At 38.4% G+C, this 63,449-nt stretch overlaps 1 protein-coding gene across 2 annotated transcripts; it reads left to right on the top strand.

Annotated features, from left to right (window-relative positions):
- Positions 1–2,751: 2,751 nt before the first annotated feature.
- HYKK (hydroxylysine kinase) lies at positions 2,752–35,905 on the top strand. 2 transcript variants are annotated; one of them, XM_053717403.1, is made up of 5 exons: positions 2,752–2,859; positions 4,783–5,137; positions 16,482–16,624; positions 20,886–21,069; positions 35,135–35,905. In XM_053717403.1, exons 2-5 carry the CDS (start codon positions 4,795–4,797, stop codon positions 35,596–35,598), a joined length of 1,134 nt encoding a protein of 377 aa, XP_053573378.1. In that variant the 5' UTR covers positions 2,752–2,859; positions 4,783–4,794; the 3' UTR covers positions 35,599–35,905. The 2 variants fall into 2 exon arrangements, with proteins under 2 accessions (XP_053573378.1, XP_053573377.1); XM_053717402.1 differs by having other exon boundaries at positions 2,773–2,904.
- The last annotated feature ends 27,544 nt before the right edge of the window (positions 35,906–63,449 follow it).

The following is a 63,449-nucleotide window of genomic DNA, read 5'->3' as shown; positions in this document are numbered from 1 at the left end:
AACCCCTAACCCTAACCCCACTAACTTAAATATAATTAAAATAAATCTAAATAAAACGTACTATTAATAACTAAATAATTCCTATTTAAAACTAAATACTTACCTGTAAAATAAACCCTAAGATAGCTACAATATAACTAATAGTTACATTGTAGCTAGCTTAGGTTTTATTTTTATTTTACAGGCAAGTTTGTATTTATTTTAACTAGGTAGAATAGTTACTAAATAGTTATTAACTATTTACTAACTACCTAGCTAAAATAAATACAAGTTGACCTGTAAAATAAAACCTAACCTGTCTTACACTAACACCTAACTTACTCCTACAATTAAATAAATTCCCTAATTTAAATACAATTAACTAAATTCAATACAATTAGCTAAATTACAAAAAAAACCCACAAATTACAAGATCTTTAAACTAATTACACCTAATCTATATAGCCCTATCAAAATAAAAAAGCCCACCCAAAATAAAAAAAAACCTAGCCTAAACTACCAATAGTCCTCAAAAGGGCCTTTTGCAGTGCATTTCCCCAAAGAAATCAGCTCTTTTACCTGTCAAAAAAAATACAAACAATCACCCCAACAGTAAAACCCACCACCCACTCAACCAACCCCCCAAATAAAACCCTAACTAAAAAAACCTAAGCTCCCCATTGTCCTGAAAAGGGCATTTGGATGGGCATTGCCATTAAAAGGGCATTTAGCTCTATTGCAGCCCAAACCCCTAATCTAAAAATAAAACCCACCCAATACACCCTTAAAAAATCCTAACAATAACCCCGAAGATCCACTTACAGTTTTGAAGAGCCGACAGCCATCCTCAACGAAGCCGGGAGAAGTCTTCATCCAAGCGGCAAGATGTCCTCAACAAAGCGGGCAGAAGTGGTCCTCCAGACGGGCAGAAGTCTTCACCCAGACGGCATCTTCTATCTTTATCCTTCCAACGTGGAGCGGCTCCATCTTCAAGACATCCGGTGCGGCGCATTCTCTTCAATCGACGGCTTCTTCTACAATGAAGGTTCCTTTAAATGACGTCATCCAAGATGGTGTCCCTTAGATTCCAATTGGCTGATAGAATTCTATCAGCCAATCGGAATTAAGGTTGAAAAAATACTATTGGCTGATGCAATCAGCCAATAGGATTGAACTTCAATCCTATTGGCTGATCCAGTCAGCCAATAGGATTGAGCTTGCATTCTATTGGCTGTTCCAATCAGCCAATAGAATGCAAGCTCAATCCTATTGGCTGATTGCATCAGTCAATACGATTTTATCAACCTTAATTTCGATTGGCTGATAGAACTCTATCAGCCAATTGGAATCTAAGGGACGCCATCTTGGATGCACTTTATTTATGAGTTTTATGCTACAGCTTTGAAGTGTAAAACTCATAACTACTGACTTTAGAATGCGGTACAAATCTTGATGGGATAGGGTGTACCGCTCACTTTTTGGCCTCCCAGGACAAACTTGTAATACCAGCGCTATGGAAGTCCCATTGAAAAAAAAGACTATACGCAATTTGCGTAAGTTGATTTGCGGTAAGGCCAAAAAAGTGTTCGGTTCCCCTAAATCTGTAAGACTCGTAATACCAGTGGTAGTGAAAAAGCAGCGTTATAACCTGATAACGCTGCTTTTTCACTATAACGCAAAACTCGTAATCTAGCCGATGCATTTTTTTACCAAATATACTAAAAAAAAAAAAACATAAATGTCTATATGGTGATATTTCTGCAAACTAAAGAGTGCATTATCTGCTATTTATTAACTTTTACATTTTTATATTTATTTAGTTATATATATATATATATATATATATATATATATATATATATATATATATATATATTAAAAGCAGGAATGTAAAGCTTAGGAGATGGCCCATTTTAGGTTCTGCACCATGGATAGTGCTTGTTTATTAGTGGCTACATATAGCCACCAATAAGCAAGCATTAACCCAGGTTCTGAATAAAAAATGTGCCGGCTCCTAAGCTTTACATTCCTGCTTTTTAAATAAAGATAGCAAGAGAACAAAGAAAAATGATAATAGAAGTAATTTAGAAAATTGTTTAAAATGGTATGCTCTATTTGATTCATTAAAGAAAAAAATGGGTTTAGTATCCCTTTAAACAACATTGCAATTTATTTCTATTATCTAATTTGCTTAATTCTTTAGCTACCCTTTATTGAAACAATAGCAATGCACATTGGTGAGCCAATCACACGAGGCATCTATGTGCAGCCACCAATTAGCATCTAATGATCCTATTTAGATATGCATTTCATCAAAGGATATCATGAGAATGAAGCAAATTAGATTATAGAAGTAATTTGGAAAGTTGTATGCTCTTTCTAAATTATGATGATGTGAAAAAAATAGCCGTCTCAGATACATATTTAAAAAGAAATAAAAAAGTTACGTTTATAAAAAAAATCTGCATGTGTATTTTCAATACATTCACATTCAACTTTTTTAGAGCTGCTTTGCTTTTATGCAAAGTCATTAAAAATATAATAAAAATACAGATACTTCTACTAACTACTAACATTTTCAAGCATGAGGTTGAAGTAAGATATTATGTTAGACTTTGCTTTCGGTGGCTAAAGTTCATTCCAGACATGCTGCGTCGACTCGATTCGTCCCGGAATGAATACAGAGATTCTTGGTTTTCGTGTGTGTCTGCAAGCAGTTTCTCTATTGGTCAGTTTTCTGACTGAAACCCGACTCATCCAATCACAGACTTTCTAACACTTACAAGGTTTTATTCTGTCCAGCTCTAATGGGTGCGCAACTGCGCAAGAAATATTTTTGAAAAGTAAACTGCAATCTGTATGCTGAACGCTGCTACTCTGGTATGACCTGATTATAAAGTAACAGGTAGTAAAGGGTGTGATAAGGTATACGCTTTTATTGCAATATTATCCAATAGCTATATTATTATATGCATGGTTGCAGACACAGCAAATTGGATACAAGTTTGCAAGTGTTGGGTATCAAACCTATGTAGTGGATAGTTTTTAAGTTTTTTTTTTTAAAAAATGAGGTTGCTTCATGGGTGTTTCAGCAGCCCTATCATTAAATACAAACCTGGGCTATAGCTAAACCACGATCAATCTTTCATGTTTCTTATAGGTTCCTAAGTGCCATAGTAAATAGGCACTGCTCAACAATGAAAAAAATAATACTTTTTTCACGTCTTATGTGCTTTTTTTAAATAAATGGATAGCTGTATAATGTAATGATTTTTTGTTTTGCAATGGTTTTTATGTAGGCTTATTATCACACTCAGATTATTTATGTTTTATATTTCTTTTTTTTTAAATAACCTTTACTTTGTTGGAAGTTTTCTTTTGTGCATTAAAATGCTACAGCTTTTGGCCAAAAATCAGTCTCTTCACTGTGTCTTTACCAGACTTGATAAATTTCAATACATAACTGCATCATGTGTATTTATGTAGATGTACAAATAATAAATATCCACTTATGCACACATGCACTGTACATACCTATAGGCATCCTACTCCTTTAAATACCCAAGGCTACTGATAATACTATTAGCAGCCAAACATGTAAACATTCACATATTTGTTCTTAGCCACCCATAGACAAATATTGACTCTGAGTTTAAACATTTTCTATAAACATCACTGAAAAATGTATCATAACAACTATCATTGAATTTACACTGCATATAAATGTGTGTTTAACACTTGCAAATGGTAATTCAGCTCAAACCATGAAAGTTTCATTTTGACTTTCATGTCGCTTTAAAATGAGTAGTAGCACTGTTAGTCAAGATTAACAAAGTTGTCTATAACTTCACCAGCCTCTCAAACGCTAGTAGTTGCTATGTTTTTTTTCATGAGGAATGAACATCAGTAAATCAGTGTAACTCTTGAGAGTGCTAGAGAGATGCTGGGAATTTTGAAGTGTTTGCTCTGATAACTAAACAGAAAGGACTTGCTAGTCTTTCCTATGAACTTGATCAATACATTAAAGAGCCATAATAGTAAAACAAATGACCTGCTCTAATTTATGTAATTTTAAGACTATAGACCCCACACTACTGTGTGTTTAAACCCTGCAAAATGGATTTAAGTGAATGTAAAGTTTAATGAGAAAGTGCTCCGGTGTTTATTTTTTAAATACTTACCTTTTTTCTTATGACAGGAGACCGGCGATCCTCCGCCCGCAGATGATGAATCCAGGTTCCTCGAATCATTGCATGGCCTCATGAGCTGGATGCCTTGGGGTGCTCGCAATGATTGGAGGAAGCCGGATTCGTCATTGCTGTGCTAAGTACAGCAGGAGCTGCGGGAGGAAGATCGCCGGTCTGCTGTCATAAGGAAAAACGTAAATATTTTTTAAAAAACGCTTACATGTAAAGTTTAATTAATGAAAGTGCCCCTGTAAGGGCACTTTCTCATTAAACTTTACATTCACTTTAAACACACATTAGGAGTTCTGCTTGGGATCCCCCCATTGGTCCTGAGTGGAACTGCCGCTGATCCAATCAGCTGTGCCAGTTGTACATCTGAATTGTGTGACTAGCGCTGCTGATTGGCTGAGCAGTGCTCCATGGGTTCTGAGTGTCACTTCTACTGTGGTAGTAGGGTAGGGTCGCTAACATATTAGAGCATGTAATTTTCCAACTATTATGGGCCTTTAACTATTGATTTTATCAGTAAGGATTTTTATATAAATGATATAACACCAATAATATATATTGGTTAATAATAATGTCTAAATAATTATTTTTTGTTTGTGTGTTTTAGATTTAAAAAAAAATGTCTTCTGAAAATGAACCTGGAAATACAGTCATCGCCAGCAAGCCTGCTCTTAGCGAAATGCAAGCCCTTAAATTTGCTGAATCATTGTTTAATTTAAAAGTTTCGAGTGTCAGGCCACTTCCAAGTTATGATGATCAGAATTTTCATATTCAAGCTTTGGTTGCAGACAAGACTGAATACAGTGAATATGTGATGAAAATTATTAATGGCGAAGACAGCAAAAACACTGAATTGATTGAAGCTCAAACACATGTCATGATGTTCTTGCACAAAGAAGGTATTCCTACCCCTGAGCCCATCTTCACGAAAACTGGAGATATTATGTCTCTTGAACCTATAGGTAAGATCCCATAATGACTGTATACTTACCGGCCTGCACAGACATTTATGGCAGAGTGAGGATCCATGTCCCTTTATATAGGGCCATTATGGTGGAAAGAATAAATTTTCTAATTCATTAGAGCATGTAATTTTAACATTAGCGACCCTGTAACTTTATGTGTTTAACACCCACAGCTAGGACATGCAACTACTGCTGCTTATTGGGTCAGTTTCTGCTGTCAAACAGTAGTTCTCTGTGGCTCCCGAGCAAGACTTAAAGGGATACTAAACCCATTTTTTTTCTTTAATGATTCAGATAGAGCATGCATTTTTAAGCAACTTTCTATTTTACTCCTATTATCAATTTTTCTTCGTTTTCTTGCTATCTTTATTTAAAAAATAAGAATGCAAAGCTTAGGAGCTGGCCCATTCTTGGTTCAGAACCTGGGTTACTCTTGTTGATTGGTGGCTAAATGTAGCCAACCAATAAGCAAGCGCTATCCAGGGTGCTGACCCTAAAATGGGCCGGCTCCTAAGCTTTAAATTCATGCGTTTCAAATAAAGATAGCAAGAGAACAAAGAAAAATTGATAATAGGTAAATTAGAAAGTTGCTTAAAATTACATGCTCTATCTGAATCATTAAAGAAAAAAATTAGGTTTAGTATCCCTTTAAGGGAGTTGAATTAGAGCATGCATTTTTTGCACTATAATGGCTGTTTAAATACTGTTTAAATACTTAAAGGGACACTGAACCCAATTTTTTTCTTTAATGATTCAGATAGAGCGTGCAATTTTAGGCAACTTAATAATTTACTCCTATTATCAAATTTTCTTCATTCTCTTGGTATCTTTATTTGAAATGCAAGAATGTAAGTTTAGATGCTGGCCCATTTTTGGTGAACAACCTGGGTTGTTCTTGCTGATTGGTGGATAAATGTATCCACCAATGAACAAGTGCTTTCCAGGGTTCTGAACCAAACAAATAGCTTAGATGCCTTCTATTTCAAATAAAGATAGCACGAGATGCCAAGTTGTGTGCATGGCACTAAGTGCAGGTTGAAATCTAAAGTAACGGATTATAGCTAAGCCTCTGTAATAACGGACAATATTGTTTATCTGTTTGCTATTTTTCTGGGAACTATATCATTTTATATATATAAATGGTATATATTTGATTTTAAATAATAATTGTGCAATAATTTGTTGTAGGGAGACGTCCCTCTATATATTTTTATTAGTATATTTTAATAAATATCTGCTTTATTTTAACTAACAATAGTGTTTTGATATTTTTGGCCTCTTGGCGCCCTCTCTTACATTAAGTTTTGTAGCTTAACATTGTAGAAACAGGACCAGTACTGTACTTTTCCTGATATCTGCATATCGTCCCTTACTTGTAACAGTATCACCTCACATAACTGAATGTTGTAAGAGACTTACAGAACCTTTTTCCAGCAAGTTTTTTTGGTGCAGCGGTGTACTGTGTTTCTGTACAGGCATCTGTAACTCCCTCAGCAAGGCATGGAGCACGAAGGCTATATATGAGAAACAGCTGTGCGGTTCTGAGATAAAATACCTGGTAAATGCAGTTAACCCCATGACTGCCAAAGTGAACTGAAGTGTAAATATGTTGCAGTCCAGGGCTGGCACTTGCATAAGGCCTACTTGGCAGCCACCCTAGGGCACCCCAATAGGGGAGCGCAAACATAGAGCAGGCAAGTGTTGCAGCAGCATGCTGCATGGTGATCTAGGGAAATATTGGAGCAAAACCTTTGGCCCTGCAGAAGAGCTCTACTACAGAGAAGTGCATTGCGCTTTTGGGTAGCAGGGGTGAGTAGAAGCCTGACGCCAGGAGGGAGCGGGGGGCAAAAAGTCTGCGGCGGGAGGGGGGTGAGGGATGTGAAGAGTTTGCACTCTGTGGCTGGTTACACTTTCTGTTCCATCCCTACTGATCCCCTCTTTTACTGAGGACCTGATGATCTAAAGGTCTATGGGCTGGAAAGATTATTTAACAACGCTCGCCAGTGCATCTGTTTCCCTGCTGGAATTACCCTAAAGCCACTTTTTACCCCGAAAACAGGGTGTGTCACTAAGGGGCGTATACGGCATTTTTGTTTGGGAAGGAGATGCATACATTACAAAAGTGCACAATGAAAATCATAATTTTAAAAATGATACAAAATGAATAATTAACCCATTCACACAAAAATACACAGAAATCTCGCCACTCGCAGGGACAGCCCCTTTTTCTTTGATAATTGATTTCAAATTTTTAGTGGCAAACTTTTTATCATCAGGCCCTGAGAGAGAGAGAGGCCAGGGTGAGTAGGGACCGCACAGGCAAAGGGAACAGGAAGTTACACTCTGCTCTGCTGGTGGCCTGGGGGAGGATTAAGACCCGGGTTGAGACAGACAGGAGGCACCGAGGCAGAGATTGGCCCGGGAAGCAGAGTCAGGTACCAACCACACACTACACCATGGCCTATACTGCTGTGCCAGCCAATGATGAGTGATGAGCGAGTCTCCTGTGTAAGGGGTGGTTTACATGCAATGGCATCCCTACTCCCCCTGAGTCTTTGTCTCCTCCTTTTTCTTTTCCCCCTCTGTTTCTCTCTCTTCCTTTGTCTCTCCCTTCCTCCGTCTCACTCTTTCCCCTTATGTAAATGAGAAAAAAATTATATATCTTTATACGGCAATAGAAAAATGGTGGGGGAGGAGCATAGTAGGTTAGTGGGTGGAGCAAAGGGGGTGGGGGCCTGCCACATTTTTACCTGGGGGCCCTGGTTGGTTTCAGTCCACCCCTGGATAAAATAAGCTTTATAGCTGCTCAACACATAACTTTAACATTTTGTTAAGAAGCAGTAATGGCAGGGTATTTAATTTTTATTTGATAATAAGTATGCTGCAATTTATAATAATAATGTGTATTTATACGCCGCCAGTAAGCCCACTCTATAATGATGAGTTTCTATACACTATACACTGTTCTTTATAAATACGATGAATATGTATACACTGATGAATATGCTGTGCTGTATAATGACAGAATATGTATACACTAATAGTGACCATGCTGCGCTCTATAAAGCTGATGAGAATCTATTCACAGATAATGCTGCTGCACCAATGGTAGTTCAGACCCTGCCTCTTAAATGTTTAGAGTAAAGTGTTCGCACTTACTGCATATGTTTTTATTGAACCTACAAGAAAAGAAAACACAATAATTTAAACATTTATTTTTAAGCATCCTCTAAAATGTAATGTTTAAAGGGAAAAAAATAAAGATTAACAGCTGCTTTTTTTAAACTTCCCCACAAATATACGGTTAAACACATTTTTTAATTTGCATTAATAATTTGTTATGGACTGGCAACAACAGCAAATGCTATCCTCCAAAAATTCTTTATATTATTTGTTTCTCATTTAAAAATTATTATATTCAATCAATGTAAAGATACACAAAGTGAGCCTTGCCCAGCAACTCCATATTAAGCTAAATAATAAGAAATAAAGGTCCCAAGTATATTGCAGTCACAATCTAAAAAAAAAAAAGTGCTTTAGATCGCCTCGCCTGAGCGGAGAGCTTTAAATCGCCTCGCCTGAGTGGAGAGCTTTAGATCGCCTCTGGCCCATTATATTGTCCTGATTTTAGGAATACCCTATATTTCTATGTTTCCAAGTAATGTATTTCAAATAAAGGCCAAGTATATATTTGTAGAATTTAGACACCCCAGGGTATTTATCTAGAGGTATTTTGACATATTATGTTTAACTCTTTTAGCACCAAGGGCAGAAAATAAAATTTAGAGGTAAAAACACAAAAAAAAATTATTTAATGATTAAAATAAATTTTACACTTTTATCACTTTACGTGTTCACTGGGACCGAGGGGGAGGGGCCAAGACAAGCCATTGTTAAAGGGACATTATAAACTCGTTTTTTTTTTTGCATAAATGTTTTGTAGATGATCCATTTATATAGCCCATAAAGTTTTTTTTTTTTAAATGGATAGTTTTGCTTATTTTTAAATAACATTGCTCTGATTTTCAGACTCCTAACCAAGCCCCAAAGTTTTAGGAGAATACCGGCATATACCTACTCCAGCTTGCTTCTATTTGTTTAAAGGGTCTTGTCATATGCAAAGGAAGGGGGGGGGGGTCTGATATTCCCCACTTGCAGTGGGTGTTCCAGCTACCTTTTAAACAGAGCTAAACTTGAAGCTTCTAAGTAAGTTTTTAAAAGGTTTTATACTGGATTTTTATATCAGTATCTGTTTATAATATTCTTTATAGTAGTGTCTATTACATGCAGTTATATGAAAATTGGTGTATACTGTCTCTTTAACAAACAAGGGCTTGTAATTTTTGAGATGTGATCACTGTGAAGCTACATAAGCACAACGTAGTATTACAATCTCTTATTCTGAGCTTTATCCCCTATGGGCATCATGTAAGCGGGGTTATTCAGCCGACCCATTCTACAGCAAAATAAGTCTCCCTGAGTCAGGCAGAGAGCAGAAAAGGAGAGCGCCATTAGACTTACATAAGTGGGTTTTGCTGCAAGCAGCTCTTCAAATAAAACATCCTGAAGAAAGCAGACTGGGGTGAGTGGAAACTCCTTTTGCATTACATTTGCATCCTGATTCTGGCATGACATAAACTGATTTATTTATATGTCAGCTGTGTCATTGAATTACAGGATTTTTTATTATTATTATTATAAATATATGCTGAATGTTAGTTAACTTCAAAATGATTGACTTCTTGGATGGAGAATTTTTTCTTGTCTTAAAGAGATGGCATATAAGATCCCTTTTTGGGCTTACCTGTTTCTGAATTATACAGTCACTACTATAGTATGATTAAAATTCCAATCTAGGGGGCGGTGCCTACACTCAATGCGGCAAGACGTGTCTAAATGAAGCTCTTTGAGTTAGACATTATTCATAGGAGGTTTTAATAGTAAATCTAGATATTTCTTATCCTGAAGCTGTTATTTATTACTCTTAATAACTATACTCAGAGGGTGGAAGTCTTGACAGAGCTCATGCCTATGTTTGTTGAGGCAGCTACACGACAAACTTCTTCTCAGGATTGGAAGCCATTTTAACAAACTTCTGCCTCTACGCAGTAAGTTTAGACACAGAAGAAGTTCCTGGTAGGGATCAGGAGCGTAGGTTTGGGGCTGCTGCAATATTACCCCCCCCCCCCCCTGAACTCCGGGGTTACGATATCCTGAAATAGGATAGTTAGCAGTCATATCTAGACTGCCTTCTTTATTTCTAAGAGAGAACCATCACTAACAAGACGGTACCGCCTCAAGGGATCACTTTGCTGTACTAAATACATCTAACCCACCGAGAACTAATGGAAGCCTTGGCAAGATGGGAGACGCAAGTACATGTCCTCCTGAGGGAACACTTCTGTGATCTAGAGAGGGATTTGTGCGCTATTCTCTTGGGAGACCGATCTCAGACTGAGACACTTCAGACACCTGCTAAATATGGCATGGTGGTGGATGAGAACCCGGACACCTGCTTGACCAGGGGGGGCCAATGGGGAGGTGGCTCTCTCGACCATAACGCCCAGTGTTTTAGATATAGCATAGAATGGTTTAGAATTTATGTTTAACTGGTTTAACAGGTTATCAGGTGTGTTATCTGTGAGCACTTTGTAGGCTCGCTCACCCCTCTGGAGATTTGCTGAGAATAGAAATGGTAAATGTCCTAAAGATGTTTGAATAGTAGTTTAATTGCATAAGTGTCTCTAATTGTAGATGTTATGTTTGTTACACTCAGTGAGTCTGCCAATATGCTGCATGCATTGTGACACTGTAGAGGAAATAAGTTTTTATTTTATTTTTATTTCTCTCATATTGTTATTCAGTTTTAATATCCCATTTTCTCTAGGGTGTAATATGGTAATCTCCACACAACTCACTACCAGGGAAGTTAAAGATTCTCATCAGTTGACCCTAATCCTGATATAATCCCTTATCCAATTTACTTTATTTGGGGAGATCAGGCACCTATAGCTTTGGCTACTGATCACTTCAGACCTAATGAAGTGCTCCAGCACATGACAACACTTACATGTGGGTGTTTTATAGACTCACTGGGAACAAGTAGGTTATCTTACAAGTATATAGCCATCTCAGTCATTATGTAAACAAGAATGGTCTAAGTTGTTGTTTGTGACCTGTACTGTAGGCACTTCATATCAGTTGATTGATCAAACTCAGGGGTAGAATACTACACCACGTAAACTCATAATTTGACTACATTTTAGGCATCTCTTTGGGCCTCTATTCTGGTGTAGCTCCTTATTAGTATGGCCCGGATTATACACCTGCATTTAATCCCAACTACTATGAAGGTCGTATTTACACCTGAGACTCACTAAATTAGAATTGGACATTATTTATAATGTAATCTTATAGTTCTCTATTATATGGCACAGTCCCTAGATTGGAGTGCTCAGCCACTCTCTTGAGGCACCTTAGTTATTTAATTAATTATTATATGTTGGTTCTTATGTAACCTTTGTTATTAAATAATCGAACTATTCCCACTCTATCATTTTACTTATTTTCCAAAGTCCAAGAGTGACCGTACTGCATATTGGAGCTCCTCATCTGGGCCATTTAGTCTATATAGGTCCAAGAGTGGCCTGTTGGAGCATTAGAGGTGCATTCATCCCATATATAAAAATAAAATGAGGTTTCACTTCTTTAGTTCAGTAGTAGCCTCTCTCATAGAACTGTACTCTATATATATGTGCAACCGTGTATCTTGTACTTAGATATTGGTTGTTCTGTATATAAGGGCTAAATAACTTACGATGTACCTACTGTATTCAATATTGAACTTTTGTATATTGTTATTAATATGTTTAACCTCAATAAAAAAAATTAAATAAAAAAATAAAAAAATTCCAATCTAGTAATCTTTTTGTTGCAGTGTTTTTAAGAATTGGCCAAAATAGCCTATAAGAAGTATTTACAAATAGCCTGTCCAATATTCTGTGCTACTAAATATGAGTAAAAGATACCAAAAAAGCAAAGCAAATTTGATACAAAGCAAAGTTGACAGATAGTAGTTAGTGTAATTAAAGAGCTTAATAAGCCTGAAAATAATTGGCAAATGTTTTGTGTCTCTATGACCTTTTCATATTACAAAAATATTTTTGAGCTTGTATATATTAAAGGAAAAAAGGACTGTAACAAATGACATTAAAGTGATGGTAAACAATCAATTATTGCCTATAGTGTTTTACTACAATCGTATTGTTTAAAGTACAACCGCTAAAGGAAAGTATTAAAATTAACTCTATTACCTTTAAATATGTATATAAAGTACAGCCCAGACGAATTTTACTCCACCCACTGAGCTATCTTTCCCTTCCAACAAGTGACGTTTATAGCAATACCACCCACTACATACGTCACCATCATTGCGCGCTCCCGATAATTAGGATACTAATGCGCATGTTACATACGTCACTCATTCTATTCCTCTGAGCCTGTACGCATGCGCTCCTGTATCATTAACGCGCATGAAGACTGAAGAGATCAGAAGTAAACTTGCGCAACAACACGCATGCGCATTGATACCGCACATAGACTAAAGCGAGCCAGTTGGACAGTATTCTGATTGGATACTTGAAGGGAAAAAAAAAGTATAGGGGTAATAGGTTGTATTACACGATCGACAGGCAGCAATATTATACTAATGGAAATTAATTATTGCAGGTAAGGTAGCGGGAAATAAAAGTGCTAATACATTTATTTGGATGATTCCAGTCAATTCATAAAAAGTGATTATAGTGAGTTTACCATCGCTTTAAGAAGAAACACACTTAAACATGAGGGACCATGCAAAGAGATTGGGTTGGGAAAGCTTTTTATACAACTTGTGAGAAGAATAAAATGGGTTGCAATTTTATTTAGTCTAATTTATCAGGCAGAAGTTATAGAAAACAACTTTGGGCTCGCTTCCATTGAGTCATTAAAAATGGAGCCAAAAGGTACCGAAGTTTCCAACAGCTAAAAGTAATTTATGGCTCCATTGTAGTACCACGTTTCCATTGAAATATTTTGTGCATTGCGTGCAGTCGCTCTTTTAGTGTAGCTGTAAGTTAACATTGTGTTAACGTTTCCATCGGACGCCGGATTTCTTGAAAATTAATTAATTCTTTTGGTAACTCGACCTTACACTATAAAATTTACGTTTAACGTCTATGCTCCTTACCTGTGATCACCTCTAAAGAGAAACAAAAACTAAGATACACTTATTTATAATATATATTTTTTTACATATAAGCAAATACTATTTTTTATTAGAATTATATTTTTCCACTTAATGAGTATATGTAATATGTATTGCTGCCCTAGTCATAGGACTAGTTTGAATTTTGTGGATATATGCTTGCATACATTTTTATATATAAATACATACTAATATGTCCATAAGAACATAAGTGCAACTATTCCTATACATGGGACAACAATATATATTACATAGATCAATATATTTCTACATTGAGACACTTGCATTGTTTGCAAGATTTAACATTTCAATGGGAACCAGGTATCAAAAAGCTCCTTTTCCCTCTTTTACAACAAGTTGAGCTGGGTGTAATTCTTCTCAATGTATCAACAGCCTCCGACAGTGTATTAACGGTTTGAGCTTTCATTGGAAACCTGGTATAATTTATAGATTAACAGCTTCTAATACTTCCTATGGGACACGAAAATGTTTTGAGGTAGAGTGCGCCATTGGAAGCAGTCGATAAACGAAATTGCTGCCCACATCATATTTATCAGTTTGTAAACGCACGCAAACCGAATTACGTGTCAATGGAAGTGAGCCCATACAAGGGTGTCATTTAATTCTTAAGGTTAAAATTAATAAAGAAGATTCTGTGCTATGTAATGTTTATGGCCTTAAAGGGATACTAAACACAATTTTTTTTTTCTTTAATGATTCAGATAGAGCATGCAATTTTAAACAACTTTCTAATTTACTCCTATTATCAATTTTTCTTCGTTCTCTTGCTATATTTATTATAAAAGCAGGAATGTAAAGCTTAGGAGCCGGCTCATTTTTGTTTCAGAACCTGGGTTGCACTTGCTTATTGGTGGCTAAATGTAGCCACCAATAACCAAGTGCTATCCAGGGTGCTGAAGCTAAAATGGGCCCGGCTCCTAAGGTTTACATTCCTGCTTTTTAAGTAAATATAGCAAGAGAACGAAGAAAAATAGATAATAGGAGTAAATTAGAAAGTTGCTTAAAATTGCATGTCTACGTCCTCAGGGGTTTCAAAGGGTGGAAGCGATTGTGATTGCTTCCAGCCGCTATCAGGGTATTGCAGTGATGCCTCGGTATTGAGGCATCGTGCAATACCCTTTCCTAAGCAACCGATGCAGAGAGGGCCACTCTGTGGCCCTCTCTGCATTGGCCAGCTAAAGTGCCAATCGTTGGTGGCATAGGAGGGCTTGGAGGGAGGCGGGTGGCCAGCCTATCACTGGAGGAGACGGGAGGAGGGTGGGAAGGGAGCGTGAAGGGGGCAGGAGTGGGTGGGACCGCTACGCCACGCTACATTGATCACGGCAGTGGGGAGGAGGGGGGAAGGGAGGGGGATCCTATGTGGGATCCATGTTTGTAAAGGGGAGGGGGGTTTGCTAATGAGGGGGGCAGCTACACTACGGAAAAAAATGTTTGTTTTTATTACAACAAAAAAACTATAGCAAACCGAGTACTGGCAGACAGCTGCCAGTACCTAAGATGGCTGCAAATAGGTAGAGGGGACGGGTTAGAAAACTGTTTGGGGGGCTCGTGGAGGTTGGGTGGTAAGGGGGGGATCCTATACTGCAGAAATTTATATAATAATAATAATAATAAAAAATAAAAAAAAACTTTTATTTTAGTACTGGCAGACTTTCTGCCAGTTCTTAAGTTGGCGGTGACAATTGTAAGGTGGGGGAGGGAAGAGATCTGTTTGAGAGGGGTCAAGGAGGGATCAGGGGGTGGGATGTGTCAGGTGGGAGGCTGATCTCTACACTAAAGCTAAAATTAACCCGGCAAGCTACCTAATTAACCCCTTCACTGCTGGACATAATACAAGTGTGGTGTGCAGCGGCATTTAGCGGCCTTCTAATTACCAAAAAGCAAAGCCATATATGTCTGCTAATTCTGAACAAAGGGGATCCCAGAGAAGCATTTACAACCATTTTTACCATAATTGCACAATTTGTTTGTAAATAATTTCAGTGAGAAACCTAAAGTTTGTGAAAAAGTTAGCAATTTTTTTTTATTTAAACTCATTAAGCGGTGAAATGGTGGCATGAAATATACCAAAATGGGCCTAGATCAATACTTTATAACTACTACTAACATTGGGTATTTCTAAACTCAGGACAAAATGTAGAAACTATTTAGCATGGGTGTTTTTTGGTGGTTGTAGATGTGTAACAGATTTTGGGGGTCAAAGTTAGAAAAAGTGTGTGTTTTTTTTTCAATTTTTTCATCATATTTTATAATTTTTTATAGTAAATTATATAATATGATGAAAATAATGGTATCTTTAGAAAGTCCATTTAATGGCAAGAAAAACAATATATAATATGTGTGGGTACAGTAAATGAGTAAGAGGAAAATTGCAGCTAAACACAAACACTGCAGAAATGCAAAAATAGCCTTGGTCCTTAACGGTAAGAAAATTGAAAAATAGCCTAGTCACTAAGGGGTTAAAGAAAAAAATTGGGTTTAGTATACCTTTTAATATAACTGCAATAAGTAGAGTATTAATAATAATTTCTTCTGTTTGAAGCAGTTATTGTTTAGGCAAGAACTACTTAAAAATAAAACTAAAAAGGCTAAAAATATAATAATATTTGTCATTCAGATTTGTTTACTGGGCAGTAGGGGAAGGTTGCACTAGCAAGAAATCATTTGGCTCTGGCTGCACTTTAACTCTGACCCAGTCTTTTAGAAACAGCCTTGGACATTTATTTTTGCTTATCAGCGAATGCGCTTCCATCCCATAGAGCAGTACATGTACTTCATGTTAGTTCCAAAATAAAAAGAATTCACTTTTTTTCCTGCAAAAACAAATATTTTTAACGTTAAATAGTTTTCTTTCATATGCATGATACTAAAGGCTCAATGCCATATGGCTTATATTTCACAATGGTAGTTAAGTGGGTAACCTCTACCAGGGAAGTTATCAAATGATTGAGAATCCTACTTTTCTTTACTTCATTTAAGGAAGGCATTTTGTAATCACAAACTAACCTTTGAGTGTTTCCTTCAGGTGTCCATACTGTGTTAAATATGAACTGAATTTGTATTTTGCATTTATAGTGTATGGATCTGTGACGCAGAAACATATTGTGAGACTTCTTACATACCTTCCTGGAATACCCATTGCAAAAACTGTAGCAACTCCTGAAATATTATTTGAGGTTGGAAAAACTGCTGCAAAGATTGATGAAGCTCTTTCTATGGTATGTTTTGTATATTTGCTGCATATAAACGCCCTCAATTCATAAATAAATACAAAAGGAGGTTTTTTCCAGATGAAAAAAAGATTATACAAACTAGAGTTGTGCATTTATTTTGTTACAAATTAACATGTGTAACAAAGAAAAAAAAAAGGATATTTGTTTTGATTTCATAGTAACAAAGTAGATGAGGTTGAAAAAAGACTGAAGTCCATTGAGTTCAACCTATACAAATCTAATATACTTACAAAAAAGCTCCAGTTGAGCTTAAATTAATCCTATTAAAAGGTGACCCATTTAACACAAAAAATCATATTCATGAATTCTGTTTCTAGCCAGAAATGTATCCAAACCATTTTTAAACTTATCTAAGGTATTGGCATTAACTACCTCCTTTGGTAATGAGTTACACAATTTTATTGCTCTTACAGTGAAAAAACGTTTCCGTTGTTGGTGATTAAATATCTTTTCCTCCAGCCTTAATTGTGACCTCTTGTCACAAACAATTTTCTTGGAACAAACAGAGCTTCTGCTATTTCTGTATATGGGCCTTGAATATATTTATATAAATTAACCATGTCACCTCTCAAGCGCCTTTATTCATGAAACGAATATCCAAATCAACAAACAAAATTTAAAGAAAATAAAAAATACTGATGAATTTTATTACTGTCAGTATTCTTTCATTTTCTTTAAATTAATTTTAAGGAGTTAATACTTACATTTTGTGTGCTGGAGAGCTGCACTAACGTTGTCCTCTTCTTTACAGAGCCTGGCTGCGCTAACAGGAGACTTAGTGTGGCGGCTCCCAGGGCCTGCACTAATGGAGAAGGTCCTTTAGTGCAGGCCCTGGGAGACGGCCGCTCTTAGCCCCCTATTAGCACAGCCAGGGTTCTGTGAAGAAGAGGAGCAGGTTAGAACGCTCTCCATTGTGCAAAAGGTAAGTATAAAGCTCAAGACAAACTTTTATTCACCTGTAGCTTTTGAACATTTACATTTCTTTAACTAAAACAAATGTAAATGTTTAACGAATATTCAGTATTCGTTTAGCTTTAAACAAAACGAATACCAAATAATGCAGCCAACGTATATTCAGGAAAACAAATTTCCCCAAATATTTGTTATGAAAGAATCAGACGAACCGTATTTTTCACGGCTGCACATCTCTGATATGAATCAAATATTATAGAGCATGTGTGATTTCTAAGTAATTGTTTAAAAGTTATTCGAAGCAGTTACTAAAATACTCAATGTGTCTATATAGAAAATTGCCAGCTAGCCAATATTAATAGTCTAAAGAGAATACTTGGTGCATACTGCAATATGTCTCTTGTTCTTCCAGTGAACTTGTAAAAAAAATGATATCCATGTCTATGTAATAAAAAGCAATGACACTAGTGTAAGTTTTTAACTTACTCATAAAGAAATCAAAAATGTAGTTTCCTCTGATGGAAACTGGCACGGATCTAACACTTCTCTAGTGGTATTGATACCGGCATAGCTTCACTAAGTTCTACAAAAACATTCTCTGTTCTGCCAAAGGAAGCCTGCCCCACTTTATCAGCAGTTTTTGTATCTCTCTTCCCACTAATTTTTACTTGCAGAAGAATAGCTTGTTACAGTATATTATTGTACAAAATCCTGTTTTATTACATACAAACCACATCAAAACACCACCATTTTCAGGTGAATGTAAGTCCTTTTTAATTTAGAGTGGATGGATAAAAGAAACATGACAACAAATCACTTAAAGGGACAGTATACTGTAAAATAGTTTTTCCCTTAATGTGTTTACAATTGCTTTTTTTTACCAACTGCAGAGTAAAAAATGTATGAAAATTAGCTTTTTAAGGTTTATTTCTGTACATTAAAGCTCTGATTTTGTGTTTTGAAGCCACAGCCTAATAAAATAGGTTGAGCTTGTAGATATAATCAGATCTCATTACTGTATCACATTGTGCACATATACCTGCTTCTTTATCTTATATCTGTCCTTAAAACAATCACCAATACTTTGAGAGAACAATGGAAAATCAACATTTTATTACCTTATCTCTGCTTTCTCACACTGGGAGTGTAATTTCTTCTGCTGGCTGTGTTTACAAAGCTTATCTATAGCTGGTACGCGCGGCCACAAACTTTCAGAATAGGTGGGGATACCACATGCTAAATTAACAATTTCAAATGCCAATATAAGGGTAAAGGAGCTACTTGTAAACAATTTAATACACTCCAGCAGGTAAAGTGGATCATTGGGAACAAATTAAAGGGCAGAAATTTTTTGAGTAAACTGTCCCTTTAAGGTATAAGTATACAGGCAAGCAGCAACACATTAGTGTGTTGCCCTTCCTTGTGATCAGTGGAGTTGTCCTGTTTCTTTTGTATTCTTTTAATAAAAACTTTGTAACCAGCACCAGAGACTACAGTGTTTTCTGCATTACCCTGGGCTTCCCTAATAAAGCACAATCCTTAGAGCTATTGAAGCTCTTTAATATGTGAGTAGGAGTGCACAGCGGTATTGCTGTATATCATTAAATCTTACAGTTTCACACTATGGTTTTCCTTTTCTCTTTTTGAGGAATTAACCTGAAGATTTCTGTCAAAATTACTGTTTTCCGTCCACTCTAAATTAAAAAAGACATTCACCTGAAAATTGTGCTGTTTTGATATGGTTTGTATATATTGTGTTAAGGTTCTATCTTAACCAGAGCACAGGTGAAATCATATCTGTGTTCTGTAACTCTTGTATAACTGCTATTTACCCACTGGGAGCAGGCTATTCATGGTGAGACTATAATAGTGGAGGAGAGAAAAAGAATATATTTATACAGCACTCTTTGGGGTAGATTTATCAAGCAGCAGATGCTACAATCTACCCCCGAAGTTTTAGGTCCACTTGAAACTTAAATTAAGAAGCAGCGGTCATAAGACCACTACTTCTTAACTAATCTGCCACCTCTGAGGTTTCGGACAGCAATCATCCCAATCGGATACAATCGGGATGATTGAAACTTGGCCGCGAATGTGCAGGGGGCGGCATTGCACAAGCATTTCACCAGAAATGCTTGTGCAATGTTAAATGCCAACAGCGTATGCTACAGCAGATCATGTCCGTCCGACATATGATAAATCTACCCCTTAGCCTCAAGACTCCAGGGAAAGTTAAAATGTATGAAATATGTAAAAAATAACTTTTATTAAGTGATAGTAATTTGTGCTTATGGTAATTGCAATGACAAATATAGCAATCCAATAAAAGAATAAGGATTATTCCCTTATCAGCAAGTACAGGTACATATTCCCTAATCCGGAATTCCAAAATTCAATCTTATTCTGAAATCTAAACTTTTTAATTAATATTTTTTATATATAAAATTTTCAAAAGATACAGTTTCTGAAAGTACTATGTATACAAAAGTATTAGTAATTACATAAATTACCTTTAGTTACATGTATAAACTGTATTATGACATGGAAATATTGCCTAAATGACATAAGATATTGTTGTTTACACTTGGTCCCAACCAATCTCCAAACTGTCCAATTTTACAGATTCAAATATTTCAAAATCCAAAGCCTAAAGCTGAGAATGTGGTAAAGAAATATAAAACAAAAAAAAGTCCAAGTTTATCCTGAGGGGAATGTATGTTGTCTCCAATTAAAAATGTAAATCCTAGTGGGAAAAGAAAAATATGTTCCCCATCTAAGTATATCTGTCACATAATTTGGGACTGGTACTCATATATACTTCCCCTGTTTTGAAAATATAATAATGATAATATACAAACAGTGGCTCACTGATAATATAAAGGCACCTTTCTAAGAATATCTGAATATATGGGGCTGTTAAAACAACCTTTGGATTTATTGTTGATTAAATTAGACAAGTATAGTCATGTATCTCACAATCCCTTTATATGCTTCGGGGGGAGGAGATGGGAGTTCTGTTTTATAATTAGTAATTAGTGCTCATAAGTAGGGTGTGGTCCTGTATGCTCCTGGGTCTGACACAGCTACAACAAGGACTAGATAAAAAAAAAACGTTTTTAACTGTCGAACGCTAATGGCTTTGAATTTAAGGCAGTCTGAATTCAAGTAAATTATCAGTGACTAACAATAATGAATAAATCTATAACCACATGGGCTTTCTATTTACTATAGTACTACAAAGCCATATCTGGATTTTTTTTTCTATGATCTGGAATGCATAAGGTAAATTAAATTTAAAAAAAATGTCAAACATGCACTGTCATTTGGGTTTCAGAAATTCCAGCATCCACATATAAAAAGTTTTGATCGTGGACAGTTTCTGTGGAATTTATCAAATACGCCATTGCTGCGAAACTACATGCATGCTATAAAAGAGGAGAGGCTGCGTGATGCAATTGAAGAAGTTATCACACAGTTTGAAACTTCCGTATTACCTAAATTAAACAGTTTTCGCAAATGTAAGTATTTTGTTAACCCTATACTATATGTACTATACCTTCTATATCTATTTTTGCCTGCACAACAGAACTAAAAATAGTTATACTTTTTAATATGCTTTGTTTTTCTTACTATTTCAATGAAGTAGATTTAGGGCTAGATTACAAGTGGTGTGGAATTTGTTTTTGTTTTTTTGCGTATTACAAGTACCAAAAAAACTTACGGCTAGATTACGAGTTTTGTCGGTAAGGCCGTGCGTTGCTAATGCTCAGTTCCAGCTCACCGCTCACCTGCAAACAACGCTGGTATTACCGGATTTTTTCAACCCGGCGTTAGCCTCTAAAAAGTGAGCGGAGAGCAAAATTTAGCTCCACATCTCACCTCAATACCAGCGTTGCTTACGGTAGCGGTAAGCTGGCTAAACGTACTCGTGCACGATTTCCCCATAGGAAACAATGGGGCTGAGTCGGCTGAAAAAAAGTCTAACACCTGCAAAAAAGCAGCGTTCAGCTCCTAACGCAGCCCCATTGTTTTCTATGGGGAAACATTTTTAATGTCTACACCTAACACCCTAACATGAACCCCGAGTCTAAACACCCCTAATCTTACACTTATTAACCCCTAATCTGCCGCCCCAACATCGCCGACACCTGCATTATATTATTAACCCCTAATCTGCTGCTCTGTACACTGCCGCCACCTACATTATACTAATGAACCCCTAATCTGCTGCCCCCAACATCGCCGACACCTACATTATATTTATTAACCCCTACTCTGCACCCCCAAACGTTGCCGCAATTATATTAAATGTATTAACCCCTAATCTGCCGCCGCCACTATAATATAAGTTATTAACCCCTAAATCTAAGTCTAACCGTAACACCCCCCTAACTTAAATATAATTGAAATAAATCTAAATAAAATACAATTAAATAAATTATTCCTATTAAAAACTAAATACCTATAAAATAAACCCTAAGCTAGCTACAATATAACTAATAGTTACATTGTAGCTAGCTTAGGATTTATTTTTATTTTACAGGCAACTTTGTATTTATTTTAACTAGGTAGAATAGTTATTAAATAGTTATTAACTATTTAATAGCTACCTAGTTAAAATAAATACAAATTTACCTGTAAAATAAACCCTAACCTAAGTTACAATTAAACCTAACACTACACTATAATTAAATTAATTCCCTAAACTAACTACAATTAAATACAATTAAATTAAATAAACTAAATTACGGGGGAAAAAACACTAAATTACAGAAAATAAAAAATAATTACAATAATTTTAAACTAATTACACCTACTCTAATGCCCCTAATAAAATAAAAAAGCCCCCCAAAATAATAAAATTCCCTACCCTATACTAAATTACAAATAGCCCTTAAAAGGGCCTTTTGCGGGGCATTGCCCCAAAGTAATCAGCTCTTTTACCTGTAAAAAAAAAAATACCCCCCCAACATTAAAACCCACCACCCACGCACCCAACCCTACTCTAAAACCCACCTAATCCCCCCTTAATAAAACCTAACACTAACCCCTTGAAGATCACCCTACCTTGAGACGTCTTCACCCAGAGGGGCAGAAGTCCTCATCCGATCCGGGCAGAAGAGGACATCCAGACGGGCAGAAGTCTTCATCCAGATCTTCTATCTTCATCCATCCGGTGCGGGTCCATCTTGAAGTCAGCCGACGCGGAGCATCCTCTTCTTCCGACGACTCCCGACGAATGAAGGTTCCTTTAAATGACGTCATCCAAGGATTCTATCAGCCAATCGGAAGGAAAAATCCTGATCTAATCAGCCAATAGGATTGAGCTTGCATTCTATTGGCTGTTCCAATCAGCCAATAGAATGTGAGCTCAATCCTATTGGCTGATTGCATCAGCCAATATGATTTTTCCTACTTTAATTCCGATTGGCTGATAGAATCCTATCAGCCAATCGGAATTCAATGGACGCCATCTTGGATGATGTTATTTAAAGGAACCTTCATTTGTCGAGAGTCATCGGAAGAAGAGGATGCTCTGCGTCGGCTGGCTTCTAGATGGACCCGCTCCGGATGGATGAAGATAGAAGATTGCGCATGGATGAAGACTTCTGCCTGGATCGGATGAAGACTTCTGCCCCTCTGGAGGTCCACTTGTGCCCGGCTGGGTGAAGACGTCTCAAGGTAGGGTGATCTTTAAGGGGTTAGTGTTATGTTTTATTAAGGGGGGATTGGGTGGGTTTTAGAGTAGGGTTGGGTGTGTAGGTGGTGGGTTTTAATGTTGGGGGGGTATTGTATTTTTTTTTACAGGTAAAAGAGCTGATTACTTTGGGGCAATGCCCCGCAAAAGGCCCTTTTAAGGGCTATTTGTAATTTAGTATAGGGTAGGGAATTTTATTATTTTGGGGGGCTTTTTTATTTTATTAGGGGGATTAGAGTAGGTGTAATTAGTTTAAAATTCTTGTAATAAATTTTTTATTTTCTGTAATTTAGTGGTTTTTTTTTCATAATTTACTTTATTTAATTGTATTTAATTGCAGTTAGTTTTGGGAATTAATTTAATTATAGTGTAGTGTTAGGTGTAATTGTAACTTAGGTTAGGATTTATTTTACAGGTAAATTTGTATTTATGTTAGCTAGGTAGTTATTAAATAGTTCATAACTATTTAATAACTATTGTACCTAGTTTAAAATAAATACAAACTTGCCTGTAAAATAAAAATAAACCCTGAGATAGCTACAATGTAGCTATCTTAGGGTTTATTTTATAGGTAAGTATTTAGTTTTAAATAGGAATAATTTAGTTAATTGTAGTTATTTTATTTAGTTTTATTTAAATTATATTTAAGTTAGGGGGTGTTAGGGTTAGGTTTAGACTTAGGTTTAGGGGTTAATAAATTTAATATAGTGTCGGCAACGTTGTGGGCGGCAGATTAGGAGTTAATAAATGTAGGTAGGTGTCGACGATGTTAGGGACGGCAGATTAGGGGTTAATAAAATTTAACTAGTGTTTGCGAGGCGGGAGTGCGGCGGTTTAGGGGTTAACACATTTATTTAAGTGGCGGCGATGTCCGGTCGGCAGATTAGGGGTTAAAAAACTTTAGTTAAGTGTTTGCGATGTGGGTGGGGGCCTCGGTTTAGGGGTTAATAGGTAGTTTATGGGTGTTAGTGTACTTTTTAGCACTTTAGTTAAGAGTTTTATGTTATGGCGTTAGCCCATAAAACTCTTAACTACTGACTTTTAAATGCGTTAGGAGTCTTGACAGGAGAGGGTCTACCTCTCACTTTCTCCAAGACTCGTAATACCAGCGTTAGGAAAATCCCATTATAAAGATAGGATACGCAATTGACGTAAAGAGATTTGTGGTATGCTCGAGTCGCGGAGAAAAAGTGAGCGGTACACCTGTACCTGCCAGACTCGTAATACCAGCGGGCGTTAAAAAGCAGCGTTGGGACCCCTCAACGCTGCTTTTTAAGGCTAACGCAAGACTCGTAATCTAGGCGTTAGTTTGCGCAAGCGTTAACCCGATTAGCGTGGAAAACCTAACTTAAGTTTTCACGTGCGCATGCATGTGTTCACCCATAGAAATCAATGGAGAAAAAAAAACCTAAGACCACAGATCGCGCAAACTCCATCGCATTTTCCCATTCCCCATACAAGTCAATGGAGAAACAAAAATTGTTGAACATACAAATGTCAAATATGTACAGTAAATAAATAGTTAAAATCTTTATTAAATATGAGTATTGCATAAATATGTGTTATCATGTTATCTGCTTAATGGCAGTGATATAATGTGTGTGTATATATGTATATATGTATGTATATATATATATATATATATATATATATATATTATATATATATATATACACACACTAATATAACCCGCTCCAAAGGATATTATGGTGATTAGTAATGGAACACCTGACTGACAAAGTATTTGCAGAAGAACCAGTGCACGGAACTCATAAATCTCTCAATATGAAAAAGTAAGAAAAAAAGTTAGATGAGTTAATCCAGCACAGACTAAATTGCAAACCAAATCTAATGATAGAATGAGTCTATAAAGACACAGGAAGCTGCTGATTCAAACCAGAGAAGGCTTTTATTGGTAAATAACTATCTCTGTATATCACATGAATCAAATCACTGTGTGTTGATACTATTTTTTTCACTTGCTACATGATTTATTCTTAACGCTTAGGCCTTTAATTTTTAGTATATATACCGGTATATTTTGGTTATATCAGGTCTGATATTTCCTTAAATACATTTTTTTGTTCTATATACATTAATATTTGATTCATGTGATATACAGAGATTGTTGTAAAAGCTTCTCTGGGAACAAAGGGGATCCCAGAGAAGCTTTTATAACAATTTCTGCCATAATAGCCCAAGCTGTTTGTAAATAATTTCAGTGAGAAACCTAAAATTGTAAAAAATGTAAAGTTTTTTTTTTTATTTGCTCGCATTTGGCGGTGAAATGGTGGCATAAAATATACCAAAATGGGCCTAGATCAATACTTGGGGTTGTCTACTACACTACACTAAAGCTAAAATTAACCCTACAAGCTCCCTACAAGCTCCCTAATTAACCCCTTCACTCCTGGGCATAAAACACGTGTGGCATTTAGCGGCCTTCTAATTACCAAAAAGCAACCCCAAAGCCATATAAGTCTGCTATTTCTGAAAAAAGGGGATCCCAGAGAAGCATTTACAACCATTTGTGCCATAATTGCAGAAGCTGTTTGTAAATAATTTCAGTGGGAAACCTAAAGTTTGTGACAAATTTTGTGAAAAAGTGAACTTTTTTTTTTTTTTTATCGCATTTGGCGGTGAAATGGTGGCATGAAATATACCAAAATGGGCCTAGATCAATACTTTGGGTTGTCTTCTAACAAAAAATATATACATGTCAAGGGATATTCAGGTATTCCTGACAGATATCAGGGTTCCAATGTAACTAGCGCTAATTTTGAAAAAAAGTGGTTTGGAAATAGCGAAGTGCTACTTGTATTTATTGCCCCATAAATTGCAAAAAAAAAGCAAAGAACGTGTAAACATTGGATATTTCTAAACTCAGGACAAAATTTAGAAACTATTTAGCATGGGTGTTTTTTGGTGATTGTAGATGTGTAACATATTTTGGGGGTCAAAGTTAGAAAAAGTGTGTTTTTTTCCATTTTTTCCTCATATTTTATTATTTTTTTTTAGTAAATTATAAGACATGATGAAAATAATGGTATCTTTAGAAAGTCCATTTAATGGCGAGAAAAACGGTATATAATATGTGTGGGTACAGTAAATGAGTAAGAGGAAAATTACAGCTAAACACAAACACTGCAGAAATGTAAAAATAGCCATTGTCATTAAGGGTAAAAAAATTGAAAAATGGTCCGGTCATTAAGGGGTTAAGGCAGTTTTCACTTTACAGCGGGGCTCCAGTCCCTAACCCGCTATATGAGCGGGGTATACCTGTGTGTGTGTGTGTGTGTATATATATATATATATATATATATATATATATATATATATATATATATATATATATATATATATATATATATATATATATATACACATGTATATTAACAAATATATTATAATATAATATATAAATACATCTTTAGACATGTATATATACAGTATGTTTCTCAATGTTAAAGCCCTTTGCCTGCCATTTTCTTTTTTTTCTAACTCCCGAGATCTCCTATCTTTGAGCCATTATAACTTTTTTTTTTGTGCAATATTCTTTAAAATAATTTTTATTAGACAGTGTTAAAAGTGTAACTACTTTGTAATGTATTTTGATAGTATTTTGTGCAACTTTTTTGTTTTCGAAAAACAGTTAACCATAGCTCTTAGATCGCAGTAAGGATTGAAGCGTAAAGAGAGATTGCGCTAGAAATTTTGCTCTATTTGTAATATTAGCGAAATTAAAATGGCTCGCAAAAACACGATTGTGCTAGCACAAAACCGTTTGCGCCTCACTTGTAATCTAGCCCTTAGTGGGGCAGTTTATTTTTAGCCATGTCCCTTTAGACAAATGTAGTAGCCAGTAAGAATATTTAGGAGCCAGACAGTGGTATTTGTATATAGATATGGAGCAAGGGGTAAAATTCTAGAAGCCAGTGGCTCCCTGGGTGTCTCAAGCCCTGCTTTTAAAGGACTCAAAACCCCACATTTTTATTTCATGTTTCTGACAGTGCATACAATTTAAAACAACTTTCTAAATTACTTTTTTATCTAATTTGCTTCCTTCTCTTTGTATCCTTTGTGGAAATGTATGCCTAGGAAGGCTCAGGTGCAGCAATGCACTACTGGGAGCTAAGTGCTGATTGGCAGCTGCAAATATATCTTTTCATTGGCTCACGTGATATATTCGGCTAGCTCCCAGTAGTGCATTGCTGCGCCTTCAACAAAGGTTACAATGGAGCAAATGTGATAATAGAAGTAAATTAGAAAATTGGTTAAAATTGTATGCTCTATCAGATAGAGCATACAATTTTAACCAATTTTCTAATTGGTCCGCGAGAAGATTTGGTGGTCTGTCCCACCATCAAGCAGGAATTAATCTCCTCTGATGGTGTCACCTCAGTCGCGCTGCAACTCCCTACAGTGCCTGGCTGGACATCAGTAAAAACAGACGGAGGAGGAGTTAAATTAGAATCTCCCAACACACATTGCGTAGTACTGCGCAGCTTGCGTTGCTAGATTGTATTTTTAACTCCTCCCGTCCGGCGCACTGCTCAGAGCAAGATGCTTCCATTCTAAAGCCAGCAGTGGTTGGTATAGCTTTGGCTTGAAATAGTGGAAATAAAGTATAAAAAAAAAAAAGAAAATCTTAAAAAAAATAATTCTCGCTTATATTTCATTTATTTTCTTCCCTTTACCTGTCTCTTTGTAGTAGTTTTCCTAATTCCTTCAGATAGATTTACATCACTGTCTTCTTCTCCTCCATCTTCTATTTTTTTTTAAATTAAATATTAATTATATTTCATTCTAATAATTTTCCCGCCCACAAAGCCATTCCACCTGAATTCCAGTAATTGCCATCCAGCAGATCAGCCATATCCCACCAGTATTATAGTAATTGCCAGTAACATCAGTCGTGGTTCGCTCACATCCATATTGAGAGCTTTCTGATATAAACTTAATTTATGACTCCAATGTCTGTCCATGATCATAAGTAGTTTTGAATAATTCTTAACTTGGAAGTCTTGTGGTCCTTTTAAACATAATTCTTTTTTTCCCACTTTCTGCCTCCAACTAAAAAGTTGGCACTCACCCTTCATCTGTCATTTGGAAGTATTCTCTTAGTTCTTCTTAGTTATGGTTATACTAGTTATGTACAGTATGCGTATGTGTGTGTGTGTGTGTGTGTGTGTATATATATATATATATATATATATATATATGTGTGTATATATATATATATATATATACACACACACACACACATTATAAAGGTTTGTACCTTTAAAAAAAAAAAAAATCATGTTAGTGGTCCACGGGATTCAAAATTGTGAGTTTAGTGGTCCCTGAGGTCCGAAAGGTTGGCGAACCCCTGCTCTATCTGAATCATGAAAGTGTGTACCATGTTCTTTTAAGCCTTTATTTAAATGTATCCAAATGTAGCAGCTGTCCATTGAACTACCCATTTGTATTTGAATAAATTAGGATAATGGGTATGTGTTTTTGTTAAAGGGATACTAAACCCAATTTTTTTCTTTCATGATTCAGATAGAGCATGCAATGTTAAAGTGAAGGTCAATTTTCATGTGAAAGTGCCCGGTTTTTTAAAAAAATTATTAAAAACAGGGGCACTGTCATTCATGAAAATTGACATAGCACCGTATTTTAAAAATACTTACCTTGTTCTTCTGAAACGCCGTATCGCCATTCTGAAACAATGTCCCGCCTGCTTCTTCCTGGTTTACTTACCCAGCATAGACAAAACCGGCTTCCTCCAATCACGGCGTTACCCCGGGGGGGGGGGAAAGCCGTGATTGGAGGATGCCGGAATTTGCTGACGTGCGAAGAGGCTTGCGACGGGCTGGTGAAGCACTGGAGCGGCTTCAAGAAGAAAAGGTAATTATATTTAAAAAAAAAACAAAAAACGGCTGAAATGTCAATTTTCATGAATGAAAGTGCCCTTGTTTTTAATAGTTTTTTTAAAAAACGGGCACTTTCACATGAAAATTGATCTTCACTTTATCAACTTTCTAATTTACTCCTATTATCAATTTTTCTTTGTTCTCTTGCTATCTTTATTTAAAAAGTAGGGCTATAAAGCATAGGAGCCGACCTATTTTTGGTTCAGCACCATGGATAGCGCTTGCGTATTGGTGGCTGACATTTAGCCACCAATAAACAAGCCTAACTCAGGTTCTGAACCAAAAATCAGCCGGCTCTATGCTTTACTTTCCTGCTTTTTAAATAAAGATAGCAAGAGAATTAAAAAAAAAACGATAAAAGGAGTAAATTAGAAAGTTGATAAAAACGACATAGTCTATCTGAAATCACGAAAGAAAAAATTTGGGTTTAGTGTCCCTATAAGTATTAAATATTAACTTTACTATTACAGAACCGTTTTTTTTTTTTTACCTTCGTTCCCCATTCTGAGCTGTCAGTCTCCCTTTGACTGTATTAAAGGTATATTAAATTATTTTTTTATATTAACACGTGGCAAAAGATCTTCTGACAAAATAAATGTTTTAAAAACAAATTTTTCAAATCAAGAACGGTTCAGGCCTACAACCCTTGAAAAGCCTGGTGTTCCTGGTCTCATTTGCTGTGGCCAATTAGGGACAGATGTAAATGAGTTTGTGTTCTGATCTGAGCAATGGCTGTGTAAATTATTGCAGGATCATTTACATTTCACACTTAAAGCACCACAAAATACAGTACAATTGAATAATTAACAAAAACACAATAAAAATAAAATGCAAAAACAATTACTTTGAATTTGAAATGAGAAGTAGAATATTTTTTAGAAAATGTCAGTTAATCCAATATTCCCTCCCCTTATATCATGTGACAGCCATCAGCCAATCACAAAATACATATACGTATATACTGTGCACTTTTGCACATGCTCAGTAGGAGCTGGGGCCTCGTAAAGTGTGCATATTAAAAGAATGTGCACATTTTGATAATATAAGTATACTGGAAAGTGTTCTTAAATTGCATGCTCTATCTGAATCATGAAACTTTAATTTCTCTTACATTGGTGTGTCCGGTCCACGGCTTCATCCTTACTTGTGGGATATTCTCATTCCCTACAGGAAGTGGCAAAGAGAACACACAGCAGAGCTGTCCATATAGCTCCCCTTAGGCTCCGCCCCCCCAGTCATTCTCTTTGCCGCTCTAAACAAGTAGCATCTCCACGGGGGTGGTAAAGAGTTTGTGGTGTTAGTTTGTAGTTTTTATTTCTTCTATCAAAAGTTTGTTATTTTAAAATAGTGCCGGCTTGTACTATTTACTCTGAAGCAGTAAGTGATGAAGATTTCTGCTGAGAGGACTATGATTTTAGCATCAGTAACTAAAATCCATTGCTGTTCCCACGCAGGACAGTTGAATACAGGAGAACTTCAGTTGGGGGGAACAGTTTGCAGGCTTAACTGCTTCAGGTATGATCAGTCATTTTTCTAACAAAACCCAGTAATGCTAGAAGACTGTCTGTAATCCCCATAGGGGAAGGTAAGCCATGTTTCTTAGACTATGTATAAAATAATGGCTTAAATAAAGGGCTTAGTTGCTGGTTGACACTATTTTGGGCTTAATCGATTGCTTCTTAGCATAATTATTTATAGTTTAGGTGTTTTTGTGACTTATAAAAACGCTTATGGTTTTTTTTTATTCGCCTGGCATTTGATTAGACTCCTAATCTCCTCAGAAAGGCCCCAGCACTGTGTAATGCAGAGGAGGAGGCCTCATTTTCGCGCCTCAGTTGCGCAGTTGTTTTTGACAAGAAAGTTCATGCAGCCTCATGTGTGGTGTCCAGAGACTTCAGAGGGACTTCAGACAGGCTTATTTCTACTCCATATAATCCCTAAGGACGGTAAAAGCCTCAGCAGAAGCTGTGGCATAGTACAAATTCATGTTTTAGCTCCGGTTTGGGCATTAAGGGGTTAATTGAGCTGAAAATTTGTGTGCAATCTTTTCAAAGCATTAGGATAATGTGGTGAACATTTCATTAAAATCGGATGTTTCCTTGATGGTTTTTTGATGTTTTGGTAATAAAGTGTGCTCTTTTATTATTTAAAGACACAGTAACGTTTTTGTCAAAAGTATTTTTTATTGCATTTTAGTGCTGTCTAAGTCTGTCAAACATGTCTGAGCCTTCAGATAGCGCTTGTTCTATATGTTTAAAGGCCATGGCGGTACCCCCATTGAATTTATGTTTGAAGTGTGCTATAGTGTCCAAGCAGTTTAAGGACCATACAATGACACTTAAAAATGTAGCCCAAGATGTATCTTTAGCTGAAGGTAACGAGGAGAGTATTTTATCTTCCCCTTCTGTGTCAACACCAGTTATGCCCGCGCAGGTGATGCCCAGCACATCTAACGCATCGATCCCTGTTACTTTGCAGCAATTAGCAACAATCATGGATAATTCTCTCGCAGCTTTTTTATCCAAACTGCCAGAATTTCCAAGAAAGCGCGATAGCTCAGTTTTAAATACAGAAAATGAGCAATCAGACGCAGCGGATAATTTATCTGTAGTGCCCTCACATCAATCTGACTTGGCGGTGAGGGAGGGCCTGTCTGAGGGAGAAATTTCTGACTCAGGAAAAGTTGCTCAGCAGGCAGAGCCAGATACTATAGCATTTAAATTTAAGCTAGAGCACCTCCGCGCCCTGTTTAAGGAGGTTTTAGCTACGCTAGATGATTGTGACCCCTTGGTGGTCCCGGTAAAATTGTGTAAAATGGACAAATTCTTAGAGGTCCCGGTACACACTGATGCATTTCCGATACCTAAGAGGGTGGCGGATATTGTGACCAGGGAGTGGGAGAGACCAGGTGTTCCTTTTGTCCCCCCCCCCCTATATTTAAGAAAATGTTCCCCATTGTTGACCCCAGAAGGGACGCGTGGCAAACCTAGTTTCTCTGCAACTGACTGCTTGGAGATTGAACGCTTAATTCTAGCTAAGCATGGGTTCTCTGAATCAGTTATAGATACTCTGATCCATGCTAGAAAGCCTGTTACTAGGAAAATTTATCATAAGATATGGCGAAAATATCTTTGTTGGTGCGAATCCAAGGGTTACTCGTGGAGTAAGATTAGGATTCCAAGGTTGTTATCTTTCCTCCAAGAAGGATTGGAGAAAGGATTGTCAGCTAATTCATTGAAGGACAGATATCTGCTCTGTCTATTCTGTTGCATAAGCGTCTGGCAGCTGTGCCAGATGTGCAGGCGTTTGTACAGGCCTTAGTTAGGATCAAACCTGTTTACAGACCTGTGGCTCCTCCATGGAGTCTAAATTTAGTTCTTTCAGTTCTTCAAGGGGTTCCGTTTGAACCTCTACATTCCGTAGATATTAAGTTACTATCTTGGAAAGTTTTGTTTTTGGTTGCTATTTCTTCTGCTCAAAGAGTTTCTGAATTGCCTGCTTTGCAGTGTACCTTACCCTATCTGGTGTTCCATACAGATAAGGTTGTTTTGCGTACCAAGCCTGGTTTTCTTCCAAAGTTAGTTTTCCAATAAGAATATTAACCAGGAAATAGTTGTTCCTTCTCTGTGTCCTAATCCAGTTTCTAAAAAGGAACGTCAGTTACACAATCTAGATGTGGTTCGTGCTTTAAAATTCTATTTAGAAGCAACAAAAGATTTCAGACAAACATCATCCTTGTTTGTCGTTTATTCTGATAAGAGGAGAGGTCAGAAAACAACTGCTACCTCTCTTTCCTTCTGGCTGAAAAGCATCATCCGATTGGCTTATGAGACTGCCGGACGGCAGCCTCCTAAACGAATTACCGCTCACTCCACTAGAGCTGTGGCTTCCACATGGGCCTTCAAGAACGAGCCTTCTGTTGAACAGATTTGTAAGGCAGCGACTTGGTCTTCCCTGCATACATTTGCCAAATTTTACAAATTCGATACTTTTGCTTCTTCGGAGGCTATTTTTGGGAGAAAGGTTTTACAAGCAGTGGTGCCTTCCGTTTAGGTTACCTGGCTGTTTCCCTCCCTTCATCCGTGTCCTAAAGCTTTGGTATTGGTTCCCACAAGTAAGGATGAAGCCGTGGACCGGACACACATGTAAGAGAAAACAAAATTTATGCTTACCTGATAAATTTCTTTCTCTTACGGTGTGTCCGGTCCACGGCCCACCCTGGCGATTTAGTCAGGTCTAAAATTATTTTTGTAAACTACAGTCACCACTGCACCCTATGGTTCTCCTTTTTCTCCTAACCGTCGGTCGAATGACTGGGGGGAGGAGCCTAAGGGGAGCTATATGGACAGCTCTGCTGTGTGTTCTCTTTGCCACTTCCTGTAGGGAATGAGAATATCCCACAAGTAAGGATGAAGCCGTGGACCGGACACACTGTAAGAGAAAGAAATTTATCAGGTAAGCATAAATTCTGTTTTTTACTTTAGTCGCCCTAAAAGTATTTTTTTTTATTAATGCATCAGAAATTATTTAGTGCAAAAGGTCTGCATGAACAATAAATGTTTTCAAAGCATCTGAAACCGAAATTTTTGCATTGTTTTGCAGGCTTGGGACACAAACCCTAAAAAGTCCTTCAGCTCCTGCACATATCAGCGAATCACCGTGCAGCATGTACGAGTGACAAGGGTTCTGCATTCCACAGAATGCACTCCTGTCAGTCTGAAAAGGAGTGGAAACAATATAATTTTCAGACCTAAACTGCAGGAAAAGCAGGCAAAATAAACAATGAAAGTTTATTGAAACATTTCTTTAACTATGCATAATTCAGCTTTGTATGGGGAATGACATTTTTGAGTTTATTGTCCCTTACGTATGGTGTAAGCACTCCCGTCCCTCTGAAGGGAGTGGAACAAGCATAATATTTTACGGCAAAAGTAGACAAAATGAATGATTACTGTAATGTTGTTTTATTAAACATTTTGGGCTAGATTACTAGTGGAGCACTATCGTTAGCGCGAACAGTGTAAACGAGATTGCAAGATTAAAATTTACACCTACCATATTTTTTATGGGTAGCGTTGAGCGGTAATTTGCGCTCATACTACAAGTTGAAAGTAAATGTGATTGCGCATTTATCGCTCAAACTTTTTACGTGACCTGAAAGGTCTTGTAAAGAGTTTGTCCAGAGGAAACCGTTGCACTAAATTACACTATGAACCCCTAAGCAACCACACCCCACCACAACAAAGTAACCAACTAAAATCTAAACCCCCAACCCAAAAAAGTTAAGTTAACCCAAAATAGACTAACAACTGCCTTTACAAAATAACTTAACTACCCTTAAAAAATAAAAACTTACCTGAGAAATGTAAAAAAAAATCTAACCTTACCTTTTAAAAAAACAAACCTAACATTACTGTAACAAAAAAACAAATAAAAAAAAACAAAAAAACTAACATTACAAAAAATAAAAAAATTACTGTAATAATTAAAAAATGAACATTACTGTAAAAACAAAAAAAACTACCATTACAAAGATAACAAACCAATTACCAAAAATATTTATGCCTTTATTAGAAAGTGGTAGTTTTTTTTTTTTTTTTTAAAGAAAAATAGCAGGTTCATTTTAGGGCACTGGTTTTCAAACCTGTCCTGGGCCTCCCTAACAGGCCACATTTTGAGGATATCTGAACTGGAGCACAGGTGAAATAATCAGCTGATAAGTAAACCTGGGCTGTTGGGGAGGCCCGAGGATAGGTTTAAAAACCAGTGCTTTAGAGCAATGCCCTACAAAAGGCCCTTTTATAGGGCACACAAACAGTTTACTGCTAGCGCAGTTAGCGCTCTAGCGAAAACTCTAAATAGCGCTCCACTTGTAATCTAGCTCGCTATAGGGAATGAAATTTGATTTTAATACCCCTTTAACAATGTTTCATGTTTTCATATTTGTTTTTTGTTTTTTTTGAGGTATAAATCATGGAGACCTTAATGACCACAATATACTTGTGCAGAAAACAAATTCGACGTCTGAAAATGCTCAGGACCAGTATCAAATATCAGGAGTTCTGGATTTTAGCGACATGAGCTTGGGATACTATGTTTTTGAAGTAGCAATAACTATAATGTATATGATGATTGAGAGCAGTGACCCACTTCATGTAGGAGGATTTGTACTCGCAGGATTTGAAAGCATCCTCCCGTTAACTACAGATGAAAGACAATCGCTGTTCATTTTGGTGTGCTGTAGGTTTGCTCAGTCGCTTGTAATGGCGAGATACAGTGTTCTTTTATTTCCAGAAAATGAGGAATACTTGATGATAACTGCAAAAACTGGATGGAAGCATTTGCTTACGCTAGTGGATACGGGTAAAGAGGTTATGGAGAAAACCTGGTTTGAAACAGCAAAGTCGTACAGCAGCAAAAGGAATTAAAGCAACACAAAACCCACAATTTTCAATATTCAGCTAGAGCATTACTTTCTAGTTTACTTATTTTATCAGCTAACTGAACACATTGGTAAGCAAATGACACAGGCATATATGTGCAGCCCCCAATCAGCAGCTAGCTCCAGAGCCTACCTAGGTATGCTTTTCAACAAAGGATACCAAAAGAACAAAGCAAATTAGATCATAGAAGTAAATTGGAAAGTTGTTTAAAATTGTATGTCCGATCTAAATCATGAAAGAACAGTTTTTGGTTTCATGTTTCTTTAACATAAACGTACTATGTGTCATTTTACTTGATTTATTGTTGATTATATGATATATTTTTATTGCAAAGCAATACAGTTTAAAGGCTCTGTAAATCTAAATGTTTGCTCCAATTTCAGCCCAGACTATGCAAGGTTTACCTGTAACTCTTTCCAGATAATCAAGAACTAGTTACAGCAGGTGTGTGCCCCCTTTATCCTATAGGGGATGTAATCTGGCATCTGATTGGTTGTACCAACTGTCTTTTAAAAATCTAAATAAAAAAAGCTTGCTGCAGGAGGCTGCAGCACTGGCCAGCATGGAGCACCCAATAGTTGAAAAACAAGCTCTTAAAAATGTTTGGAAAGAGTTGAAGGTAAGCAATGCAATACAAAGAGGTTTACTGTTCTTTTAAAGGGACAGTTTACTCCAGATTTTTTATTGTTTAAAAAGATAGATAATCCCTTTTATTACCCATTCACCAGTTTTGCATAAACAATACGGTTATATTAATATACTTTTTACCTCTGTGATTACCTTGTATCTAAGCCTCTGCAGACTTCCCCCTTATTTGTTATTTTGACAGACTTGAATTTTAGCCAATCAGTGCCCTCTCCTATGAAACTCCACGGGCGTGAGCACAATGTTATCTATATGGCACACATGAACTAGCTGTGAAAAACTGTCAAATGCATTGAGATAAGAGACGACCTTCAAGGGCTTAGAAATTAGCATATGAATCTACCTAGGATTAGCTTTCAACTAAGAATACCAAGAGAACACAGCTAATTTGATGATAAAAGTGAATTGGAAAGTTGTTTAATATTGAATCATGGAAGTTTAATTTTGACTAGTCTGTCCCTTTACTAATTAGTAGATACAGTAATACAAAAGGAATGATAAAGTTGTTAAGCATGAAGAAGCAATCATAATCTTCTATGTGGTAGTACAATTAGACTTCCCTTTTGTTTTGTGTGTTTTTTAATACTATGAGATGAAGAAAAAAGAAAGATAGAGTTGTGACTGAACGGGGAAGGTAGCAATTGTGAAAAAATAAACAAGGGGATTGGAGAAAGAGGGAATGGTAAACGCACAAAACACTTGCACTTTGTAGAAATATAACGCATTTTCTGTGCATAAGGGTTAATCATATAGTGAGGCAATTTAGAAGATCATAAAAGAAACCCATCGAATGAACAGAGCAAGGACAAGAATGCATGCCTTTCACAGAAGAGAAACACTTTGTTTGTTGCCAATGCAGAGGTAGAAGATACGTTGGGGCAGATAAAATTCACTGGAAGACTGACTTGTGACACTTGGGTCTCAAGTTTGATTTTGCAGACCTAAAACCATATTAACCCTTTGAGTGCTAATGACAGTTCTGAGCCGTCACAGAGTTTCTCACTCTGGTGCTAATGACGGCTCAGAGCCGTCATGAGCACTCTCCCACCTTGAGGGAGATCTGGGGGCTCCTAACCGCTTCGCCGGGGCTTCACGTGATGCGCGGTGATGTCACAGCACAACTTTATTTTTACTTAACAATGTTAAGTATAGGAGGAGGGGCATGCTGCTTAGAAGCCTGTATCTCAGGCATCTAAGCAGCTACAGACCCCCAAGACCCACTGTTGGAAAGGTAATCGCCAAACCTCTCCAACAGTGTAAGTCTTGGGGGTCTGTAAAAAAAATGAAAAAAGTTAAAAAACATTTTTTTAAAAAAGCCATAGAAAATATTAGCACCCAGTTGGGAAAGTGCTTAGCACTCAAAGGGTTAAAGTAGGGAACAGACCACAGGATTATGGATTTATATAGAATAAGAAAATACCCAAGGGAGAAATATTTCAGCCACAGTATTTCTACAATCTAAGAAAGCTGGTGAAAAAATCCAACTAACTAAAATAAGGGGTGACTTTACAATCAAGTTCTAGATAGCCATTCATAATTATAACCTTTGAATGGAGTCACTATTTTGTTTTTCTACATTCTGACCTATACTCCTAAATACTAAGACCTAGATTACAAGTTTTGCTGTATGGTACGGTACGGCTATACCGCTGAAAAATTGGCCATTGCGCGTGGAATGGCAGGTCTCCCGTATTACAAGTCATGGCAGTATAGGTATGCGTTTTAAACTGTAACGCAACTCACCATTCCGCACTCCAAAAAATGACTTGAGTGCGGGATTTTCATTGCGCCTGTATTACAGGTTGTGCGTTCCAGCTAAAATGCTAGCGTTACTGCCGTGATCCATTCCGTGATCTGAGACCAGTAGTTATGGCTTTTGCAAAACAAAAATGTTTCACAAAACTCATAACTAAAATGTTACAAAGTACAATGACACCCATAAACTACCTATTAACCCCTAAACCGCCACCCTCCTGCATCGCAAATACTATAATAACCCTATTAACCTCTAATCCGCCACCCACATCACCAACGCTATATAAAGCTATTAACCCCTAAACCGCCAGCCCCCACATCGCTACTACTATAATAAACCTATTAACCCCTAAACCGCCGGCCCCCACATCACTAATACTAAACTAAACCTATTAACCCCTAAACCGCCGGTTCCTCACATCGCAAATCACTAAATGAAAATATTAACCCCTAAACCTAACACCCCCCCTAACTTTAAATTAAATTTACAATATAACTATCTTAAAATAAAGACTTACCTGTGAAATAAAAAAAACTACAAATAAAAAACCTAAATTACAAGATTAAAACAATTTAACACGAAAACAATAAAAGAATCTAACATTATTAAAAAAAAACCCACTAAAATTACGAAAAATAAAGACACTAAGATTACAAAAAATAATAAACAAATCATCCAAAATAATAAAAATTACACCTAATCTAATACCCCTATAAAAACAAAAAAGCCACCCCAAAATAAAAACGCCCCCTAACCTAATAATAAACTACCAATAGCCCTTATAGCACTAAGCTAAAAAAGTCCCCCCTAACAGTAAACCCCCCAAAATAATAAAAACCTAAGTCTAAGCATTCAGCTCTTTTACTGCCTATTAAAATAAATAAACCTAATCTAAAAAAAAAACGCCCCAAAAAAAACTAACACTAACCCCAGGAAATCTACTCACAGTTCGCAAAGTCCGGACATCCATCTTCATCCAGGCGACGACATCTTCCTCCATCGCGGGGGCATCTTCTATCTTCTTCCCGGTGGTGCCGAGCGGTGGCAGAACAGAGCTGTCCTGGAACTGCGGCGACATCCAGCGCAGAACGTCCGCTTCATGCAATCGACCGCCGCACACTGAAGCTTGAATGCAAGGTACCCCTTTTATATTTGAACACCGTTGCATTCCTATAGGCTGAAAAATTCAAATCGGCCAATAGGATGATAGCTGCTTAAACCCTATTGGCTGATTTGAGCAATAGGATTGTATTATTCAGAAAGAAGAGATTTCAAGCACTTTGAGCGATACAGGGACATTTTTTTTTCAGAAATGCTCTGCTGTACTTGTACAAGCACTGGATGGGCTCTCTACTGGACAGTTCTGCAGCCTGATGCTCGGTAAGCGAGTGGAGGGGGTGCTACTTCAGGTACAAACAAAGCCCACAGGCTATTAGAAGGTACTTTACACGCAGGTAAAGCATAGCCATGGGACTCAGCCTACACTCCTGCTGACACAATTATTTTCTCTTTGTTGGAACCCAGATGCCATACATTACTTGCAATACTTGGGGGGAGTGCTTACCTTCATAACAGATTACTATTTTGACTCTGGTGAAGTCTTTATTGCACTTTTTTAAAAACAGGTATATACCCCTTTGAGAGAAACGCTGATCGCTCTATGCTGTCATGGGTTCTCCTGTTAATCATGTGGCTCACCTCTGCAGCATGGCAGAATCATTTTGGAGTATTTTAAGGACATTTTTTATAACTTTTATTCAATTAATTTATTTCACTACATTGAGCCTCTTTCCTTCACTTCATGGCTGCAGAGAAGCTAGGAAGAAGCCATCTGTGCCCTGTCACTGGAGGGGGGGGGGGTGAATACACACTCAAGAGCTGCCAGGGGGTCTTTTGGGGTCAAATTGTTAGCCTGTTTTTTCATAGGCCTGGTTCATTTCTCAGCCTATTGGTTATTCTTGCAGATGTGTATTTTACTTAGGGGGCTAGTACTGATTTTACCCCCAAATTTTAAAATAATTTACACATAGCAATGGCAAAATATTTAGCGGCTATCCCCAAGGCAAGTAAGCATAAACGCAAGCCTGGGGATTTACATTCATCGTTTGATGTGAGCATGCAAGCTTCTTCCCCACAACCTCAAATTCCTGGCTTGCTTCTAAGCTCTGACTCTGAAGATTTAAAATCGTCCAGTTCAGATGGGGAAGTGTCATCTGGTGAACAGGACCCTGCTCCTGACCTTGAATTTAAAAAAGCTTTCAGATTTAAAGTGGAGCATATCCCCACCTTGTTACATGAGGTACTTAGAACTCTGGGAATTTCTGAGGAAAAAAACTGCTGAAAACAAACCAGTAATCCGGTTAAATGTTCTTCCAGGTTTAAGAGGATGTACCCGATTCCATAACAAAATGTGGAATTGTGTAAAACCATGCCAAAAGTTGATGGAGCTATTTTCACTCTTTCCAGATGCACTACTATCCTCATAGAGGATAGCGCCTCTATCAATAGACAGCAAATTAGTCTTTCTTGAGAAAGCTCTTCCTTCAGACTGGTCTTCTGCTTAAACCAGCAGTGTCTATCACCTATGTGGCTGCGGCAGGGGCCCTTTGGTGCGGTTCCTTAACCAAAATGGCTGCAAAACAATCCTCTGCTGAGGACCTCCAGAATTGCATTAAGGACCTCAAAATGGATAATGCCTTTATATGCGACGCAGTAGTGGACATATCGAATATGTCTATGGCAGTCCTTGCAAGAACGACATTATGGTTAAATTATTTGTCAGCAGGCATGACTCTATCCTTCCAAACTAAGATTCTATTTGGTTCTGAACTGGACTCAATCATTAAGACTAATACTGGAGGTAAATAAACTTTTCTTCCTCAGGACAAAAAATCTAAAGGAACGAACGGACCAAGTAATAGGTTTTGTTCCTCAGGAGACCAGAAATCCTCCTCTTCTTAAAAGTCTGAGTTCTCCAAGCCGGCCTAGAAGCCCTATTCTTCTGTGCAAAGAACAAGAAGTCACCAACACCAAATTGCTTGAAGGTGCGGCCTCCAGACCAGAATCTGTTCTGGCAGGGGGCAGACTGAGTCTTTTCCAGAAGGCCAAGTTTAAGTCAGTCAAGGGCCGTAGGTTGAAAATATCATATCCCACTGTTACAGGATAGTTTTTCGCCTCAGGCCTCCTCTGGATGATTCCATCTGTCTCATGTCCCCAAAGATCCTGTAATACGGCAGCTGCCTTCATGCAATGTGTTCAGGATTTAGAGGATATGGGAGTCATTACAGGGAGTGCAGAATTATTAGGCAAATGAGTATTTTGACCACATCATCCTCTTTATGCATGTTGTCTTACTCCAAGCTGTATAGGCTCGAAAGCCTACTACCAATTAAGCATATTAGGTGATGTGCATCTCTGTAATGAGAAGGGGTGTGGTCTTATGACATCAACACCCTATATCAGGTGTGCATAATTATTAGGCAACTTCCTTTCCTTTGGCAAAATGGGTCAAAAGAAGGACTTGACAGGCTCAGAAAAGTCAAAAATAGTGAGATATCTTCCAGAGGGATGCAGCACTCTTAAAATTGCAAAGCTTCTGAAGCGTGATCATCGAACAATCAAGCGTTTCATTCAAAATAGTCAACAGGGTCGCAAGAAGCGTGTGGAAAAACCAAGGAGCAAAATAACTGCCCATGAATTGAGAAAAGTCAAGCGTGCAGCTGCCAAGATGCCACTTGCCACCAGTTTGGCCATATTTCAGAGCTGCAACATCACTGGAGTGCCCAAAAGCACAAGGTGTGCAATACTCAGAGACATGGCCAAGGTAAGAAAGGCTGAAAGACGACCACCACTGAACAAGACACACAAGCTGAAACGTCAAGACTGGGCCAAGAAATATCTCAAGACTGATTTTTCTAAGGTTTTATGGACTGATGAAATGAGAGTGAGTCTTGATGGGCCAGATGGATGGGCCCGTGGCTGGATTGGTAAAGGGCAGAGAGCTCCAGTCCGACTCAGACGCCAGCAAGGTGGAGTACTGGTTTGGGCTGGTATCATCAAAGATGAGCTTGTGGGGCCTTTTCGGGTTGAGGATGGAGTCAAGCTCAACTCCCAGTCCTACTTCCAGTTTCTGGAAGACAACTTCTTCAAGCAGTGGTACAGGAAGAAGTCTGCATCCTTCAAGAAAAACATGATTTTCATGCAGGACAATGCTCCATCACACGCGTCCAAGTACTCCACAGCGTGGCTGGCAAGAAAGGGTATAAAAGAAGAAAATCTAATGGCATGGCCTCCTTGTTCACCTGATCTGAACCCCATTGAGAACCTGTGGTCCATCATCAAATGTGAGATTTACAAGGAGGGAAAACAGTACACCTCTCTGAACAGTGTCTGGGAGGCTGTGGTTGCTGCTGCACGCAATGTTGATGGTGAACAGATCAAAACACTGACAGAATCCATGGATGGCAGGCTTTTGAGTGTCCTTGCAAAGAAAGGTGGCTATATTGGTCACTGATTTGTTTTTGTTTTGTTTTTGAATGTCAGAAATGTATATTTGTGAATGTTGAGATGTTATATTGGTTTCACTGGTAAAAATAAATAATTGAAATGGGTATATATTTGTTTTTTGTTAAGTTGCCTAATAATTATGCACAGTAATAGTCACCTGCACACACAGATATCCCCCTAAAATAGCTAAAACTAAAAACAAACTAAAAACTACTTCCAAAAATATTCAGCTTTGATATTAATGAGTTTTTTGGGTTCATTGAGAACATGGTTGTTGTTCAATAATAAAATTAATCCTCAAAAATACAACTTGCCTAATAATTCTGCACTCCCTGTATTTCAGTGCCTATGTCTCAACAGGGTCAAGGGTTTTACGCTGTTTTAATCTGTTCATTGTCCCACAAAGAAGGAAGGGACTTTCAGACCTATTTTAGATTTAAAAACAAGTTTGTCAGTGTCCCCACTTTCAAGATGGAAACAATTTGCAAATGTTTGCCCTTAATACAACAGGGTTAATTCATGTCTACTATAGACCTCAAGGATGCACACCTGCAAATCCCTATCCCCAAAGATAACCATCAAGGTTTGCATTCCTAGACAAACACTACCAGTTTTTTGCCCTTCCATTTGGTCTAGCTACAGCTTCTCACATTTTCACAAAGGTGTTAGGAACATTGTTGTCTTTGATTAGAGCTCGGGGTATCTCAGTTTGCCCCTTATCTGAATGTTTTCTGCCTCTAGCCCATACTCAAAGGCTCCTATCTTTTCTCCAGGATCACAGTTGGAGAATTAATGTTTCAAAGAGCTCTTTATCTCCAGCTACAAGGGTGTCTTTTCTAGGAGTCATCATAGATTCAGTCCTAATGTGTTTATTCCTGATGGAATCACAAAGATTGAAACTTTAGAATGTGTCTGTCCCTGCAACATGCTTCATCAATAGCTCAATGCATTGAGGTAGTGGGTCTTATGGTTGTGGCTTCAGAAGCAGTTCCCTTTGCCTGTGTCCACTTGCAACCCCTTAAATTATCTATGCTCAATCAGTGGTCAAAGAATTATCTGCAATTGGACCAGCAGATTGTTCAGGCCCCAGTGTCTGACAAATTGGAACTGACACAAAATTGGCCCACCCATTCCGTAACATGGACTTTCTGCTTGGGTATTAATCCCACATGTTATGGACAGTGTTCCCTCTAAGGCCAGTTTTGTGAGTGGCCCAGCAGTGAAACAGTTAGAGCAATTAGCAAACACTACACAATGCAGACTGTAAGGTGTAGTTCCCTTATTAACTGTTTCACTGCTGGGACGCTCACAAAACTTGCCTTAGAGGGAACACTGGTTATGGAGCCCTATTGACTATCATCATCATACGAAAGAAAACAATTTATGCTTACCTGATAAAAAAAAAAAAAATTTGGGATGATAGTCCATAGCTTGTTTCAATTTTTTGAGCAACAATTCTAATTTGCACCTCTATAGACCCTGCTTTGTCTTTTCAACCTATCTGTTTCCTTTTCTCTACTCAGCTATATGTTAAACTGAGGAGAGAGGGGATGGATTTAAGCTCTTGTGTGGGTTCCTAGCCTCCTCCTAGCGGCAGGAATTATATACCACATGTTATGGAGCTCTATGGGCTATCATCACCACAGAAGAAAACAATTTATCAGGTAAGCATAAATTTTGTTTTTTTCACTTTTGTTTACGATCGCAACTAGGATGGTTGTCTTTGGCCTAAATGTATATGTCTTCCACAACAAAATTTTGCAATATCCTCTTTATCGGGTTGTTTCCTTACAATCAACTTGCTGTGCCTTCATACTCATTCCCCAGGCCCCATTCCAATACATAAGAATTCACCTATGTGAAGTTGGCACCCCATGTTTGTAAAAACTTAATTAAAATATACCATTTGTTTGTGCTGATTTGTGCCACAAAAACAAACGTTTGTGCCGGTTTGGTTTAGGAGATATTGCCCATTATTTTTTTATGAAACCCCGCCCACTTTGCACCCCATGTTATGCAATTTTAAAAACAAATATACCATTTGTTTGTGCTGCGTTTGTGCTGATTTGTGCTGCAAAAACTAACGTTTGTGCCGATTTGGTTTCGGAGATATAGCGCATTATATTTGCTGAAACTCTGCCCACTTTGCACCCCATGTTATGCAATTTTGAAAACAAATATACCATTTGTTTGTGCTGCGTTTGTGCTGATTTGTGCTGCAAAAACGAACGTTTGTGCCGGTTTGGTTTAGGAGATATTGCGATTATTTTTTTATGAAATCCCGCCCACTTTGCACCCCATGTTATGCAATTTTAAAAACAAATATACCATTTGTTTGTGCTGATTTGTGCCACAAAAACGAACATTGGTACCAGTTTGGTTTCGGAGATATTACGCATTATATTTGCTGAAACTCCGCCCACTTTGCACCCCATGTTATGCAATTTTTTAAAAAATATACCATTTGTTTGTGCTGCAAAAACGTACGTTTGTGCCATTTTGGTTTCGGAGATATAGCGCATTATTTTTTATGAGACCTCGCCCACTTTGCACCCCATGTTATTTAATTTTAAAAACAAATATACCATTTGTTTGTGCTGCGTTTGTGCTGATTTGTGCTCCAAAAATGAACGTTTGTGCCGTTTTGGTTTTGGAGATATAGCGCATTATTTCTCCAACATTGGTGTGTCCGGTCCACGGCGTCATCCTTACTTGTGGGATATTCTCTTCCCCAACAGGAAATGGCAAAGAGTCCCAGCAAAGCTGGTCACATGATCCCTCCTAGGCTCCGCCCACCCCAGTCATTCTCTTTGCCGTTGCACAGGCAACATCTCCACGGAGATGGTTAAGAGTTTTTTGGTGTTTAAATGTAGTTTTTATTCTTCTATCAAGTGTTTGTTATTTTAAAATAGTGCTGGTATGTACTATTTACTCTGAAACAGAAAAGGATGAAGATTTCTGTTTGTAAGAGGAAGATGATTTTAGCAGACAGTAACTAAAATCGATTGCTGTTTCCACATAGGACTGTTGAGATGAAGTAACTTCAGTTGGGGGAAACAGTTAGCAGACTTTTCTGCTTAAGGTATGACTAGCCATATTTCTAACAAGACTGTGTAATGCTGGAAGGCGGTCATTTCCCCTCATGGGGACCATTAAGCCATTTTCTTAGTCAAAAACAAACAGAATAAAGGGCTTAGTATGGGCTAAAAAACTGGTAGACATTTTTATGGGCTAAATCGATTGCTTTATTTGTGCATATTATTCAAATTTAGGCTAACAATTGACATTTATAATCTTGGGGAACGTTTATAAAACGGCAGGCACTGTATTGGACACCTTTTTCAGTCAGGGGGCCTTTCTAGTCATAGACAGAGCCTCATTTTCGCGCCATTAATGCGCAGTTGTTTTTTGAGAGCAGGGCATGCAGATGCATGTGTGAGGATCTAAGAATCTCTGAAAAAGCTTTTAGAAGGCGTCATTTGGTATCGTATTCCCCTCAGGGCTTGGTTGGGTCTTAGCAAAGACTGTATCTGGGACTGTATAGGGGTTAAATTGAAAAACGGCTCCGGTTCCGTTATTTTAAGGGTTAAAGCTCTGAAATTTGGTGTGCAATACTTTTAAGGCCTTAAGACACTGTGGTGAAAATTTGGTAATTTTTGAACAATTCCTTCATACTTTTTCACATATTCAGTAATAAAGTGTTTTCTGTTTGAAATTTAAAGTGACAGTAACGGTTTTATTTTAAAACGTTTTTTGTGATAAGATAATTGGTTGTATAAGAAGCACGTAAAGGTGCGGAAGATGCTTTCCAAGATTTAAAAATAAGATTACGTGCCGTTAAAATTATAGTATTGAGGGCGGAGTCGACAGCCAACGGGAGCAGACGTGCCAGAGGAGAGCTCCTGACTCTAGACCCATAAAAGTTAAATAAAATCCTCAATATTTCTTATATTTGGGGGCAATTTTGATATATATAAGACCACAACTATAGCCTCCTTTTCCTTGCATAAAATAAGGGACCTCTATCAAAACTTTTGAATCGCGGGCGCATTCACTGGCCCAGTAACTGCTCATCCTTGCTGAGGTGTCCCTTACTAGCTCCGGAGGGTCGGGGATCCGCTCCGGAGCAGAAGATTACTGCTTCATTGCCGGCTAGGAGGTCAGTCCGACCGCTGCACCTGCGACCGGAGACCTAACAGCAACACCACTCACGTTGCCCAGGCTGGGCCTTACCTCCCCCTGGGACTACTTATACAGCCCCACCGATCATCATCCCGGGAGCAGTCATTACACGACCCAAGTCTCACGAACTGTTACCTGTGATCCTGTGGTACCGAGTCCTCCGCGCGCCTGAACAACTTTAGGCGCGGGGAGCCGCCATCTTGCTTGGGGCCTTTCTCTCCTGACACGGCGCGACCTCTGCTGGTGTGCTCAGAGGGGTCCGCGAACGAAGTTATTTTGCCGATCAACAACCTCCGGTCCCAGGGGAGAGGTTCCTGTTGCATCCCCTGGCCGCCGGAGACCGGAGATTCTTGGAGGAGTGGGCCCGGCTGGGGTGGAGGACTGCAGGCCTGATCTGAACCAGCAAAGCGCAGGGGGAGGTGAGTCAATCCCAACTTAAACACACACAACAGGCGGAATACCCTAGATTGACACCTACCCCTAGCGATCCCCTTCCATTTACTGAGGACATTTTCGGGGGAAAAATAAGGGGGAAAGAAAAACCCAAAAAAAAGGCAGTGCATGGTTCGTCTTGAGGAGCCCTGAGGCCTACACATCTCACACCCGGTGGGCCTCACCGGCAGTATCACAAGACTAGAACCCTTTTAACATCAGGCACCTCATCACTGAATACCACTGACCTGCAACAGCAGTGATAACACTCACTATTAACACCTATACCCTACATCTATAGCTCCTCAAAATAAACATACATACCGCAATAAATAAAAGAGGCTATTAGGGGCTGAGAATTAGCTGGCGGGAAAAGACGCCATTTACAAGACACTGCAACAGGGACACATAAAGCCTCTGTTAACACCCCTCTCGTTGCTCTAATGTGAGTACCGGCATATTTATTTAAGAACAGTCTCCATACAAGACTCCATTATTCCAAATTCTCGGCCTAGGCTGTGGAGCTTTATAGCAACAACCTGGGAATACCAGTTGAGAATTAGCAGGAGCCTACAAGTCACCAGACAAGAGAGACCTTTCAAATATACCATCTCACTACCCTAAACGCATTATGTGAAATTGAAAAAGAACTCCAATAATCACATTTCCTGACAATTAACTGATATGCACTAACTCAGTGTTGGACTACCACAAGCATGAACAAATACCCCTAAATACTACCTAAAGATCCTGAGAATAGCGAAGCACAAGGAATAACACAAGTCAGGGCCTATCTCAAATTTAAGATATAATATAGGGCTGCCTATATATCATCACTCTTACCATGAAGAACAAGTCACAAACAGTGAAAGAATGCCTATCAAGGTCCCAATCAAAACAAAAGGGACCGGATAAAAGTAACTCTCCTGTGGCAACTAACTCAATGACACAAACCCCTGAGTCTCCTGGAGGTTTAAGAACAGAGGAGACCAATAAAGAGCTTCTAGCCCAAATTAAATCAATATTCCAGGAAGAATTCAAAATGGCCCTGTCTGAGATAAGGCAAGATATTAGAGAAATAGGTGGGAGAACAGCGGAACTAGAAGAAAAACTAGACAATGTAACAGAAGAAATCCCTATACTCAGAAACTCCATACAAGACAACTCCTCATACATCTGCAGACTTGAAGAACAGATTGAAGATCTGGAAAACAGATCTCGCAGATCTAACCTGAGAATTCGAAATCTCCCAGAGACTTTTAAAAATCTTGAAGACACCGTTACTGATCTATTCACACAACTAATCCCAGATATTGAACCAAATATGTTATTGATGGACAGGGTCCATAGGGCTCTCACAAGACCGCAACCAAATTCTGCTAGAGACATTATTCTAAAACTGCACTACTACCATGTTAAAGAAAAAATATTGAAAGCAGCCAGAGACCAAAAATGCATAGAATATGAAGGTCATAATCTGCAAATATACTCAGATCTCGCTCCAATAACACTTCGGAAAAGAAGGGACTTGAAACCCATTACCACAGCTCTAACAAAGGAGCATATAAAATATAGATGGAACTTCCCCTTCAAACTGGCCTTTACATATCAGAATGGAAATTACACCTGTACTACTTTGGAGGAAGGAAAGGCCTTACTAGATCGTCTACAAATACAAATGGACACTCCTGTTACTCCTGCAAGCTCATCATCCACTAGGAAAACTTTTCAGAAAGAATGGATCCCGATCGGGAGAAAAGGAAAAGCAACGCAACAAAGGGTAAACCCCAGCAAGGATACTGACGGAGAAGAAACTGATGACACAGTAGATCCCCCACCTTGAGAACGAGGCTAATCTGGAATCTTTATCTATTCCAGGACTTTTTCAAAAGTTGAGAGGATTGACCCAACTTGAAGGGACAAGGCTTGTATAATGACATTCTTTTGTTTGAGGTTCAATTTTGATATGTTATTGTTTTAGGGTTACTTTTAGGTTGCAATGTTTATATGTTACAGTCCGTAGGCAATGCTCAATTCAGAAAGGTATAGCTCCCCGCTTAGATAGCATACCACCTTCAAATTCATATTTGTATAAGCTAGCTCTTCAACTAATAGATAGCATAAGAAATATTGGTAGCCCCTACTGCCTCTCTGAACCCAATTATCCTATTTAAGTTTTTGAAAACACATTGCCTACAATTCTTAGTTAGATTTTCATTACAGTCCGTAGGCAATGCTCAATTCAGAAAGGTATAGCTCCCCGCTTAGATAGCATACCACCTTCAAATTCGCATTTGTATAAGCTAGCTCTTCAACTAATAGATAGCATAAGAAATATTGGTAGCCCCTACTGCCTCTCTGAACTTAATTATCCTATTTAAGTTTTTGAAAACACATTGCCTACAATTCTTAGTTAGATTTTCATTCAAAATGTTTACTAGTAGAATTTAAAAGAGTAATAAATATTCTCAGGATCTCCCCCACCCCCTCCCTTCCCCACCTCCCCATCCCCCCATCCCTTACCCCCTTCCCCTAACCCATGTTCATGCTAAACTTTCCGATCAGGTAAATGTGATATAAACACTATGTTCCACATCACATATTTATTGTTATTATTTCTAGAATTTATTTGTATTTTATTTTTACTTCACTCTTGGTCACCAATTTCCAGGTCATTCCACACATTCACTGTGACAGTTCATTCGGATGTCTATTCTCATGTACTGCCTATTGCAATATTATCTGTTTCGCTAATTTTTTCCTCCGTTCACTATGTAGGCTTGATCATAACTTTCCCACAGAAGCCAAGCTTGGCCTGGTCCATGGAGCCCCCCCCTCCAAAAAGGAGAGACCGCGATCCATTCATCAGAGGCCCTAAGGTACCTTACTATAGCTGTTCTGTTTAAAGATATATCATGTCAATAAAATTAATATCACATAATGTTAGGGGTTTAAACTCCGATATCAAACGGAAAAAGGCAATCTCAGAATACAAGGCGCTAAAGGCCAAGATAATAATGCTACAAGAAACACACTTCACGTCAGCATACACACCCACATATTGGGATAAGACGTTCCCCACACAATATCATGCTATAGGCCCGAAAAAGAAATGCGGAGTCTCAATACTAATACACTCTTCCCTAAATTTCCATGAGGAATCTGTTACAAAAGACAGAGATGGAAGATATTTAATAATACAAGGTTCAATACAAAACACCCCAATTCTGTTAGTTAACGTGTATGCACCTAATGAGCTACAAGCCAAGTTTATTTCTGAACTTAGCAAGCACCTCACGATGTGGAAAAGGTATAAAATTATAGTGGGTGGGGACTTCAATCTCACTATGAATGACAGAATTGACAGATCCTCACAAACGAAGTCGCCTGTTAACAAACTCACCAAATCAAGCAGGATCCTGCTTGACTTCTCACTAGATCATAATCTGATAGATGGGTGGCGAGCTCTAAATCACGGAACTAGAGATTACACATATTATACTATACTATGCATTCATCTCAATCTAGAATAGATTATATCTTTGTGAGTCAAATTCTAGTACCCTTACTCTCCAAAGCATCTATCACAAATTGCTCCTGGTCAGACCATTCCATAGTGGAAATCACCCTGTCAGGACTGATTAACCCATACAGGACTAAATCCTGGACTTTAAATGCATCCCTGCTTAGGGAACTAACGCAACTTAATCAACAAATCACTGAATTTATCAATATCAACAATAACTCCACACAGAACCCTATCTTAGAATGGGGAGCACTAAAGGCATATACGCGAGGTTTACTTATGGCTGAATCTGGCAGACAAAATAAACTTAGGGAAACTAAATTAATAAACCTAAAAGCGGAAACAAACAGGCTTCGATCACAAATAGGGCTTAACCCGTCACGTAATTTAACTAACCTACTCAAGACCAAAAATGCAGAATTAGACTCAATTCTAAATAAGGAAGCAGCAAGATCTATAAAAATAGTGGACACTCAGTACTATATCTACGGCAATAAGCCTGACCGAATGCTAGCTAACAAACTAAAATAAATAACGAAAATCACAACAGTCCCCCAGGTACAATCTCCAAATAACAAAATGACCAATGACCCCCAGGACATTGCCAACATTTTTGCAGACTACTATGATAAACTATATAATATATCATTAACAAATAAAGGTAGAGACAAAGCCCCAGACCTATCCGCCTTTCTTGGAGAGAGTACGATGCCAACTATAACAGAGGAGGAGTTAGAATCCCTAAATAGCCCCATAACCCAAGAGGAAATCAAATTGAATATTAAAAATCTTAAACGATCCAAAGCCCCAGGACCTGATGGCTATCCTGCCATCTTTTATAAAATACTACATCCCATTCTGATACCTCAGCTAGTCAAAGTATTTAATGCCATGATGCAGGGTAAAGATATACCTAGAGAAATGCTGTCGGCCAGAATTACAGTAATCCCAAAACCGGGGAAAAATAAACAACATTGCCACAACTACCGACCCATTTCCTTAATCAATCAGGATATTAAATTATTTACTAAAATTCTAGCGAACCGCCTAAACCCACTCCTTATTAAACTAATTCACCCAGACCAAGTTGGATTTATTTCACAAAGAGAGGCCCCAGACAACACTAGGAAGATTATTGATCTGATCAATATAGCCACGGTGGGAAGAATGCCTTCTCTGTTCCTTTCTTTGGACGCAGAAAAGGCATTCGATAGAATTAACTGGGACTTTATGTTTGCGGTTCTGGAGAGGGTGGGTATTTCAGGGTCATTTTATGACGCTATCAAATCACTATATTCATTCCCAACAGCTTTTGTAAAATTGGCAGGATATCAGTCTAAAACCATACATATCAACAACGGAACTAGACAGGGATGCCCGCTATCCCCACTGCTGTTTGCTTTGAGCATAGAACCGTTGGCTATTAAAATTAGAGAAAATAGAGACATCTCCGGAATTCAGGTAGGCCAAACAGATCATAAGATATCCCTGTTCGCCGATGATGTGATCTTGACGTTAACTAAACCCTTATTATCCCTCCCACCGGTATACAAATTAATACAGCAGTTTGGGTTCCTATCGGGTTATAAAATAAATGAGGAGAAATGCGAAGCCCTAGGAATCGAGTTACCAAACCACACTAAAAAACTTATGGAACTTAATTTTGCATTCAAATGGCCAAAAAAGTCCATTAAATATCTAGGAATTAACCTATCTAATAATATACACTCCCTATATCAATTAAATTACCTCCCCATGTTTAAAAAAATTAGAGCCTTATTACTAAAATGGACGAAACTCAAAATCTCTCTATATGGACGAATTATCTCTACCAAGATGTCCCTGCTACCCAAATTGCTATATTTATTCCGCTCCCTGCCAATATCTCTTCCCCTGTCAGACCTACATAAACTCCAAAAGGATATCTCGAAGTTTATATGGCAGGGTAAAAGAGCAAGAATCAATAAAAATCTCATGTGTACTCCAAAAAGAGAGGGGGGGGTGGGTCTTCCAAACCTTGTCCCATACGATTACTCAGCCCGTATGGCCCAGACCTTGCATTGGTTCAAACCTCATGATAATTCGCAATGGATAAAAATCGAATCTAACATTATGAACACCTCGCCATAATCCAATCTCTTATGGACCCCCAACAATGATATCACTCATAAAAAATGTGAATGTATTGCAATTCAGCATACCCTACACATTTGGAAAACTGTGAATTCCAAATTCCCCCTCCTCAATAGGAGATCAATGATCACTCCCTTGATACCCAAAAACACCCCACTTGATAAAATTACACAACAGAAATGGCATAATAAAGGGCTTTACAGAATAGCAGACATATACAAAGACGCCAAGTTAATTTAATACGAACAATATCAAGCCTTAGATAGCGAAGATAGAAATATTTGGTATCATTACCTCCAATTAAAATCAAGAGCACAACAAATTATGGGGGGGGAGAAGGTTCCTATAAGTACCACACTAGAGAGGCTTTGCCTTTCTGATCAGAACGTTAGAGGTGGGATCTCCACCCTATATACACTACTCAACAGCACTCCACAAGATAGCAAACCACCCATAATGCTAAAATGGGAAAATGACACAGGGAAAACCTGGTCTATAGAGACATGGAAGGAGAATTTAGCCAGTGGGTTATCTTTCTCACAAAATGCGGCTCTTAAGGAAAATTTCGTTAAGGTAGCCTTCAGATGGTACTTATTTCCAACTAGGTCGGGGGAGACCCTCTCACCAAACTTTGCTATAGAGGGTGCGGCGAAACTGGGACATATGCCCACATGTGGTGGGACTGTAGACTAGTTAAGGAAGTTTGGAATCAGGCCTCCTCCCTGGTGAGTGAGATTCTCCAAAAACCAATAACGCTGACAATGGAGCAGGCTCTCCTCCACTTCCCGATTCCAGGAATCTCCAAACATAATAATAAGTTAGCAAGATGGATCTGTACTATTGTCAGACTGAGCATAGCCCAATTTTGGAAGGGAACCCCCCCTAGTTTTGATATGATCAAACAAAAGATGACATATCACTTTGATATGGCGAGCGCCACAGCAGAATACCTAGACGATAAAAAAACATTTCTTCAGCAATGGGAACCCTTCATACATTACTATGAAGCCTCGAGGAGGAGGGGGGGGGGGCAGGAATGGACTAGGCCAAGCAAAACTTATATAAAATAGAACCACAAAACATCTTAGGAGAGTGAAGACACATTTGTATCCATATGTCAAAGTGTTTTTCTTTGTAATGTATGTGATTTGTACCGAGCGACTTGAGAATGTTGGAACTTATGACCACTGTTTACTGTTTTTGTATTTGTAAAAATTTATGAATAAAAATATTTTCACCATAAAACGTTTTTTGTGCTTTGTTGACAAGTTTAAGCCTGTTTAACATGTCTGTACCTTCAGATAAGCTATGTTCTATATGTATGAAAGCCAATGTGTCTCCCCATTTAAATTTATGTGATAATTGTGCCATAGCGTCCAAACAAAGTAAGGACAGTACTGCCACAAATAATGATATTGCCCAAGATGATTCCTCAAATGAGGGGAGTAAACATGATACTACATCATCTCCTACTGTGTCTACACCAGTTTTGCCCATGCAGGAGGCCACTAGTACATCTAGTGCGCCAATACTTATTACCATGCAACAATTAACGGCTGTAATGGATAACTCCATAGCAAATCTTTTATCCAAAATATCTACTTATCAGAGAAAGCGCGATTGCTCTGTTTTAAACACTGAAGAGCAAGAGGACGCTGATGATAATTGTCCTGTCATACCCTCACACCAATCTGAAGGGGCCTTGAGGGAGGTTTTGTCTGAGGGAGAAATTTCAGATTCAGGAAAAATTTCTCATCAAGCTGAACCTGATGTTGTGACATTTAAATTTAAATTAGAACATCTCCGCGCACTGCTTAAGGAGGTATTATCTACTCTGGATGATTGTGACAATTTGGTCATTCCAGAGAAATTATGCAAGATGGACAGGTTCCTAGAGGTTCCGGTGCCCCCCGACGCTTTTCCTATACCCAAGCGGACATAGTAAATAAAGAGTGGGAAAAGCCCGGCATACCTTTTGTTCCTCCCCCTATATTTAAGAAATTATTTCCTATGGTTGACCCCAGAAAGGACTTATGGCAGACAGTCCCCAAGGTCGAGGGGGCAGTTTCTACTCTAAACAAACGCACTACTATTCCTATCGAAGATAGTTGTGCTTTCAAAGATCCTATGGATAAAAAATTGGAGTGTTTGCTTAAAAAGATTTTTGTACAGCAAGGCTACCTTCTACAACCAATTTCATGCATTGTTCCTGTCACTACGGCAGCATGGTTCTGGTTCGAGGAACTAGAAAAGTCGCTCAGTAGAGAAACTCCATATGAGGAGGTTATGGACAGAGTTCACGCACTTAAATTGGCTAACTCTTTTATTTTAGATGCCGCTTTGCAATTAGCAAAATTAGCGGCGAAAAATTCAGGGTTTGCTACCTTGGCGCGCAGAGCGCTTTGGCTAAAGTCTTGGTCAGCGGATGTGTCATCCAAGACAAAATTGCTTAACATTCCTTTCAAAGGTAAAACTTTATTTGGACCTGATTTGAAAGAGATTATTTCAGACATCACTGGGGGAAAGGGCCACGCCCTTCCACAGGATAGGTCTTTTAAGGCTAAAAATAAGCCTAATTTTCGTCCCTTTCTCAGAAATGGACCAGCCTCTAATTCTGCATCCTCTAAGCAAGATGGTAATGCCTCACAACCCAAACCAGCCTGGAAACCAATGCAAGGCTGGAACAAGGGTAAGCAGGCCAAGAAGCCTGCCACTGCTAACAAAACAGCATGAAGGAGTAGCCCCCGATCCGGGACCGGATCTGGTGGGGGGCAGACTCTCTCTCTTTGCTCAGGCTTGGGCAAGAGATGTTCAGGATCCTTGGGCGCTAGAAATAGTTTCTCAAGGTTATCTCCTGGAATTCAAGGAACTACCCCCAAGGGGAAGTTTCCACAAGTCTCACTTATCCTCAAACCAAATAAAGAGACAGGCATTCTTACATTGTGTAGAGGACCTGTTAAAAATGGGAGTGATACACCCAGTTCCAATAAAGGAACAAGGAATGGGATTTTATTCCAATCTGTTCGTAGTTCCCAAAAAAGAGGGAACGTTCAAACCAATTCTGGATTTGAAGATCCTAAACAAATTTCTCAGGGTACCATCATTCAAAATGGAAACTATTCGAACGATTCTACCCACCATCCAGGAAGGTCAATTTATGACTACCGTGGATCTAAAGGATGCGTACCTACATATCCCTATCCACAAGGAACATCATCAGTTCCTAAGATTCGCTTTTCTGGACAAACATTACTAGTTTGTGGCTCTTCCATTCGGATTAGCCACTGCTCCAAGGATTTTCACAAAGGTGCTAGGGTCCCTTCTAGCGGTTCTAAGACCAAGGGGCATTGCAGTAGTACCTTACTTGGACGACATTCTAATACAAGCGTCGTCCCTGTCAAAGGCAAAGGCTCATACGGACATCGTTCTAGCCTTTCTCACATCTCACGGATGGAAGGTGAACAAAGAAAAGAGTTCTCTGTCCCCGTCAACAAGAGTTCCCTTCTTGGGAACAATAATAGATTCCTTAGAAATGAGGATTTTTCTGACAGAGGTCAGAAAATCAAAACTTCTAAGCTCTTGTCAAGTACTTCATTCTGTTCCTCGTCCTTCCATAGCGCAGTGCATGGAAGTAATAGGATTGATGGTTGCAACAATGGACATAGTTCCTTTTGCACGAATTCATCTAAGACCATTACAACTGTGCATGCTCAAACAGTGGAATGGGGATTATACAGACTTGTCTCCAATGATTCAAGTAGATCAAAAGACCAGAGATTCACTCCGTTGGTGGCTGACCCTGGACCATCTGTCCCAGGGAATGAGCTTCCGCAGGCCAGAGTGGGTCATTGTCACGACCGACGCCAGTCTAGTGGGCTGGGGTGCGGTCTGGGAATCCCTGAAAGCTCAGGGTCTATGGTCTCGGGAAGAGTCTCTTCTCCCGATAAACATTCTGGAACTGAGAGCGATATTCAATGCTCTCAGAGCTTGGCCTCAACTAGCAAAGGCCAAATTCATAAGGTTCCAATCAGACAACATGACGACTGTTGCTTATATCAATCATCAAGGGGGAACAAAGAGTTCCCTGGCGATGAAAGAAGTGACCAAAATAATTCAATGGGCGGAGGATCACTCCTGCCACTTGTCTGCGATCCACATCCCAGGAGTGGAAAATTGGGAAGCGGATTTTCTGAGTCGTCAGACATTTCATCCGGGGGAGTGGGAACTCCATCCGGAAATCTTTGCCCAAATAACTCAATTATGGGGCATTCCAGACATGGATCTGATGGCGTCTCGTCAGAACTTCAAGGTTCCTTGCTACGGGTCCAGATCCAGGGATCCCAAGGCGACTCTAGTAGATGCACTAGTAGCACCTTGGACTTTCAACCTAGCTTACGTATTCCCACCGTTTCCTCTCATTCCCAGGCTGGTAGCCAGGATCAATCAGGAGAGGGCCTCTGTGATCTTGATAGCTCCTGCGTGGCCACGCAGGACTTGGTATGCAGACCTGGTGAATATGTCATCGGCTCCACCATGGAAGCTACCTTTTGAGACAGGACCTTCTTGTTCAAGGTCCATTCGAACACCCAAATCTGGTCTCCCTCCAACTGACGGCTTGGAGATTGAACGCTTGATTCTATCAAAGCGTGGGTTTTCAGATTCGGTGATAGATACTCTGGTTCAGGCCAGAAAACCTGTAACTAGAAAAATTTACCATAAAATATGGAAAAAATATATCTGTTGGTGTGAATCCAAAGGATTCCTATGGAATAAGATAAAAATTCCTAAGATTCTCTCCTTTCTTCAAGAAGGTTTGGAGAAAGGTTTATCTGCAAGTTCTCTAAAGGGACAGATCTCTGCTTTATCTGTCTTACTACACAAAAGACTGGCAGCTGCGTCAGATGTTCAAGCATTTGTTCAGGCTCTGGTTAGGATCAAGCCTGTTTACAGACCTTTGACTCCTCCCTGGAGTCTAAATCTAGTTCTTTCAGTTCTTCAAGGGGTTCCGTTTGAACCCTTACATTCCGTAGATATTAAGTTACTATCTTGGAAAGTTTTGTTTTTGGTTGCAATTTGTTCTGCTAGAAGAGTTTCAGAGTTATCTGCTCTGCAGTGTTCTCCTCCTTATCTGGTGTTCTATGCAGATAAGGTGGTTTTGCGTACTAAGCCTGGTTTTCTTCCTAAAGTTGTTTCTAACAAAAATATTAACCAGGAGATAGTACCTTCTTTGTGTCCGAATCCAGTTTCAAAGAAGGAACGTTTGTTACACAATTTGGACGTTGTCCGTGCTCTAAAGTTCTATTTAGAGGCTACTAAAGATTTCAGACAAACATCTTCCTTGTTTGTTGTTTATTCTGGTAAAAGGAGAGGTCAAAAAGCGACTTCTACCTCTCTTTCCTTTTGGCTTAAAAGCATTATCCGTTTGGCTTATGAGACTGCCGGACGGCAGCCTCCTGAAAGAATCACAGCTCACTCCACTAGGGCTGTGGCTTCCACATGGGCCTTCAAGAACGAGGCTTCTGTTGACCAGATATGTAAGGCAGCGACTTGGTCTTCACTGCACACTTTTGCCAAATTTTACAAATTTGATACTTTTGCTTCTTCGGAGGCTATTTTTGGGAGAAAGGTTTTGCAAGCTGTGGTGCCTTCCGTTTAGGTGACCTGATTTGCTCCCTCCCTTCATCCGTGTCCTAAAGCTTTGGTATTGGTTCCCACAAGTAAGGATGACGCCGTGGACCGGACACACCAATGTTGGAGAAAACAGAATTTATGCTTACCTGATAAATTACTTTCTCCAACGGTGTGTCCGGTCCACGGCCCGCCCTGGTTTTTTAATCAGGTCTGATGAATTATTTTCTCTAACTACAGTCACCACGGTATCATATGGTTTCTCCTATATATATTTCCTCCTGTCCGTCGGTCGAATGACTGGGGTGGGCGGAGCCTAGGAGGGATCATGTGACCAGCTTTGCTGGGACTCTTTGCCATTTCCTGTTGGGGAAGAGAATATCCCACAAGTAAGGATGATGCCGTGGACCGGACACACCGTTGGAGAAAGTAATTTATCAGGTAAGCATAAATTCTGTTTTTTTATGAGACCTCGCCCACTTTGCACCCCATGTTATTCAATTTTAAAAACAAATATACCATTTGTTTGTGCTGTGTGTGTGCTGATTTGTGCCGCAAAAATGAATGTTTGTGCTGGGTTGCAGTTATATGAAAATTGGTGTATACTGTCCCTTTAACACTGCACCAGAAAGTAAAATGTAAGAGGGTTAATATTGCACCAGAGAGGTTAATGTGGCATTTACAGGGTCAGATTTGTAATGAGGCAGAGTAGGCATGCCTCATTACAAATACAGGCGCCCTCCATAGAGGGGAGCCGTGCCTAATTGCTGGTGTTCTGTCAACTAATTTGACAGAACACCGGCAACAACAAGGAGGGTGCGCTCTTTTCCATGAACGGCGGCTTCCGTGGGGGCAGAGAGGGACCTCGGTGTAGGCTGCCCATTAAAAAGCCTGTCCAGCACAGGCCGGTGTTTTATTGGGCAGCCTACACCGGGGCCCTTCCCTGCCACCACGGAAGCCGCCGGTAACAGAAAAATAGGGGGATGTGCTCTGTATAGTGTGCTCTGTGCCTATGGGCGCCCGAAATGTAAATCCGGCCCTGGGCATTAAGGGATTAACATGGTAACATATCGGTTTATACGGCATACATGGGGTTATTGAAGAGTAATGGATTGGAAGGAGCCCAAACCATAGCTTAAGTAATTTAACTGCAAAGTGAATAAGTAGAAACCCACTACTTAATTGAAAAAGGAAATTTTCGATTAAATTGCAGTAAAGCCCTCTTCAACCCCATTAGGCCTAATAAACCTCCTTTAGCCAATTTAACCTCTTTGTTGCCATATTAATCGCCTGTAATGTCATGTTAACCACAGACAGCTCAATATTAACTTGCTTAGAGTTAGCAAGCGCTTAAAAGCACTCAAGCAAGTTTTCTTATATAAGTCACTTCTTTTTTAGTCGCTTTTCTTTTTTTTAAACATTTAGGGCAGGGACGAAACTACAGGGGGTGCAGAGGGCGCAATTGTGACTGGGCCCCCCAAAAAAAATTTTTTCTTTTTTTTTTTACAATAAAAAACGTTGACCTGCCACTGCCTGCACTGATATCATGTGAGTGTGACATGATGTTTCACTAGTGTCTCTGACTACAGGGTTAGTCTTTCTGTTTTACCTATTGGTGTTTATGTGTGTATGTATGTATGTGACTGTGTGTGTATGTTTGTGGAATCAGCAATTACAGACCTTTTTATTACAGCATGGGGGGGCAGGGGGTAAACAGTGTCAGTCTATACAGAACCACTATATACAGTACGGGGGGCTGGACCATGTCACAGACTACTGTGGTCACTTTATAAAGTGCTGGCGCGGGTAGGGTCAGGCCAGCCATCTCACCGACAGATTACAGACTGTGTCACTGACTCACTATATACAGTACTGGTGAGTTAAACAGTGTCACTATATACAGTAATAGGGGGTCAGACCATCTCACAGACTGTGGGCACAGGGTACCTCCTTTTGCAGACATGTAATCTGATTCACATTTTTTTTCTGTGTTAAAAGTAAAAAAAAAAAAAAAAGATATGTATCAAATTCACTTTTTTGGGGGGTGAGGGGGCCTTCTTAGATTCTTGCACCTAGGCCCTGTGGTTTCTAGTTAAGCCTCTGATTTAGGGGAGCATTACATCCCTGGCGATGAGGAAAAAAATGTCTTGTTAGTTTTCTATGCAGCGCAGCAGTGTAGTTACGCAGCGCAACAGTCTAGTTTCAGCGTAACTAGACTGTTGCACTGAGCAGCTACACTGCTGGGCTTCATAGAAAACTGAAACAGTTTTTTTCCAGTTGCCAGGGATGTAATCTCCCCCATATGTTTTTAAATATTTTTTTTCTGGTGTGGAAGTCATATCTGTTCTTTTGTATACCCCAAAGTTTTATAATTCTATTTGTACTTACGAACATTTTTGTTGTTATAATACTTTTGAATCAAAGAGTACATGTACACATAATGCGCAATATCTTCGAAATCAAACCAGAACAAACATTCATTTTTGCAGAACAAATCAGCACAAACAAATGGTATATTTGTTTTTCAAATTGCATAACATGGGGGGCAAAGTGGGCGGGGTTTCATGAAAAATAATGCGCTATATCTCTGAAACCAAACCGGCACAAACGTTTGTTTTTGCAGCACAAATCAACACAAATGCAGCACAAACAAATGGTATATTTGTTTTTAAAATGGCATAACATGGGGTGCAAAGTGGGCAGAGTTTCACCAAATATTAAGCATTATATCTCTGAAACCAAACCAGCACAAACGTTTGTTTTTGCAGCACAAATCAGCACAAACACAGCACAAACAAATGGTATATTTGTTTTTAAAATTGAATAACATGGGGTGCAAAGTGGGCGGGGTTTCATAAAAAATAATGCGCTATATCTCCGAAACCAAAACAGCACAAACCTTCGTTTTTGCAGCACAAATCAGCACAAACAAATGGTATATTTGTTTTTAAAATTGCATAACATGGGGTGCAAAGTGGGCGGAGTTTCAGCAAATATAATGCGCTATATCTCCGAAACCAAACCGGCACAAACGTTTGTTTTTGCAGCACAAATCAGCACAAACGAATGGTATATTTGTTTTTAAAATTGCATAACATGGGGTGCAAAGTGGGCGGGATTTCATAAAAAAATAATGGGCAATATCTCCTGAACCAAACCGGCACAAATGTTCGTTTTTGCAGCACAAATCAGCACAAACGAATGGTATATTTTAATTAAGTTTTTACAAACATGGGGTGCCAACTTCACATAGGTTAATAATTCCTCTGTCAATTGACTGACATATGGTTTTCAAATTCATACCATTGCAAACCATTTCAAAACTGTGTAATATTTTACTCATTGCAACTTGCTTTTTATGTGGCACTATAACACTTCTGATGCATTTTGTGGGGACTTGAACAATGATGTTCCTCTCATTCAGAAAACATGTTTTCTGATGTTATTCATTAGATTTTTGGACTTTTTAATTTTTACAGCCTTGACTTAAAAAAAAAAAAAAAAAATGCACGTCCTTTTTTAAGCAGCATATCTTTGATTTATTTTAATATTAAAGTCTTTGTGCATGTTTAGTTCATATATTAATAAACATTTTTTTTTATAAAAATAAAAAATACTGTTTTAATTAATCTTTTAAACTATGAACTTGCACACACTAACCTACCATCATCCTAATGTTAATTTTTGATCAATCAAGTATTTGAGTCTTTTAAAAAGTGATTTTTACATGAAAGAATAAATTAAATTTTATTCCTCAAACAAAATTTCTTCCTATAGATTGGTCATTACCAACTTCCACATGGGGCAGCAGATCTATATTTTAGAAGCCTTTAGGGCCACAACTAAATTGATGGCTATTAAGTTATTTCTTAAAACTATCAAATGGCACAGGACAAGATTTAGGTAATGTTGCAGGGTACGCATTTATATGCCGTTCTCCCCTCAAGAGGGCTATTTTGGGTTGTGGCAACCCAAAGCACACATTTTTAGGTTCTCTTCCTCCTTGGGCCACAACTATGGCACACATATTCTTAGTTCTGACTTTTTCTGGAGGCTACACAAGCTAGTACAGAGGGACACTAGTTGGCCTTCCATGTGTGTGTGTGTATATGTATGTATGTGTATATATATATATGTATGTATATATATATATATATATATATGTGTATATATATATATATATATATATATATATATATATATATAAAGGCTTGAGATCGCTATGGGAACAGTTTTTTTTTTTTAAGTTTTTTGTATAAAGATACATCCTGAGTAGACCTTAAGGCTCCACGCATTCCACACCTGGGAACCCTTTTGATCATATGCATTCTAAACTTTTTGATCTGTTTAACGGTTTGCATGCTTATACTGATTGCTAAGAACTTTTCCTGATATATACTTGTGCTCTCACATGTTGTGATAATATGTCACATGCCATTAAAAAGAAAGTTAAAAATCTTCCTCTGTAAAGAAAACAGTGGTTGACCTTTTTAAGGACCTGTCGCAGCCAGAAAATATCTCACTGCCTGGAAGGTCCTCTCCTTTACTAGAGTCTTCTGATTCCTCATCACTGATGGAAACATCTCCACAGAGAGTTATGGAAAGTAATATAGCCTTAGATATTGTTGATACCTTGACACAACGTATGATTGCCCTGCAGGATAATCTCACTTAAGGCCATTAAAGGCTCTGTGGCTGATTTTTGAAAAGACATCGCTGCTATAGGCGAGAGGACTGTAGCTTTGGCAAAAAAGCCATAGATCACTCTAATTTGTCTATTACCTAAATTTGGCGGAGCAAATATCTGATTTGGAACTTAAATTAGCTGATGTGGAAGACAGGTCCTGACGGAACAACTTGCGATTTAGAGGGACACTTGAGGATGTCTCCACAGCAGGCCTCACAGAATTTGTTACTGAGTTATGCTTACTTTTTTTACACCTCTCAACTAACCTGAGTTTCTCATTGCTAGAATATACTGAATCCCTAGAGACAGAAATGTACCAAATGACAAACCTAGGGATGTCA

The sequence above is a fragment of the Bombina bombina genome, chromosome 6 (genome assembly GCF_027579735.1).
Source record: "Bombina bombina isolate aBomBom1 chromosome 6, aBomBom1.pri, whole genome shotgun sequence".
Lineage (NCBI taxonomy): Eukaryota > Metazoa > Chordata > Amphibia > Anura > Bombinatoridae > Bombina > Bombina bombina.
This window is presented reverse-complemented; position numbering and strand designations above follow the sequence as displayed.

Bases quoted from the DNA above. Each gene is read 5' to 3' on its own strand.
- HYKK (XM_053717403.1), top strand. From the start codon at position 4,795: ATGTCTTCTGAAAATGAACCTGGAAATACAGTCATCGCCAGCAAGCCT. The intron at 5,138-16,481 runs GTAAGATCCCAT...TTGCATTTATAG, and splicing joins TATGTCTCTTGAACCTATAG to TGTATGGATCTGTGACGCAG. The intron at 21,070-35,134 runs GTAAGTATTTTG...GTTTTTTTTGAG, and splicing joins ATTAAACAGTTTTCGCAAAT to GTATAAATCATGGAGACCTT.